Source organism: Nelumbo lutea, chromosome 5, assembly GCF_056320005.1.
Source record: "Nelumbo lutea isolate HS-2025 chromosome 5, American lotus-T2T, whole genome shotgun sequence".
Lineage (NCBI taxonomy): Eukaryota > Viridiplantae > Streptophyta > Magnoliopsida > Proteales > Nelumbonaceae > Nelumbo > Nelumbo lutea.
In genome coordinates, this window is record NC_142688.1 from 82,228,894 (window position 1) to 82,289,841 (window position 60,948).

General features: G+C 36.3%; 2 protein-coding genes and 1 long non-coding RNA gene across 6 annotated transcripts; 1 reads left to right on the forward strand and 2 right to left on the reverse strand.

The window, feature by feature from the left end:
• Positions 1-17,475: 17,475 nt before the first annotated feature.
• LOC148853104 (putative protein phosphatase 2C 44) lies at positions 17,476-21,897 on the reverse strand. 4 transcript variants are annotated; one of them, XR_016098732.1, is made up of 6 exons: positions 21,597-21,852; positions 21,250-21,483; positions 20,287-20,538; positions 19,096-19,372; positions 18,535-18,957; positions 17,476-18,009 (listed from the first exon to the last, which is right to left on the reverse strand). XR_016098732.1 is itself a non-coding variant. In XM_088942752.1 (6 exons), exons 2-6 carry the CDS (start codon positions 21,319-21,321, stop codon positions 17,869-17,871), a joined length of 897 nt encoding a protein of 298 aa, XP_088798878.1. In that variant the 5' UTR covers positions 21,322-21,467; positions 21,597-21,897; the 3' UTR covers positions 17,476-17,868. The 4 variants fall into 4 exon arrangements, 3 of the variants coding, with proteins under 3 accessions (XP_088798878.1, XP_088798877.1, XP_088798879.1); XM_088942752.1 differs by having other exon boundaries at positions 18,803-18,957; positions 21,250-21,467; positions 21,597-21,897; XM_088942751.1 differs by having other exon boundaries at positions 18,803-18,957; positions 21,597-21,870.
• A 24,692-nt stretch (positions 21,898-46,589) lies between these two features.
• LOC148853105 (guanine nucleotide-binding protein subunit gamma 2-like) lies at positions 46,590-54,939 on the reverse strand. Its single transcript, XM_088944181.1, has 4 exons — positions 54,641-54,939; positions 47,066-47,118; positions 46,928-46,972; positions 46,590-46,811 (listed from the first exon to the last, which is right to left on the reverse strand). The coding sequence occupies exons 1-4, from the start codon at positions 54,794-54,796 to the stop codon at positions 46,730-46,732; spliced, it is 336 nt and encodes a 111-aa protein (XP_088800307.1). The 5' UTR covers positions 54,797-54,939; the 3' UTR covers positions 46,590-46,729.
• LOC148853106 (uncharacterized) lies at positions 49,685-60,703 on the forward strand. The gene is made up of 2 exons (XR_016099105.1): positions 49,685-50,442; positions 60,507-60,703. It is a non-coding gene; the product is annotated as an uncharacterized LOC148853106 (long non-coding RNA).
• The last annotated feature ends 245 nt before the right edge of the window (positions 60,704-60,948 follow it).

Genomic DNA, 60,948 nt, shown 5'->3' on the forward strand with positions numbered 1-60,948 from the left:
AACCTACAACTAAAGAAGAATATTTCAACAATGCTCATGTTTCACTAAGAAGTGTCATCGAGCAATGTGATAAAAGCTTGATTCTTGATATTGAAAAGTATGCCATGCTATTCATTGAAGACACAACAGTTGATAGTTGTGGCTTCCATGGTAATATACAACTTCATTAGAGACAACTGGAATACAAACTCTCTGTTTCAAGAGTTTGAGTTTGAAAATTATGAAGTGTTTCAGTCACAACTTGGCTATGAAACTAGTGTGGAAGATTTCAACGAGATTCTAGTTTCTAGTGTGACTTAGTAATAGAAGATGCAGATTTCAACCTAATGAACAACTCCACATGATATAACCCCTTACTATCGAACATAATCTCAATCTATGTATTTTTATGGACTATACTTTTTTGAGATGTGCTTCACTGACTATACTTAGCTACTATTGGGTCATGTAATTTTTAGTTGGATAATGTATATTTTTGTTATTTTTCCAATATATTTTTCCTTCATTATTTATTTTTGCATGAATTGCCCAACTCAAACTATATTTTTGGTGATTTTTTGCGTTGGATAATATGTTTTTGGTTATTTTCCTAAGATATTGTTGATTTTTTTAGTGTTAATTATGTAAATCAAACATTATTTTTGTAAAATTACTTTTTGAAAGTAATTTTGTAAAAGTAATTTTTGAAAGTACTACAATATTATTTTTGTTATTAGTATCATTGTTATTATTGTTGTTGTTGTTGTTGTTATTTACAAGAAATTATTTTTCATCTATTTTTGTATTTTATTATATTAAATAAATTATTTAATAGTACCATGTGCATGACAAGTGGACGGATGTGTGTTGTAAGGGTTATAGATGCCATTTTCATTGAAATGGTTCAATATAGTACTCATAAAATAACATGTATGCATTTGTTGATTTGGGGTTATAATTGTCATTTTTGTAAAAATAAGTACTTATTGGTTAAGTGGCCCATAGAACATTGTATCCCAAATAAGTACTTAAAATAAGTGTAAGTGATTTGGAAAAAGGACCCTCCCAAACATTAATAAGTCCTTATTCAAATCTATATCTATATATTAAAAGAAAATGTATCAAACTAGCACTTTCCTGCTTTTTGTTTTTTTTTTCTCAAAGGCACTTATTTTTTTGTATCTCAAGTAAGTACTTAAAATAAGTGTAAGTGGTTTAGGAAAGGACCCCTCAAACACTTATCTTTTTTCTTTGTTTTTTTTTTGAGTTTTTATAATTTTAAAATAGAACAAAATATCTCAAGTGGCCAGTCACCTTTAATACTTTTAACTCTCCTCATTAGCTCACCATTAACTCTCTCTTCCAATAACTTAAGTTGTTAATTCTCTCTCTTCTACATTACTCCATTAAATTGCCTAAAATTCATCAACTTTATCTATATCCATTTCAATTTAACTATAATTTTATATACATTAAATGTATTTAAATTAAATTGTAATTATTAAGATTAATTATAATCGAGATATTCATTGATATATTATTAGACAAAATAAAAAATGGTTAATTTTTTAAAATTAATTAATCAAGTATTTTGCATTTCAGAATAAATATTATTTACTTCACCCAACAAATAAAACCAATGTTCTAAAAAAGTAAAAATTGACTTGGAGGCTGAATAGTTTTTGCCTTTAGGTCATAGGTCAGCAATTCAACTATCCAAGTTGGCGAGTCAAAATGTGACACACCATCCATCTATATATGTGGAATATAAGGTCTAAATTTTTACAAATAAAAGAGATAAAATTGAAATTTGAGGTTAACAATTGGGTTTCTTTTTGTATAGTGGGGCCGCAAAGATCACAAAATAGTTGTCCAAAATAACAAAAAAAATCACCCCAATTAAACAACCAAGCACAAAGTTAAGTCCTCCAAAACTTTTCAATATATTGTATGTGGCTACCCAACCCAAAGGGAGGTGGAATATGGATATGGAGTGGAGCCGCCAGCTAATTTTTTGGGAAATAGGAATTTAGGAAAATTCAGAATTTTTCAAGAAAAGCAATTTTGTTTTCTTGGTGACTCATTGCTCAATGGAGATAAGATTCTTGGGGTCCGGGGACCAAGGTACGGTGCAGGAAAGTGTTAGTCACCCCACATGCTCCCGATTAAATTGGCCTTTACTTCACCAATTTCCAAGAAAAATTTAATAATTTTGGGCCTTAAAAATTAACACACGTTATGCTAGCAAGAGAAAGATAAAAAAGGCAATTCTAACTATTCAATTTAACCATTAGACAAAAAACCCAAACTACGAAAGTAAAGACAATACTAAACAAAGAGAAAATGACTAAATAATTAATTAAGACAGGTGAGGTATGACTTTTGAATAAATTTGCAAAGATTAAGATTGATTAATAATTTCCAGAAGAAGAATGTTTGATGGTGAGGATTTTGATAAACCATCTATGTTATACTAGATTAAAGAAGAGAGATTATTCTAGCAAATAAAAAAAGCAAGATGATGAACTAAAATGTACCTAGTGAAGGTCATACTTATGATGGTGCAATAATCATGAAAACTAAGTAGATTAAAAAGAGAGATTATTCTAGCAAATTAAAAAGAAAAAAGAAAAGCAAGATGATGAACTAAAATGTACCTAGTGAAGATCATACTTATGATGGTGCAATAATCATGAAAACTAAGTACTACCTAAGTATTCTATGGGAAGGAACATGCTTCGGATTATGTGCAATTATCCAAGAAACATCCCTATCATCTAAATGGTGTATGCTGTGGTGATGGAAATCGGGCTAAGTGAACAACTATTATTAGAGACATAGGTTAAATCATGCTAAGGAAATGATAAAATTCAAGGGTTAACTACTGATGTGTATGGTCCAGGTGAAATAGACCTAGTATGAATTATTAATTAGATGTGTGCAATTAGTACTACTGATTGAAATGACAAATGAATGAACCATGAAGAGGTAAAACTGTAAAGGAACATAAGTGGGTGATTTGGATTAGTATGATGCTGTCCATAAAAAAAAAAAGAGAAAATCAATTCCAACACAATATAAGACTCTAGATTGGTAATAAAAAAAATCAAAAGTCAATGTCCTAAATGCAATGTGTCCATCCAAATGTACATGAATCATGCAATGTTCTATAAGTGGCACTGATTAATTCTCACAAAGATCTAATCCCCTTAAATGAAAATGAAAAAACTAAAATCTAATGAACCTAAGTGCCCCTTTGAAAGAAATGTCGAGTGATTAGTCAATCTATGACGGTGCTGCTTAGTCTTAGTTTGTAAGGAGTGTAAATACAAATATGTAGAGTGCAAAATCTTATATTTTGTATGTATTTATACTGTACATATTTGTATTTATACTCCTTCCAAACTGAGCCTTAAGTTAAAAAAATAAACAAACATACCAATGAACTAATAGACTAACCGAATGATAAAACTTCATATATTAATGATGCACGTTCCACAAGAAACTTGAAACCTTAACAAAATTCAGATGGCTTGCTGGCCAATCCCACTCAACCACTTAAAAGGAGAAATAAATAAAAAGAAATGAACAGAAATTATGTTGGGTATACCTTTCGGAAGAATTTAATTAGCTGAAATTGCCTTGCTCTCCACCGATTCATTCTCCTATGATAGATTATAATTTTTCTTGATCATTCATGGGCTGCACTTGGGTTTGATATGTAACCAAAGTGTTGATTAACATGCTGGATGACTGTAATTTTTCTGCTACAATATATCGACATCAAGAGTGTTTGATAACCTCTACATTGGATGTAAGCATGACCTAGGGGTTTCTTTGACTTCAGATTGATATGAAGGGACTTTAAGGATGTGGGGAAAATGAATGGGGGAGCTATTGGACATGAAGGGGGCGGAGTATTCTCTAGGTTAATGGGGTAGAGTGTTCTCCCTAAGCTAGAATGTGTTTTTTAGTGTGAGAAAGGGGGAGGGGGAATTTATAGATTTTTGAGAAACGAATAGAGGAATGAGATCGGGAGAAAAGGGAGATCAAAGGCTAAGGTTTAAAGGGTTTTTGGAGGGAGATCGATTGAGGGAAGGGGCAGTTAAGACGATTTTGGGAGAACTCCTTTCTATCAATCAAGACAATAAGTGGAAAATTTCACCAACTTACCTGAATTAGACACTCCAAGTTTAGGTGATTGGCTTAATTGATTGGAGGCCCCTTAGCTAGTTAGATTTTAAATTTTAAGATGGTTCTGGAGGCTGGGAGAAGGATTTGCTCATGGGATGCCCTAGGTTCGAAGTTGCAATGAAGATGATTCTAAACAGAAGGCCTAAATCGAGTCTAGTTTTGAGTCTCAAGATGGAGGGGCTAACGATGTCGGAATTGAACAATCTTGGTACCGTTGGACTTGAAGTTTCAAGATCTATCCATCTATAAGGTTGGATTTCAAATTTAACGTGGCATAGGGTTCAGGATAAAAAATGATCTTGATCAGACGATTGAAATCAGTTCCGGCTTTGGGTCTTGAGATGAAAGGGTAACCAGTGTCAAATTTGGGTGATCTTGGTGTTGTTGGATTTGGATTTTTGGGATCTATGTACCTTTGGTGGATTTCTGGTTTAACATGAAAGGAAATTTAGAATCAAAATGACTGATAGGACGATCAGAATTGGTTCCGGTTTCGGTTCTTAGGATGAAGGGATAAACAATGCCGGATTTGAGTGATCTTGGTGTGGTTAGATTTGGATTTTTGGGATCTAAGTAACTATGGTTTTAGATTTTTTATTTGACATGAAATGAGGTGTATGATCAAAATGACTCTAATCAAATGATCAAAATCAATTTTGGCTTCAAGTCTTAGGATGAAAGGGTAAATGGTGTCAGATTCAGGTGATCTTGGTGTCATTAGATTTGAATTTTTGGGATCTACGTACCTATAGTTTTTTATTTCTAATTTGAGGTGAAATAAGGTTCAGGATCAAAATAACTTCGATCTAACGATTGTAATCAATTCTAGTTATGGGTCTTAGGATGAAGGGGTAAATAGTGTTAGATTTAGTGATCTTAGTATTGTTGGATTTGGATTTTTGGGATCAATGTACCTATGGTTTTGAATTTCTGATTTGATGCGAAATGAGGTTCGGGATCAAAATGATCTCGGTCGAACAATTGGAATTGATTCTGCCTTCGGGTGTTAAGATGAAGGGGTAAATGGTGTTGGATTTAGGTTATCTTTGTCTCATTGGATTTGGCTCTACATACTTATGGTGTTAGATTTCTGAAGTTTACACTTTTGTGAAATTCCAAAACATCCCCAAATCGGCCGAGAGGTTAGCTAAAGCATGCTTGATCAAAGATGAACTTAGAGGTCACCCATGGTGGGTCAAGAGGGTCGAGAGGCATACCTTGTTATAAATCCAAGAGTTCTACGTTGACGTTTAAGCTAATGACAAGATTTGAGTCAATCTATCCTAGAAAAAGCATGATTTGCTGAATTTCTTGTAGGAAATTAAGAGTCATATCTTTTTGCATCTAAGTCACAGATGGGCTCAAGATTGGACAAATCCAAGTCATGACTATCATGTTCTACATCCTGATAGGTCTCGTGTTGCATCTCTAAACTCAAGTAATCAGTCACTCCCAAGTTAGGCTAGTTAGGGTCATGGTAAAGTTGCTCTTGATGTTGCCTACCTTCTAGTTCTATGCCAATGATGGGGTCCACATCAACCTAGTTTATATCTTTGACAATCCTTGTGCCATGCCAAAGTTCTAATTCAATGATAGGGTTGGGTTCCAAATTGGTTTGTTGGGGCTCTTATTTTACCTACTCTATGTCCTACCAATCTTTTGATTGAATGATGGGGTAAGGCCCCAGATTGGTCTACTGAGGGTCTTGTTTTACTTGCCCTATGTCATTCCATTCTTATGAGTCAAATCCAGAGATGAGCTGCTGAGATTCCAAGGTAGAACTTTACACTTGGTTTAGACCTATACTAGGATTTTCTTGCCCCTGGTTTATGTGAATTATTTGAATTGAGGCAATAGAACCTTATTCTACATCTAGTTGGTTGGTTTGCACATCATTCTCTTCATTTTGAACCAATTTGTTGATATGTATCTGTTTTATAGGCTTGATGAACTAAGTTGGACCGAAGGACTGATCTTCTTCAATCTTTTGATGCATTATAGTGATAATGTGCATTGGGGCTTCCTTTCTTGACCTATGAATTGGTTTAATGAACTTGGTTAGATAAAAAGCCTTGTCCTCCTTAGGTGTTGATACAACTTCCACTAACTAGATGGGCCTGATGTAGTTGGTGGGATTAAGTGGTTGGCTCTTTTGTTGTCTAGTGTTAACCTAATGACTTGGTAGGGCTTGTTGCTCTTTTACCGGACCTTGAGGATTGATTTGATGTTGGTCTATTAGAGCTTGGATCTGTTTATTCCCATAAATTGTTTGTTGAGGTTGATTGATTGAAGTTAACACATTGTAGATCACTGCTTGAGTTTGAAGCTCATTCCCTAGTTGGTCCACATTGATTTCTAAAGACTTGACACCTGTGATGTGCTCATTGTAACAAAAGATGTCAGTCACTAATGATACCTCAAGGGTGAATGTATTACGGGTTGTCAGAGAGTCTTCCACTTGGCAACCTGCACAAACTAGGGCTTGAAAAGTAGGATGATAAGATAATGTCAATCTACTTACATATTCCTTATTCAAATTGTTTAGGACCATTGAAATTTGGTCCTCTTCAGTGGGCAGCTTAAGGACTTGGGCTACTTGAGCCCTCTACCTAGCTATGAAGTCTGTGAATGATTCTTTTGGTCCTTGCTTGACCAATTTTAGTTTATGCCTTGACGATAGGATGTCTGTTATAGGAGTAATGATTCACAAATGTGACAACTAGAACTGGCCAAGTCTTTACTAGGCTAAGGTCACTGTTCATTAATCAAGTTACAGTATGTCCATCTCCTTAAGAACGATTGGGCTAAAAGCTCATCAGTTAAGCCCATGGGCCTTAGTATTTACTAATACATTTTGATGTGTGCCCTTGTCCATATTGGGCCACTTGAAGCTTGGGGGTAGCCTATGTTCTGTAATCAAGTCAAGGTCTGCCAAGTTCAAATTGTTACCTTGCAACTTAATTAGGCTCCGCTCTAGGTGGGTTAACTGTTTGTCTAGCCTTAGGTCACTTGGGGGGGTTACAAGTAGAAGTGTTGCCCCTTGCATGGAATTTTGAGCTGGTAGATGTGTTAAACTAGAAGACTAGGGTGTTTAGGTCTGGATTGGTTGGTTTATTGTTGCCCCTTGCATACAGACCTGGGCTTGATTAAAATGAGCTTGGCTTAACTAGACAAGCATTGGTGAGGGTTGGGTTGAGCAGGAATACCCTTGGATGGGTTTCACAGGAATTGTGTCCCATGATGATTGGGCTTGCCTTTGATGGCCTTGAATGGGATGAACTAGCAGTAGTGGGGCCTGTGAAGGTTGGACTTGACTGTATTGCCCTTGGTTGGGTTGGACTAGTATATATGTAGCCCATGATGGTTGGGCTTGACTATATTGCCCTTGGTTGGGCTAGATTGGCATAGATGAGGCTCATGATGGTTGAGCCTAACTATATTGTCCCTTGTTGGTCTGAATTGGCAAGTGTTGGGACCATGAAGTTTGGGCTTGGCTGTATTGCCCCTGGTTGGGTTGGGTTTGGTCATTGGGTCAAAGCTGTCTGTCTTGACTCTTGAACAGATCTATTCAAGTTTGGAATTGATCCATTTGGTTTTGGTACATCTATTCGATAAGCCTTACGAACTAGGAGAAGTCTATACTTGGGTTAGGTTGACCTTAGGTTATAGCCATGGGCTTTGGTTGTGCAAACTTCTATTTGAAAGAAAATGAAGAATTGTACGTGAGTGGGCCCATAATTGCTCCTACCCGCTTGCTAAGCAGATACAAAAACAAGAAGACAAATGCAAACAAAAAGAGAGATGCAAGACAACTATAAAAAGGAATTCTAAGTGCAAGTAAAGACAAACGCAAATAAGTACCAATGCACTAAAATGCCTAGTTGGGACTCTTAAGGGTAATTGCTAGGGCTCTACATGCAAAGGCTTAGCTTTGTTTCTATAGGCTCCTAATGGGTGTAGGGGAACCTTAGTTGGGTTGGGCTGCCCATATACCTCAAGACAAGTCTTGGGTATGTTGTTGAGACCTCACATCGTCTATCCAGAGCCCGCAATTGTATTCAAGCAGTGGTTGGATATACCAGAGGTAAGAGAAGGGTCATCCTCTTTCTAGTACAAATATCCTTAAGCAATTATACAGGGACCGCCTATAATCGAGTCAAAGGGACAAAATGCAATGCAACATGAGTGATATGTGTGCAACGTGTGCATAGACCCAAAATTAATTAAATATCATTGGAACTTGATCTTTTAAGTTTGGTTCCCTTAGAAAATTCCCAATGGAATCACCATCTGTGGCTACCCGACCCGTAGGGAGGATGAAATGTGGATATGGAGTGGAGTTGCCACCTAAATTTTTGGAAAATGGGAATTTAGGAAAACCCAGGATTTTTCAAGAAGAACAAAAGTTTTTTTGATGACTTGTTTCCTAATGAGGATGGGATTCTTAGGGTCTGAGGACCAAGGTACAGTGTGGCAAGGTGTTAGGCACCCCACATGCTGGTTAAACCGGCCTATACTTCACTAATTTCCAAGGAAAGTTTTAATTTTAGGCTTAATTTTTTTTACTAAAATTAACACACACTCACTAGACATTATAAATTAAATAAGACAAACATAAAATTAAATGAAAATCAACGAGAACATCACACTAAGATAATCTAACCATTGTAATTGTAAAAGGAAAAATAATTGAATGATTAGATAGCATTTGAATGTGGTGATTGAATACTTTATGCAAAGAGATGATTGACAAACTAAATGAAGTATATCGGAAAAAAGATTAAAAAAAGAGAATTAATGGACTAGTTAAGTGATGAGCTAAAGTACAACAAGAAGAGACAAGAATCTAGCTATACAAACTAGTGAACATCTAGCTTTTCCTTTTTGTTTAAGAACTTGATGACTTAACTATGTATAAAAAAGACTAAGTTAATGCAAAATATAAGTCAGATTGATTCATTTAAAATAACGAAGATGGGACTGTAGTATCACCAACTAAAAAACAAGCTATAAGGAAATAAAAATCTCTAGTATTAAGTCACTACTAAATTGAACAAATTAAAGACATGATGCATCTTTAATTAGCTTCTAGAGGTCCTACAAATTCATCTATGGATGCCACTTGACTATTATAAAAGGAACAAAAAAGAAAAAAATAAAAAAAAAATGTAGAGACCAAATGCAACCTTTGCTAACTAGAATATCAAAGAGGAATAATATCATTAAAAAGCTAAGTGAATCATATGATCAAATGAAACACCTAATTAGTGGGTGGAATAATGTACACATGATATAACTAGCAATATACTAAGTTTCAAGAATGAAATGTCCTACTATGCAGAATTTATCAAAGGTTTAAAAGTGAAAGGTAAAATTCTAGTGCAGAACTAGAAATAGTAAAAACAAAAAACAAAAAGAACTTCAATGCATAGGTTAAATTAAGACAAATCTGTACAAAAATACAAAGTTGACGATGATACTAACAAAAAGTGTCTATGGTGAAAATAAACTTAAATATGAGTAAGATTTATCAGCTACATTGCATGATTTAAGAGATGAAAGAGAAGAGCAAGATCCATACTCATGCGTTCAAAAATGTTTGGCTTTCTTCTTCAATGTAGCTCAACCTAGGGAGGTTCTTAGACTTCAGACATGTATGGAAGACTCTAGGGACGTTGGAGAGTGAGTGGGTAAGGCCTTGGGATGTGAAGGGGGGTATTCTCTAGGATAATGGGGGTAGAGTTCTCCCTAAACTAGATTGAGTGTGTTCTTAAGTGTGAGAAAGGAGGGTATTTATAGATTTTTTAGAAGGGAATTAAAGGATGAGATAGGGAAAGCCAAGGGAGATTAAAGGATGAGGTTTAAAGAGTTTTTTTTGGAAGTAAATGAATAAAGGAAGGAGCTGTCAAGACAGTTTTGTGGGAGATCCTTTCAATTAATCAAGACAATAAAAGGAAAATTTCACTTATTTATCTAAACTGAAGATTCCAAATTTATATGATTGTCTTGATTGATTGGAAACTCCTTAGTTGGATAAATCTTGGATTTTAAGATAGTCCTAGAGTCTAGGAGGAAGATCTAGTCATGGGATACCCTAAGTTCGAAATTGTAGTGAAGAGGATTCCAAATGGAATGCCCAAATCAAATCTAGCTTCGAACCGGTGTCAGAATTGGACGATCCTAGTACTATTGGACTCATAATTCCAAGCTCTATCCATCTACAAGGTTGGATTTCAGACTTCATATGGGACATGGTTCAGGATAAAAAACGATCCCGATTGGATGATCAGAATCAATTCTAGCTTTGGGTCTAAGGATAAAAGGGTAAATGGTATATGATTTGGGTGACCTTGGTGTCATTAGATTTGGATTTTAGATCTCTCCATACCTATAGTTTTGGATTTAATGGATATTTTAATTTACATAGAGAATTTAATATCCGATTGACCTCTTTGTTAATGTAAAGAAGTAAAAACAGTAAAATCGAAAATAATTGATATTATAAATAAAATATAATAGAAAAATATATTTTGCATTTTGCACTCTTGATTGAAAAATTATCAATAAAATTGTGTGATATCTATGCATCATATTATATTAATTGTAATATATTTTTTTCATATACATTTGCTATGTATTTATACATTATTTATGGTTATTTGACCGTAAATTTAATATTATTAATGTATTATGAAATTTTTATGTGTTTGCCTAGCGTATCCATATTTTTCGTCAGTATCCATGTGTTTCCAAAGTGTATTTGTATCTATATCCATATCCATATCCAAGTTGTCTGATATGATACTCAACACCGATACTTTAATCATTGATTTTAGATTTCTAGTTCGACATTAAACGAGATTCAAGATCAAAATGACCCTGATCAAATGATCGTAATCAATTCTAGATTCGGGTCTTAGGATGAAGGGGTAAACAATTTCGGATTTGGGTGATCTTAATGTTGTTGGATTTGGATTTTCAAGCTCTACGTACCTATGGTTAGGGGTGACCACGATTTGAGCTTCTCATGAGCTATTCAAGTTTTGCTCGTGAAAAGCTTGGCTTGGCTCATTTTAAACCAAACATGATACATAGGCTCGTTTGCTAATCGAGTTGAACTTGAGCCCAATGAAGCTTGGCTCGTGAAGCTCACAAGCCTAGTATAATAAATAAATAATTTTTTATTATATACATACATACATAAATATATAAATATATATAAAATAAATAATTTTTATAATTCATATTTTTTGTATGTAAAATAAAAACAATTTTTATATGTATATTTTTATTTTTTTATATGTATAATAGTAAATAATTATTATAATTCTTATTTTGTTGTATGTAAAATAAAAAATATTTTTATATGTATAATTTTTATTTTTTAGAAAAAACATGGCTTGTAGTCAAGCTCAGGCCGAACCGAGCTTGAACTTGCAAGCTTTGAACCGAGCTGAGCTCAAGCTTAAGTCTCCAGCTCGAATCAATCTCAAGCTTAAGCTCGAGCCTAAGAGTATTTTAGCGAGCCAAACTCGAATAGCCAAGTATTCGGCTCGAACCCACCCCTACCTATGATGTTGTATTTCTGATTGGATGTGAGATGAGGTTCAGATCAAAATGACTTTGACCAGATGATCGCAATTGGTTCCAGCTTTGAGTCCTAAGATGAAGGAGTAAACGGTGTTGGATTTGGGTGATATTGGTGTCGTTGGACTCAAAATTTTGGGCTCTATGTGCCTATTGTCTTGGATCCTTGAGGCCCCAACTTTTGTAAAATTCCAAAAATGCATTGGATCAACTGAGAGGTAACTGAAACATGTTTGAAGTTCAAAGTGATGCAAAAAGACTGAATGACACAAAAATGGGGTGTCTACACTGTAAATTGTAACCTATGACCCAATGACTGGGTTAAAAGGGTCAATGGTTTAACTACCCAGGTTGAACAAAGAGGATTTTAAGAAACCCTAAATTAGAAATAGGGTCAAGTGATTGCTTGAATGGTTTAGCTATTTTAGTCAATGATAGATTGAAAACATTAAATAAAACATCATAAAAATTAAAACTCTTTTATATTCTATTTAAAAATTAAAAAAAATGAATTAACCATAGTAACAATAATTTAGTTACTTAAATAAAATAAGAATAATTATTAATTATTGTTATTGATGAAAACATTTTTGTTGATATAATAAAAATAATTTAACTAATAAAAAGGAATAAGATAAATAAAAACTAATATCAATTTAGAGTTAATATAAAACTAATACAAAACCATCTAACAATTATTAGTTTTATAATTAATTTTTACTAATTTAAAACCAACATATGTTTTACTAAAAGTAAAATCTTAATATAGTTAAGTAAATTTAATAAGGATTAATAAAAAGTTAATAAAAATTATTCATTTTAAATATATTTTAATTGATTTAAAAATAATTTATATTCCATTTAAAAATAAGTAGAATTATAAAAACCTCATTGGGTTTTCTAACAATCCTATGAAACTCCCTTGTGTTTTGACCTTATACAAAACCTCCTCTATTGTTTTGAAAAAAAAAAAGATGCAAATAACTTCCTTTCGTTAGCATTCCAAATAGAAAATGCAATGCATTAATTTTTTAAAATGTTAAATTTACCCTTAACCAACTTTATTCACATGTAAATTTACTAAAATACCTTGAAAGAAAAAAGATTTACTTCCTTTTACTTCTGTTAAGCCTTTCTAACTGATTTCGTCCAAGCAGAGTAGGGAGAATTACTCTTTGAAAGTTGTCTGGAAAAATAAATTAGTGAATGATAAAATTGAAACTTTAAAGTGTGTACAATAGTGCCTTAACAATGATAAGGGTATTTTGGTAAATTTAATGTCTTTGTTATGGAAAAATCCAAGGGAAAAGAAGTATTTATACTTTTCTTAAAACTAGGGAGGTTTTTGTTAGGATCAAAACACAAAGGGGGTTTATAAAATTGTTATAAGAGGAGTTTTTTGTAATTTTATCTAAAAATAATACAAAAATAATAGCAAACAAATAAAAAAAAATAACATTAAGATATGAAAAAAAATTAACATTAATAAAGTTGCACCCTATTAGAGACTGGCCTTTGGGTTTTCCAAGGCCTCTTATTTTAATGCATGTTATTATTACATTTAAAAGAGAGAGAGAGAGAGAGAGAGAGAGAGAATCGCAATAATATTAATCAAATAATATAAATATGTTAAGGTTAAATGATCAAAAAATTATTAATTTAAAAATCCACTAAACTTTTACTAAAAATTAATACTAACAAAACTTACTAAATATTAAAAATGTGTTTCAATTATACTTAAAAATCAAACTTGATAAACGCTAATAAAAATAATGAATTTAAATATAAAAATATTAATTGATAATTTTAATAATATTATTAGATAACTTATGAGTTGAGACCTTTATTGTGCATAATGAACTCATTAAAAATGATAAAAAGTAATGAAATTTTAAAATGCAGAACCCATTTTATTAATAGTATTTTATTGCAAAAACTACTGAATAATAATAAAAAATACCAACAATTAATTCAAAAAAAGAAATTTAAATATAAAAATATTAATTGATAGTTTTATTTATAGATAACTTTGTATTAATGTATTTTTAATCAATTAATAATTTTTATGAGTTGAGAACTTTATTGTGCATAATGAACTCATTAAAAATGATAAAAATTAATGAAAATTTTAAATGCAGAACCTATTTTATTAACAGTATTTTATTGCAAAAAATTACTCATATGCAAAACTTACTGAATAATAATGAAAAAATACAAACAATTAATTAAAAATCCAAAAAAAATCTGAAAAACCTAAACGTAATTAAAATACTAAAAATAATTAAAAATAATGAAAATCAAAAAATATTTTACATTAATAAAGGTATTTACTAAAAATAATTAAAAAGTACAAATAATAGCATTTTATTTTTAAAAAAATACCAAAAATTATTAAAAAATAACCAAGCTAGAAATTATTGAAAGTACTAAAAATTAGTTGTATTTTATATTAACTATGTTATTTATTTAGTTATTTAATTTATCTTTACTGAAAGCAAATGCAAATTAATTTGTTAGTGACTAATATGCAAAAATAAATGCTGAAAATACTAAAAATTATTGAACAATACTCATATGCAAAAATTACTAAAAAATAATGAAAAAACAAAAAAAAAATTAATTAAAAATTCGAAAATTCTAAAAAACCTTAAGCTTAATTAAAATACTAAAAATAATTAAAAAATTAAATTAAATGTATTTTATTGCAAAAAATACTTAATAATAATGAAAAAATAATGTATTTTAATTATTAATAATAATATAATTAACCATAATTATTTTTAAACTGTAATTAATAGTAATTATAATTTAAGCTATAAATAGTAGAATATTACATTTAATTACTTTTTGCCAAGAATCTAGCAATATTTCTTAAAATGTGATAATATCTAGAAATTATTGTATTTTAAATAAAACAGTAATTTAATAATTATAATATTTTAATAGTTAAAAATAAAAGTAACAAATCATTTATAACTTAACCTAACTCGATTAGATCTATAATTTTGCAAGCTCGATTAACTATTTTCTTTTGAGTTAGGTCTACCTAAGATATGCACAATGCCCACATTATTAGGGATAATCAGATTCAAAGTCCAATTGGGTATCAAATTTTTAGAGTCCAATTATGGCTTTGGCAGATAGGGCCCAAGGTAAACAACCCTTAATAAACTCAACTTGGGAGTTATATGCATGTATGGTAAATATTATTGTATAATATTTAAATAATAAATTTTATATTAATATATATATATATATATATATATAGAAATGTTATATATGTTTTTATACTAGACTAGAATTAAAAAAAAATTAATTTGTAAAAAAAATCATAGTTTTATAATTAACACAAGCCTCTTTATCAAAAGAAAATGTGAAAGCCCGAGCCCAAGCCAAAAGCCCGATCTATACACAAAATGTCTTATTTTTAGTATACTTTTATAAACTAATATTATATTAATGATAATAAATTAATAAATTAATAAACTAATTTATATTTTCTAATAGTATATTGATATTTATTACTAATTTAAGTGTATATATATAACATAAGTACTTTTTATATATGTAATAGTATCAGGCCGGGCTTAGGCTCAGATTGGGCTTATTTGAGAAAGCTTGAGCTCGAGCCCACGAGCTTGAAATTTTGTCCAATCTTGAAAAATAAAAAGGTCAAGCCAAAGCGGGCCATTGGGCTACCCGACTCATTAATAGGTCTAATTGTATACATAAAAAATCATATGAAATAAAAATGTAAACATCTTTTTCAATTTTTTTTAAATGGACCTCTCATAGCTTGGCTTGATCTACGGCCTAGCCTAGTCCAAGGCTCAGCCCATGGACCATCCCGACCCGTGCCCGTGCGGGCTAGGGTCATGTCGAACCAACCCCCCAAATCATCACAAGGGAGGGAGGCACGGCCCAGGACGCCTTGTGGGCCAGCACAACATGGCCCGCACAAACATGCGGGTCATGCCATGCCAATCCAACACAACCTGATTTACACCTGTACTTGAACTCGCCCAATACTGGGGACATGTTGTGTCGTGCTGTACCTTGCCCTTGAACTTGCCCGACATTGAGGAGTGGTTGCCTTACCCTAAACCCGCCTGACACTAGGGATGGGGCAAGGATGGGGTAGAGTGTCTTGACTATGGGATAGGGACGGGGATGGGGTGCCCCGCCTTGAACACACCAATTGTCTTTCCTATATAATTGTTAATTATTAGTGAAATTAATAAAAAAGTTAGCTTTTATAATTATTTTTATTTATTTAAAGTTAATCAAAACTTCATTTAAAAATAATAACAATTATTAAAATTACTACAAATTATTAATAAAATGAAATTTATCAAAAAATGTTTGTTCATATTAAATTAATAATAATTATTTTCTATAAATCAACATTAAATGAAAATACAATTATTAAAATTTTAGATATTAACAATAACTTTAAATGCTTTTAGTTAATTAACAACAAATTTTGATTAATAATTTAATATTAATTAATAGTAAATAAAATTATTAAGTCTTTCAGATTTTCCCCCCGCTAGAAATTGAGTTAAATATCCTATTTTTTTCAGATGCTTAATTGGAAATGTCATAACCGCAATCCCATCTTTTCCCATGAGATTAGGAATCAGTCCTCTCACTTCTCACTAAATACTTAGCTGCAATGTTTGATAGTTTATCTCCTCTTCTCGTCATATGTGCAAGCCACCTAACGCACCAGCGATGACTACTGGTGCTCTGACACCGAGGAGTCTGGATATCTTGCACATGTCTTCTTACACATTTTCCTGCACATGAGAAGCATGAAATACCACCACACGGTTAATAGTTTAACATTAAAGATGCTCTGTTTAAAGGTTCTCTTTAAAAATACATTAAAATAAAAGTTATAAAACAAAAGAGAAATAGCGATGAAGATAAATCTGTGTTTTCTTAGAAGGTTTCCCCTAAGGCCATCTTGCCAATAATTTAGGAGCTTATGGTAGATAACTACAGTTTTGATCTTGAAAGCATGATCAAGCTACTGAGCTAGTAAAAGGGAGAAAAAGAAAAAAAATGGAAAGCAGGGCAAGAGAAAAGAGCATTGAAAGAGAGAGGATTGTTTACTAGCCACAATGATGGCAGTGATTGGAATGGAAACTTCTCGTCCTTCCTTTCTCTCTCTGGTTTGATCATCAACAACGAAGAGAGGAGGTCCATCTCTCTCTCTTTCTCCTTTTTCTTCTCCCAACACCACTCTGCCCCTGTTTTTCTCTATAACAAAGAAACGTAAGTAATTTCATTCTGGTTAAATTATTCGCACGTACAAATCCTTTAACTCATATAACGTTAACGTGTCTCACTTTAATAGGTTGTGCAGGGAAATGTATAGAAATAAATGTACAGGATATCCGGACTCGACACCGAGCAGCATCAACAATGGCTCATAAAGCATAATTTTGGTTTTACAAGAAAAAGAAAGCATATTTTTTGGTAACCATCGGATTGGAATCCATACAAATAGCTGCCACATCCACCTCAGCAACGGCATGAATCTATTCTGATTCCATTTTCGTGGTTGAATTGAACCATCACAAATTCTCGGAAACACCTCTCTAGACTCGCGGATAATAAGAGATTAGGACCATGCACGGGGTATGGGTAGAGAAAATATTCAGATTTACGCTGCTGTTAAAGCAGCTCAATAACACAAAACCACCCTGATAAACAGAACAACAACGATAAGACTACATAAAGTGAATGGTTTTCGATGTTATAATACCAATAGACCACATATAATATATACATACAGTACAAAAGAAATCTTTCATGTTCCAAGTATCAATAAGAAAGAACTAGCTAGCTCTGTAAATTATGTAAATTAGGCTCCAGACAGACCCATTCATGGTGGGGACTCTCTCCTCTCCTTGATGATATATGGGTGGTTCGCACTTTTCTCTAATTGCTCAAACACCAGCTGATATGTTATGGTCACAGTGCAAGTCTGCAACAACATCTGCAACAAATTTCTGCTCTCTCTACAGGTACAACCTCCCAGTCTCCATTCATATTCAAAAGGAATGACACTAACAGAAATCACAAACGAGCACATTCTTTTCAGCATCTGAAGCGGATGACGATACACGAAATGTCGTCTTTACTTTTCCTCGCCAATGCTTCAGTGGTCAACCGCTTTGCTGCTGCTTGAGGATCTTTTATAGATTTCACCAAATCTACTGCTTCCTGGTTCTTCATGACCTGGAAAAGAGGGCAAAAAAGTTTTCTACTTCAACTTGGGAAAAAGAAATTGTGTCTTGTTCTTGCCACGAGATGATATAGTTCAGTTTTCTACTTCAACTTGGGAAAAAGAAAAGAGGGCATTAGAGTTTTCTACTTTAATGAGATTCAGCCAATTGGCACTCTTAGATAATCAAGAGTGATGTATAAGAATCACTCAGGTGTACAATTCTATAATTAAATTTCTAACAGAAGCACTTTCATAAATAAATTAAAGAGAAGGTTCAATGACTGCTGAAGTGGCTGGACTGAATGACTTTGTAGATCTGTCTTTATATAGATGTTGTGAAATCCATAATGGTTGAAGCAGAAGTGGGGTGGGGTTGATTACTACACCCTCATATATTTCATTATTTAATTAGTCCATCCACTAAAAGACAAATAAACAAGTCATTCAATTCAGCCACTTCACCATTATTAAACAGCCAGATGGGATGGAGCAACTGAATGAAGCTCACTAAAAACAACTTAACATATAAAGCTTGCCTAATGGTAATTGCAGACTGGTAACCTTTATTCACCCTCCTGGTCCTTCGTTGTGCCTAATTGTTTGTCAGATGGAAGCAAAACCAATTAAAATATGCATTCAGAAGGGTACCCTTACAATACACATGCACTGATGGGGATTAAGTCCTTAGGTTGTCCTTGAACTTAGAACTCAGGAAAAACATTAAAAATGACAGTAATAAATATAGAAAAAAAATAAAAAGCACTAAAAAATTATGATTTTGTTGTGAATGAGATAAACACTAACCTTCCATAAGCCATCACTTGCCAAAATAACAAATCCCATAGTTTCATCAATGCCTACATGCCTTACATCAGGTTCCGAACTTAAATGAGCCTTGAGGCTTTGATCACCAAATGCACGTGCAACAGCAAGTTGGCCATTAACTCTAGGCACATCTCCTGAAAGAAAAGTTGACAAATATAAGCATGTTTAGCTTCTCATATCCTATGGGATTTGACACTGTAATCCCTACAGGAAGAAATATTGAAGAAGAAAAAGGCATCCGAAGACAGTTGAATAGGCAAATGAAAATGTACCAGGAAGAGTTGTCACAAAACCACCCTGCTTCTCAATCCTTCTCCTTTCACTATCTGGTTCATGGTCAACTGTAAGTTGATTTGCAGAGCCCCTTTCGCACAAGACGGCTCTGGAGTCACCAATATTTGCTACCCATAAGTCCTTACCATCAATAACAATTGCTGTAACTGCTGTTGAACCACCAGGCCCTAATCTCGAAGAATTTTCAAGAATATATTTATCAGTAGAACGGTAGGCATTCCTTATCGCCTTCTCAGGGTCTTTCCAGAAGTTTGGCTGTAGTACATTAGATATAAAAGTAGAGTAAATATAATTAGTTTAAAGCAGCGTTTTATAGGACAGTGGGAGAATAAATATTGGAAACAAAAATAAATAAAAAAGATCAATTCAGTATCTTAATTTCTAGTTAGACTCAACTTTCTTAATTCCTATCTATATGAAATATTATCATTCAATTTTGAGGATATTTGTCCTGGGAATGTCTAGATTTCTACAAGACTCTAGCCCACAGAGACTTCCCTATGCTACTAGAGAAATCCAACAGTGGACATATTCACTGGATGTTAAGCTTTCTAAGCTGGCATACAAAGTGAACAAATTGGGTGATGCTTTGTCCAGGAGATCAGCAGAAGAATGAGTATGGAACAAACAGATTGTATTCCTTTGGTTTTTCTTTCCTTTGTTTCCCTTGTTCTTGATTGCTAGGGTCCTTAACTGGACTATTTTTTCTCTCAGCATCCCAACTCTTCTCCTCAAATATATCTTCTCTTACCAAGGAAATAAAAGCTCAACAAACAAATTGCATCATTGGCATACCATATAGAAAGTTAAAACACCATGTGGCAAAGTGGCAGTTCAAAATCTCGGGCCGCAAATATTTACAAATCACAAGTTGAAAATAGTATATGAAGTGAAAATGTGGAGCCTGTCCATTTCTATCTGAAATAAGTTTTATTTCTTGCTTAGGTGTAACTAAAGGAACAGAATGAACTAACATAAGACAATGTATCTAGGAGTTTCCAATCTTTCATCTTTTCATTCCACTTCTTATTTCCACATTTAATAACTGAGGAAGATGAATGGAGCCAAAATGTGAACATGAAAACAAAAAATAGACGGCGAGCAAGATACGAATTAGTTGCAACAAATTAGCAAAAGGGAATAATATTTTTGTATGGGGATAGAGTTACCTCCTCAAGTATGTTATTGAAAAGGTTGTTCTTCAGATAATTTGGAACCCGATCACCAAGGTGCCCATCAAAGATGGCAAATAATCCTAGCTCGTGGTTCTTTTTGCTCCTGTACTCTGCAACATGGTAATCTTCCATGTCATGACCGGATTTTCCTTCCACCAGGTGGAATCCATGTGAGATTCTGTTACTTGATGATTTACTTCGCCCCTTCCCAGTGTCTGGAGCCGATGAATTCAGAGAAAAGGCACTCTATATTGAAACCCAACAAAAACATGAAAACAAAGTAGAAACATCAGGAAAGTTGCAAATCACCCTGATCGGATTTCATGAAGCCAAAATAGAGCTGAAACAAATCTAAGCAACCTATTTCTTTTCGATAAAAGTTTACAATTCAAAAATACATGAGGAATTTCAGCAATCGAGAATTCAGATTTCCAACAAGACACTCAACATGCAACAGAAAGTATAAAACCGCAGGTAGATTATCAGCACCAGTTCAATAAGCACACCAATAACACATGCTAAAATAAGCCCAAACCTTGATATTATGACACCAAATCATCTCAAATATTATGCTTATGTTTTAGAAAACTTCCACATCTTCTGCTGGTCATCTTACTAACGAGATTCAAGGAAAGAAACACATGACAGAACAAAACAATGATCCAAAAGAAACACATGAACAGCTGAAAACACCAGAGCCAACCCAGGAGAATAAAACCCATAATTTGGATGGATTATAATATAATAAATAGAACAGATACTCGAGGCATACCCCAAAACAAATAATAAGACTCAAAGGAAAGTAGGAAACCATCTTCTCTATATGGGCAACAAAACTATAAAAACAAAAACAGAAACCCACTGAAAATCTTACCAAGAATTAGACTGTTTTTCAGGGTATGTCACCTAGAATCAGATTGAAAAAGCAGACGTGGGAGTAATCAAAGAAAGGGTTACCTTCATCATGTTAAGAAACTCGTTTTTCTTCCGGCCGTTGGTCGAAGTGGCTGCAACTGATTCCTTCTCCATGTCCCAAACATAAGCTTCCTCTTCCTCTGTCTTACTTTCTTTCTTCCTTGTTTCAGTATAATTATTTATGCATCAATTAATATAGAAATACAAGGAAAGAAGGAAGAAAGAAGCCAAGAGAGGTGAGATAGATTGTTTTATCGTCGCTGTAACAGGAATTGCCTATAAAAAAATCAATATTTTCAACAATATCTAAGAATTAAATAACCATTCATCAAATCAAGAACTACTGATTATTAAGTGTATCGTATCGTCTCATCTGCCTGAAAACGTACTAAGAGCTTAGCTTGAGCGTTGGATGGGAAGGATGGACGCCTCAGGATGGAAGCTTGAAGTCAAGAGTCACATAGAAAGAGGAGAAAGCGCGGAGGAACTGGGTGGTGAGAAAATGGGAAGATGGGTGCAATTTCTTGCTTGGTTTGAATGGATGAAGGGTTTCTTCTGGTCAGAGCGTTGGGCTATTTCCGTGTGGTCCCTACCTCCTTCAAAGTTTCAAGCCAACCTTTCCTATCATCATCTTCTTCTGTATTCACTTGTAGCGTCTTCCTCGAAGTTTCCAACATGTAACGCTTCATTGACTTTTTTTTGGAAAATTCTATTTTAGTATCTGAACTTTGGGTTAATCTCATGTTAGTGCCCAAATCTTTAAATGTATCATTTTAGTATCTAAACTTTTAAAAAGTGTTAAATTAATCCCTACTATTAACCACTTGTCAGTTATCTATTCAATAGTTTTGCTTTCGTTATTATTTCCTTATCATATTTTATATATTTTTTCTCTTATTTTGAATATAATTAATTCAAATAAAAGATAATGAATAGCATCTTCTTTCAATAATTGTTTTGACTTTTTCAATTGATAACGATGGTTAACAGTAGAGCTTGTCGCTTTTTGAAAGTTTAAAAACTACAATGACACATTTAAAAATTCAGATACTTATTTGAAATTTTCCAAAATTTAGGATATTAAAGTGAAATTTTCCTTTTTTTTATTGATTTTATTGAACTATGTTAATGCCACGCATGGCTGCCATGGATGCTGCAGCCAAAACGACACGTTAAACTCTCTCTTTCTTGTGTGCCACTGCCAGCCAGCTGACAATCCCGCGGGGTTGCAGCCTGCAGGCCTGCAGCTGAAAACCGCAATCGGGCGCGGGGTGTATGGGCCTGGGCCACTGGGCCAGCCCATCCATCGTGGATCATCTTGTTCCTGTCCCTTTCCCAGGAGCCTGGTGGGCCGGGTAGCTTGATGGATATTGAAGCCCAGAAATACAGCTACTATATGGGCTGGGTCGACACTTAGTTTTGAGCTTTTTTTAATGGGAGAATGACCAAATCAGCCAAGATCAGAATTTTATAGCCCTATAGTACAGAGGGAATGCATCCTGATCATGAACTGAAGCAAATTCACGGGCAGCATGTAGTTTATAGGGGGGAGAGGACTAGTAGTAGGGGGCTGGAATTTAGAATTCTGCATCGGGTGTATCCATACTTCTCCATTTTTTATTATACGGGTTGATTATATGGTTCAAAATGTTTCTAGAGAATGACCCCATACGAAGTGTGGGTCATTATTTTGGTTTTTTTTTATTTATATATTCTGATAAATTTTGTTTGACATCCATTTTTTATTTTATATTTGTATACATAAGTTTGTTATATAATTTAAGAGATTAAAACAAGTTTTATTTTTAACAATAATCCACTTTATGGATTATGATTATTTGGAGTTTTTTTGTTGTTTTTTATTTTTATGGAGGTAATTACCACTAACTTTTTCGAGGGTGGAGGTAATTAATTATCGTTTGAAACTCAATCCTTTTAGTTGAGTGGGTGGATACTCTAAGAACAAAGCTTTTGTTTGAAAGTGGGAAATGCCCATGTTCTGTTTCTCTTTTTTCACTATCAATTTTCTTCTACCTTTGGATTTCAAATGCAAATCAGCATCAACAAAGTTAGCTCACCCCGGTCTGTTCCTTAGGGTTATCTCACTTTCGGATGCTTATTTTGTCACCACTGGTTTGCATCTAAGGCTTAGTTTGGAAAGAGTACAAATACAAATATGTAGAGTGTAAAATCTTGTATTTTGTATTATTTTGAATGTATTTGCACTGTACATTTTTGTATTTGTATTCCTTCCAAACTGAGCCCAAAGTCCAAATGTAGAAGAAAGATGAACAATAAAAAAAGAGTTAGAACATGGGCATTTTCATACTTTTACCCCTCACTATAAAGTTAGTTCAAGGGAGTTGGACTTAAATGTATATTTCTGAAAGTCTAGGTACTAAAATGGTACATCAAAAAGTTTAGGCCCTAAAACCAAACAAAGAGAACTTCAATAGATCAGTTCATAATGGAATACTTATAAGTGTCGATTTTGACAATGTTTGATATGGTGGTGTTGCCGGAGGTGTTCCATTTGTGCATGATTTGAGTGCATTGGAAATTAAAAAAAGTTAACATCAAGGCTGACCCAAAAATAGAACCGTTCTGGCCCCCGGTTTCTAGTCAATAGTTCAACCAGTTGGGTCAAACAGTTCAGGCAGTTTAGTCTTTTATTAAGAGAAAGAGACATATCTAGTTGTTGGAACTCGGTTGAGAAAGAAAGAAATAAATAAATAAATAAATAAATAAAAGAAGGGAAGAAAGAAAGGAAAGAGAGAAAGGAGGGAGGAGAGAAAGAATAAAAAAAAAAAAAACAGAAAGGAATGAGGGAATGAATGAAGGAGGAGGGAAGAAGGAGGAGGATCATCTGATGTTCACCGGCAATGGCAGTAGCAATGGCGATGGCAGCGGCAATAGCAATGCAGCATCCAAGCATTAAATCTCCCTTAGATCTCAGATCTGATTTCTCTATGATCTCTCTCTCTCTCTAGGACGATCTCAGATCTCAGATCTCAAATCTCAGATCCTTCTTGTCTCAGAGATCATTCTTCATTCTTGTCACGAGCCATTGTATTTGAACCTCTTATGCCTTCTTGTTAAACCGTGAACCGCTGTCCGAGTTGAATGGGCCGATGTTTTGACCGCCCAGGTCAATAATTCTTTGACCAAATCAATGGTTTCTGACCCAAGAACAGGTTAAGGGTGCAACAAAACCGATTTCCTAGATGGTTTTCAGGCCGAATGGTCCAACCATCTGCGTCAACAACAGTTTGAAAACACTAATTTACACTACTAGGAACCCCGTTGGAAGGTGGAAACGTCCCCCCCACTCCCCCTCCAAAACAAAAAACAAGAAACATCCAATTTTTTTGGTAAAACGATGACTTTTATTGCAATAAAATCAAGGAAGCCACCCTTAATGAGGATACATTACTAAATAATCCAAAAAATCATAAACATCCAAATGATGCTTCTGCCAAAAGTTGAAAGGTCTGGTGCAAAAGCTATGCCAAATTGTCATAGGAAAATTAAAAAGTTCAATAAAACTACAAAATGTGTTTCTTTTCATTCATTTGAATATCAAAAACAAAAACTAAGAGGACCTATTATTACAGTGACGCAATTGAGCTATACCTGAGACACCCTCCCACATTACAGATAGAATCACTATAGGAGGATGCTCAAGGTATTTACATCTATTTAGTTGATAACCAGCTAAAGTAGCTAACATGCCTACACACTTTTAGCAAGAAGAGAGTGTTCAAACAAATCACTTCTGCTTTCCATTTTGGACATCTTCTGGTCATAAGAGTTGTAATATATAGTGTTAGAGAATAAAACTTATTCAAGGACCTAACTTAAAAGCTTAAGCTTTTAGGTTCAATAGTTCTTTGAGATGGTACCATAGCCACTTTGACTAAGTGGTCTAGTGTTCAATTCTCATTACCCCCATTATAATTAATTAAGTTTTAGCACAATGTATGGGTGGGCCTATGTTGTCCACACTTCAAAACCAATGGGTCTTTGTGTGATGGGACATGTTAGAGAATAAAACCTATTCAAGGACTTCACTTAACAGCTTAATACAAGCCATGAAGCCACCTTTCCATCTTCCTTTATGATATCGGAAAAAACCCACCACAGAAGCCACTCCAAAATGTGGTTTTGCACCTATTGAAACATTTTCTCTACCTAGATCAAAATAGGATTTTTCCCGCATCATATCTGATGGAGGGTGACTTGACCCGACCTCCTAACCAGGGGGCATGTGGATATGACTCAACGAAATGATAGGTCAGCATGAACAGCACACCACAAGATAGCTCGCTACAGAATGGCTTGCTGCAAGGCAGCCGCTATTGGAGCTCTCTCCAAAGGAGCTCGCTATAAAGGAGTTCGCTACAAAGGAGCTCGCTACGAAGGAACTCGCTACTGAGCAACTTAGAGTCTTTGGGAAACTTCTCATTCAACAAGACCATGCCTGTCAGACTGCTCCCACGTTTCTTGTCTGGCAGCGCAGCACCTGCCAGCCTAGAGGATTGTGCCCAGGTCTCAACGTCAAGCGGCGTCATGCACGCCAGCTCTGCATAACGTCTCTCAGCTGACAGGACCATACTCTGCGACGGTTACCTACACCAGTTGAATCAGCCTGGTGAATAGCAGCTGTAGCAAAGAATCAGAGGCGGTTATACCCGATGTGACAGAGCATCAGTATATAAAGGCCGCGATTTTCAAGGGGCAAGGTAACTGAAAAGTCACGAATCTTCACTCTTAGCATTTATCACTTCGCAACTATCTTAGTTTTCCGCCGATTTCTAACTTAAGCATTGGAGTATTCCCGCTAGGTGAGCTCCCTAGGAATTCTTCTTCTTCTTCTCCTTCTCAGGTGCTGTCCATTTCCAGCTAGGAGCGAGGCCCCTGCCAGTTAGGAGTGACCAGATCGCGCTACATAATTTGGCACCATCTGTGGGAATGCTTCAAAAAACCTTCTTCCACTAAACTTACAGACTTCAGTTTTCATGGCTTTCTCCAGCAACGCTGGATGCAGTGCATAAATGAACACCACCGGAGAGCAACTCCAAGTCCTAGCGGTGTGCATTGGATAGTTCACCATCCCCCTCTCTGCAGACAAAGTTCCTACTCTGAACGTGCCTCAAATAATGGCACTTGTGAACACTCCACTTCTCTCCACGACAGGAGCAACCTTCGCCAAACCTTCTATCCCTCCGGTGACTGGCCAAAACCAGCTTGAAGACCTGGTACACTACATGAGAGCAATGTAGGCCCAAATGCAACATTTTCAACAGTTTCAGTTGTATCAGCAGCAAGTGTTGCACCAAGTCTATCAGCACCAATATCAACAGCAGTTTCCACCACTACCCAAAAACCAGCAACAAGTCCCTCTTTGACACCCCACTCCGAAGCAGGCCAAGCCCTGCCGTCACAACAAGCAAGCCCCCCGTCGGGGAGAGACCTCTTGAAGTTAGAACCCTCTTGGGAGTCAGATCTCATCCCGTAGAAGGGAAAGATAGGCCACTCTCCCCACCTCACAGCTTGTAGTCAGGTTGGGAGCCTCTCATCCAGTCAGACCCGCATCACCTTGGCCCTCGCAGTTCGAGATTCCACTCGCCCAAAAATCAGTTCGAGGTCCTGGCTGCAGATTATAGGCAGGGCCCTTCAGTTCACAGCCATCAGCAGCAATCCGAGCCTCTTCCTGGGCCCATTAAGCTCGGCAACACAGAAGCAAGCAGTACTAATGTCGAGCCAACGAAGCAACGGAGATGCCACTGAGCTCGCCGAACTGCCACTCACAACCTGCCCGAGCTCAAGGGTAAGGAAAAGGTGAGCTCAGACGAAGTGAAAGCCACTCCGCTCCTCTCAATGCCGTTACCCCTGTCTCCAAAACTTCTAGCTGTCCCTATGCCTAAGGACTTCAAGCTTCCTCCCTTGGACAAGTATGACGGATTGTTTGATCCGAACGACCATGTCGACGCCTTCCAGTCGCAGATGCACTTGGAAAGGGCCAATGAGTCCTACATGTGCATGGCCTTCTCAACAACCTTCAAAGGGGTAGCCCGCACATGGTACAGGAACCTCGCGTCCGAGTCAATAAGAACCTGGGCGTAGTTCATGCAAGTCTTCACCTCCCATTTCGTCACTAGCAAGCAGTGCTCGAGAACCCAGGAGAGTCTCCTCGGCATAGTCCAGAGGGAAGGAGAGTCCATCCGGAGTTACATCAAGCGGTTCAATGATGCTTGTTTGCAGATACCCGACTTGGACCCCGTAGTAAAGCTCACAGCAGCCAAGAGAGGCATCACGCACAAAGAGTTCAAGTGGCACGTGGTGGTCAATCGACCCAAGACTGTAACCGAGTTCCTCAAGCTCATAGACCAGTTCATAGGAACGGAGGAGGAGATCAGCCAGAAAAATGAAAGCATGCCCGAGAAAAGGAAAAGGGAAGGTGAGCCCTCGATCCAAGGGGATAGCAAGAAGAAAAAAGACCCAGCTTGGGGGGCAAGACCAGGTCAGCCTTTCCGAGCTCATTCAACAGAAAGGACTGACTACACACCCCTGAATGTGAAGCGGTCCGAGATCCTCATGGCGATCAAACCCGTATGTGAAGTGGCCGCTCCGGCTGAAAGGGGACCCCAATGTAAGAAATAAGAATCTGTATTGTAGTTTTCATAAAGCTCATGGTCATAGTACCGAGAATTGTAAGAACCTCCACGACGAGATAGAAGATCTCATCCGTCGCGGATACTTGAGAAATTTTGTACAAAATAATAATAATAATAAAGCATGTCAGTAAGGAGAGCAGGGTAGAGATGCTCCCGAGCCCAACAGCAGGCAAGCAGAGCAGTCATAGAGGCAGCCCCCTGAAGAGAGGCCAATTCGAGGGACTATTCATGTGATCGTTGGAGGATTGATCATCGCGGGCTGCACCTCAGCTACAGCTCGGACATCAACCCGTGAGGTCGGAAGGGAAGAGCAAAACCCCCCGAAGCGGCCAAGGACCGAAGACCCGATCTTCTTCGCTAAAGATGACATGCATGGGGTCCACTAACCCCACGATGACGCACTCATTGTGAAAACAAGGATTAATGACTTTGAAGTCAAGCGTGTCCTCGTCGACTCCAGTAGTTTGGCAAACATTCTTTTCAAGGTAGCATTCGACAAGATTCAGCTCCAAGAAAGCGACCTCAAGCCCACAAGTACTCCCTTGGTAGGCTTTAGCGGAGAGGAAGTCAGGCCCTGGGGAAAATCACAGTACCTGTGGAAGTCGGCACTTGGCCTAGCAAAGTGAGGCTTAACCACTACTTCTTGGTGATCGCAACTCCCTCCCCGTACAACACTATAATAGGTCCACCCATCACTCATGCTCTTCGTGTGGTGGTCTCCACCTATTATTTGACGATGAAGTTACCCCCAGACTTCGGAGTTGGGGTAGCACGAGGCGATCAGCTCGAGTCTCGCAAGTGCTACGTCGCCGCCCTCAAAGGGAAAGCCAAGGTGGCCGACAACCTCAAGCTAGAGCGACCTATGGAGCAATGCGAAGAGCGAGGTGCACCTACGGAAGAGACCGCCTCCGTCCCAACCTCGGCAGAGGACCCAACTTGGACATTCCAGATCGGTGCATCAATCCAGGAGCCCCTGCGATCTCAATTGGTAAGTTTTTTACGCCAAAATTTAGAAGTTATTGCATGGTCCACGGCAGAGATGCCTGGCATAGACCCTAGCATCATAACTCACAGGCCAAATATTGATCCTATAGTTAGGCCCATTAGACAAAAGAAACGCAATTTAACCCCGGAGCGTTGGAGAGCAGTTGACGAGGAGGTCGGGAAGCTCCTCACAGCCGACTTCCTCATAGAGGTCCATTACCCGAGTTGGTAGCCAACCTAGTCCTGGTAAAAAAGGCCAACAGTAAATGCTTCATGTGCATCGATTATATCGACCTGAACCGAGCTTGTCCGAAGGATTACTTCCCACTCCCTAAGATTGACCGCCTGGTGGACCCGAGCTCAGGGCTTGAGTTGCTAAGTTTTTTGGATGCCTACTCGGGCTATAACCAAATAAGAATGAACCCTACCAATGAAGAAAAGACAGTCTTTAAAACTGAGTTAGGCCTATACTGTTACAAGGTCATGCCCTTTGGGCTGAAAAATGTCGGGGCTGCCTTCCAAAGACATGTAAATAAATTGTTTGAGTCGTTGATCAGCAAGAAAGTAGAATGTTATGTAGACGACATGGTCGTCAAAACTCAATTTTCAAATGATCTAATAAAAGATTTGCACTCGGTTTTTTGAAATTTTGCTTAAGTTTAATATGAAACTAAACCCAAACAAATGTGCCTTCGGTGTCACCTCGGATAAATTCCTAGGGTATATCGTCAATCAGTGTGGCATTGAGGCCAACCCATAAAAAATTAAGGCAATCTTAGATATGAGACCCCCTCGAAAATTGAAGGAGGTTTAGAGGTTGAATGATCATATAGCCACCCTGAGCCGCTTCATGTCCAAATCGACAAATCACTGCCTTCCTTTCTTTAAGGAAATTAAAAGCAAACGCTTTGAATGTACTGATGAGTGTCAACTCGCGTTCGACGAGCTCAAAAGGTACCTCGTCAGTATCCTAGTCTTAACCCGACCCGAGGAGGGTGATGTTTTGGAGTTGTACCTCTTTGCATTTGACGAGGTGGTTAGCTCGGTACTGATAAGAGAAGTAGATCAGGTCCAACAACCAATCTACTATGTTAGCAAAGTGTTGCAGGGTGCAAAGACGAGGTATCCAGAGATCGAAAAGTTGGTGTATGCGTTAGTCATTGCAGCTCGGAAGCTTCGCCCATACTTCCAAGCTCATACTATCATCGTCTTCACCAACAAGCCTCTGAGGCAACTCTTGCTCAAGCCCGAGGTCTCTGGTAGGTTGACAAAGTGGGCCATCAATCCCAGCGAATACGACCTCCAGTACAAGCCGCGAACTGCTATCAAGGCCCAAGCCTTAGCTGACTTTGTCGTGGAATGCACTTTCAGCACCGAAGCCCCCAAGCCGATCAAGCCTAAGGCCCCCAGGTTGGATGAGTTCGAGGTTCCCAGGCCGGTTGGGCTCGAGCACCGTGAGGTAGAAACTAGTGCAGCTTCTCTCCTAGTTAGATCGAACCTGAGGTGGGATGAGGAGCCCTGGATCCTTCACGTGAATGGCTCGTCCAACCAGTAGGACAGCGGAGCCAGAATCGTTCTGTATGGGCCAAGCGAGGTGAAACTGGAGTATGCGTTACGCTTTGAGTTCACGGCGTCCAACAATGAAGTGGAGTACAAGGCGTTAATAGTCGGGCTGGCTCTAGAAAATGAAGTGAAAGCCAAGCACATCGTCATCTGCAATGATTCTCAGCTCGTGGTCAACCAAGTTACAGGTGAATATGAAGCTCGCGAGCCAACAATGATCGCCTACTTAGCCAAAGTCAAAGAGGCTTTGCTCAACTTTCAGTCACACTTCATCATGCAAATCCTGAGATCAGAGAACACTAAGACCGACGCCCTGTCCTGGTTAGCCAGCACTGGTGATAATACCACGAGAACCATGTACAACGAGAACCTACCTCGGCCTAGCATTCTTGGGGGGGGGGGGTAGAGGAGGCCGCTCCTGTTGTACAAGCAGAGCCGAGCTGGATCGATCCGCTCACAAGCTTCCCGTTGTGCGGGACCCTCCCTGCAGATCGTAATGTTGCTAGAAGGGTAGAGCGTCAGGCGGCCAAATATGTCATAATAGACAAACGGCTGTACCGAAGATCTTACACGCTCCCCTATCTGTGCTATTTGCAACCTTCCGAGGCCGAGCTCGTGCTTCACGACACTCATGAGGGCCTGTGCAGCGGACACTTGGGGGGCAGGGCTCTCGCCCAGAAAGCGCTACGACAGGGATACTACTGGCCAACGATGAAGGCAAATGCGATCGAGCTCGTCAAAAGATGTGACAAGTGCCAGAAGCACGCCAACATCCACCACCAGCCTGCCGCCGACCTAAAGTATCTCACCAGCCTGTGGCCTTTCGCATAGTGGGGGATTGATATACTCGGACCATTTCCGCCAGCAACAAAGCAGGGGAGGTTCTTAACGGTGGCAGTTGATTATTTCACTAAGTGGGTAGAAGTTGAACCTCTCACAATGATCACAGCACGGAATGTGCAGAACTTCTTCTAGAAGAATATAGTGTGTCGTTTCGGACTACCCCGAGTACTGATCTCTGACAATGGTAAGCAGTTAGAGGATATAAAATTCTAGAATTGGTGCAAAAATATGGGAATTCAACAAAACTTCACCTTGGTGGCGCATCCTCAAGCAAACGGCCAAGCAGAGGTCACGAACAGAGCCATTCTCCATGGACTAAAGGCATGCCTCGACCGAGCTAAGGGACTATGGGTAGATGAGCTACCTAGTGTACTATGGGCTTATCGGACAATGGTGAAGACCGCAACAAGCGAGACCCCCTTCAACCTCAATTAAGGAACAGAGGCAATCATCCCATCCAAGATCGAGGTTCCCATGTTACGTCTAGAAGTGTATGATGACAAAACAAATGAAGACGAGCTACGCACCAACCTCGACCTACTTGACGAGGTACGAGACCTCGCATACATTAGGACCGCGGCCTACCACCAGAGAATAGCTCGGTACTATAGCGCCAAGGTAAAAAAGCAGAACCTCCGCGTTGGAGACTTGGTTCTTCGTAAAGTTATGGTGCCTGAGTCCGGTGTTGGTAAGCTTGGGCCAAATTGGGAAGGACCCTACCGAGTAAAGCAGGTGCTCGGGGAAGGAATGTATGAGCTCGAAACCCTAAAAGGGAAACAAGTACCTCGGGCATGGAATATTGTCAACTTAAGACAGTATTACCTGTAATCACCGAGCTGAGTGGACCCTAGTTGCTCCCAAAGCCTAAGGGCCAATACACCGAGCTAACACAAGGCCTCGGCATTATAAGACACAGTCGCCTCTTTGACATGGGCGAACTCTAGGAGAGTGGACTATAGGTCACTCCCCCAGCCTAAGGGCTAAAACGCCGAGCTAACAAAAGACCTCGGCGCCTTAAGTAGCTCGCATAATTCGAAATGATTCTTCAGTTACCCTTGCTTGTTGCCAGCTCGACAGCTTTGGTAACCTATCTACATGCTTGGATAAAAAAAAGAACCATTCTAAGCGAAAAACAAGCATTACCCAGGTCCTTACATAAACAAAATAATAAAAAACCAAGCCTAACAGCCCGGGAGAGTCAGCGAAAGTAAAAAGAAAAAAGAGAGTCGGGCTCAGCCACCTGGGAACAACCACATCAAAGATTCATTTAAAAGAAGGAAAAAAAAAGAGGCAACTAGCCTCAGGGTCCCACCACCTCTACATCTTCGTCGTCCTCCTCCAAGGACTTGAGCTCCTCCTCCTCCGCAGTGTCTGCCGTCTCCGTGGCCAGGTCCTTCATTGTCATGCCTTCGAGGTTGAGGTCGGACTTCGAGCCGTACTCGACTTGGAGGTCAAGGAACTGTTGGGACTCTTTAAAGTCCTCCACCGCCTTAGCCCACTCTTCCTCCACCGTGGCGTCGAAGTTTCAGGTCCGCTCGTGGAGCATGGACTCCAAGCTCTGGACCTGCTAACGAAGAAGCTCCCTCTCCGCCGCCACCCTCGAAGACTTTTCCCTATAACGGGCGCTCTCCTCAGACAATCAGGAGATCCGCGCTTCCTAGTCCCTAACGAGCAGCTCCTAGGCCTCGCTCCCCTTCTAGGCCTGGAGGACCTCACCCCAGGCCTGCTCGAGCTCGCTTTGGAGCCTCCGCACTTCCGACCTCTATTTGACAGCGTCCTGGGAGTGAATAACTGTCTGACAGGCCATGGCATGGATGGCGGAGTTCAGCTGCCAATAGATAGCCAAAGTAAGTAAAAAAAAAAAGAAAGGGGAGAAGCAGACACTTACCACCATGCAGTGAGTCGAGGCCAACTTGAAGAGTCGCCTAGGGTGCATCTCGGCCCAGTCCGCGATCTCCTCATGATCGACCACCTGCTGGCTCCTCCGCGAGGCCACGAGGAAGTTTGTGATGCTTTCATCCCTCCCCTCGGTAGGAAACCACGGGAAGATGGTGGGGCCGGACTGCACGGCCGGAGAGTACTGCTCCTGGGGTGGGACCTCTTCTTCTTCATCACCTCCAGCGGTTACTCCCTCGAACGGCACGGGTGGGACCTCCGGTGGTGGAACAAAGGCTGGGTCCGCAGCCTCAAACTCGGCAGCCCCAAAAGTGGACGCTTGCTCGGGTAGCGACCTCTTCGCCCTACGCTTCTGGTTGCTCGTCAACAGGCGACGTGCATCCACACCAGACATGTTGGTTGCAAGAATTACAAGGTATTAGTCCAGCTCGCAAAAAAAAAAAAAAAGAGAGAGAGAGAGAAAAGGCAACCTAAAGGTAACCTACCGGGGCTTAGGCCAGCCTACATGAGCTTGTCCTCAGCTAGATAATCCGAACAAAGAAAGCCAACCCCTGCCCAGGACTACAGTGTTTCCCGAACCTTGGGGTTCAACTCAACACCCGGATCCTGAACAACGGCCCTCTAGTGGGTCGGAAAGGGCCACCCCTCGGGGTTGCGAACTACAAAATAACCCCGCTTCCAGGTTGGGATCCTGATAGGCAGCTCATGGAGGAGCTTAAATCCCGGACGGGGGGAAAAGTAATAAGAGTGCATTTTTGGAGGGGCTCCGGGGGAGGCATTCTTAATCGATAGTATAGTGGCAAAGGCATCAAGGGAAAGAGGAAGATAGTATTCAAAAAACAGAGAAATTGTCCCGACCACATTCCAGATTGAGTTTGGGTGAAGTTGGTCTATGGTGACACTGAAGTGGGTAAGAACCTCCACTATCAGGGGGTGTAGAGGGAGTCGGAGACCAGCCATGAGCTGCTCCTCAAAGATCATGATCTCATCGTGGTCCTGTTCCCAGGGAGAGTTGCTGGATGGGAGGCTGTAAATGAGATCCCTGGGGAGATTATAGTAAAAGACTAGGGCATGGAGTCTCTCCATAGACATGGAGGAAGGGCCGAAGCTATCCGGCTCCCGAGCCTAGGAAGTGGAAGCCAAGTTACCAGAGGCTTCTCGAGCCTCCAAAGATTGCCCTTCGGGTAAACCCCAAGCTTCCCCCAAGCTCGAGAGGACCTCGCCCTAGTGACCGTCCCACGGGTACCCAAACATTGTTGGCAAGACAGAGGACTCACTAGAAAAAGTGAAAGGAGAAAGCAACGAACGGGGAGAGCTTGAGCAAACAAGGCAAAGGTGTGAACCTCAAAACCGGAAGCAAGGCAAGTTGGCATTAAAAAAAATGAGGCCTGGGGACCCTCCTATTTATAGCCATTGTGCCCGAAAGCCAATGGTCTCGATCAAAGCGAATCCAACGGCTCATAAGCAAACTGGCTACACATCTTCCTAGACTGAAATAAAGTCGATTGCATGTCTTCCAAAACTGAAGGCAGCTTGGCGCATTTTTTGGTGCCCAAAAAATCTAGAAATTGCCTGACATCCGCGCATATACTTCATATGGTCAGTCAACCTATCTTGAATTGCGGGTCAAATCCACCCGTCATTTTGTGAATTCCCCACGCTAGAGCAAGACCCTTAGCTTGAGGAGGGGGAGGGGGCAATTGATGGAGGGTGATTTGACCCGATCTCCTAACCAGGGGGCACGTGAATATAACTTGACGTAAATGACAACTCAACATGAACAACTCACCACAAGACAGCTCGCTACAGAACGGCTAGCTGCAAGGCAGCCGCTATTGGAGCTCGCTCCAAAGGAGCTCACTATAAAGGAGCTCGCTACAAAGGAGCTCGCTACTGAGCAACCTGGAGTCTTCGGGAAACTTCTCATTCGACAAGACCATGCCTATCAGACTGCTCCCATGTCTCTTGTCTGGCGGTGCAGCACCTGCCAGCCCAGAGGACTGCGCCCACTTCTCAACGTCAGGCGGCATCGTGCATGCCAGCTCTGCATAACGTCTCTCAGCTAACAGGACCGTACTGTGCAATGGTTACCTGCACCAGTCAAATCAGCCTGGCGAATAACGGCTGCAGCAGAGAATCAAAGGCGGTTACACCCGATGTGATAGAGCATCAGTATATAAAGGCCCTGATTTCCAAGGGGCAAGGTAATTGAAAAGTCGTGCATCTTCACTCTTAGAATTTATCACTTCACAACTAGCTTAGTTTTCCATCGAGTTCTAACTTAAGCATCAGAATATTCCCGCCGGGCGAGCTCCCCGGGAATCCTTTGTCTTCTTCTCCTTCTCAGGTGTTGTCCGTCGCCAGTTAGGAGTGAGGCCTCTACCAACTAGGAGTGACCAGATCGCGCTACATCAATATCAAACTCAAAAACGCTAAAAAATTTTACCTAATGGAGATTAATAGAAATCCAACCACAAGGATAGCTGATTGCTCTGGTGTTCACATCCAACCTTTCTACGTCCAAGTTGGTGTAAGTGGTTCACCAAAGTTCTTTTAGTTCTAGTGACTTCTCTAATGTGAAGGAAGAACTCTTGTAAGAAAAGCACACATGCCTCCCAAAGTCACTAGCATCCCTATGAAGGTTGATTTATAGCCAATTTAATGCTTGAACAATCAATAATTGAATGTTCTTACTAGTAGGGTTTCTTTAGCAATCTATCTATATACTTAAAGTATTGGGAGGGTGTACGACAACATTGTGAGGTTGACACTTATATGTTTATTGTTCTCTAAAGTATTGACATGTCTCTCTCTCACTCCCTTCTTTTCTTTATTCTCTCTTTTTTTCATCTTTTTTTTTTACTTTGGATAACTTTGTGCAATATTTACAACCTCACTATACAGAAAAAACCTCAATTGTTCGCCTTAAATTTCAATTTTTGGCCCTTAGATTTATAAAATAAAAACAAATAGACCTTATATTCCACATGTAGATATAGATAGAATTCACCTTGTTTATTGGGCCTAATGTGTCTTACACTTTATGCTTGGGATTTTCTTCCCTAAAACCCTAACCATTTGGTCCTAAGTGAACAATGCGCATCATGTAAATGGACCCATTACAATCCTTTTAGCATCAAATCCCAACACTAAAAATAAGGAAAAGAATTATTCCCTATACTTAGACGAATCCTAGAAAATCTTTGATTTCAAGCTAATTTGATATTTTGTGTTGGATTTAAGCATGTTAGCATTATTGGCCCTATATGTTTTGATGTTAACAAACTCATTGATAGTACTAACCTTTGTGAAAAGCAAGTCTTCAAACATTTTCTTTGGTTCCTTAGATGCACTAAGCATAAACTAAGAAAAAGCAAGAAATCCCAACAATAAGGAAATTAAAGAAGTTCTTCCTATGGAAAGAATAAAGGGATCAAGTCAAAAGCATGAATCAAATTCAAAGAGTTTACATGTGTCCAATCTTTCTAGGACTTGATGCAATTAGATTGCATATACACTAAGGGCTTATCTTAGACCTACCTTGGCTCACAATTTAACCTTAGAAAACTAATGGTTAGCTTAAGAAAGGCTTTAGGTCATTCTCAGATCTTTAACAAACTAAAAAAAGGCCAAAATCATCTTTTTTTCTAAGTTTAGAAACCTAAGGAATTGACCCTCTAAGCTAAGGAGTTGACTACTTAAATCCACCAAAAGAGGACTATAGCAATTAATTGACTACTACATCCAAGTTGTTAAGTAGTTGTATAGTTAAGATTGGAAAAGAGAGGTACTCGACAACTATATTTTGATAGTAGACTACTAGAAAAGAAAAATTGCTAGTAGCACGTGACAATTGACTACCAAGACTTAGTAATCTACACCCAAGGCTCCTATCAGAGTTTTCCAACTCTAATAGCTGAAGCAATTGGCTACTAAGTCATGATAGTCGACTACTTTATGCAAGTGGTCTATGTCAGCTCTCTATTTTCAACCATTTGAAGCCCATAACAACTCTTTCTTCTTCTAGTATGTATGAAAACTATAGAGGATGATCTCTAAACACTTCCATTAGAAGAATGTAGACCTCCAATGGCTTTATAATGACTATATGTTGAATCCAACATAAATATATCAATTCTCAAGTGACTAATAAGAAGAAAAGTGAGAAAAATATTTCCAAGAAAAAATAGAGCAAAAAAATTATAAAAGGGAGTTTAGGAGAGATTTATGGGCTAAAAAGAGAGTTATCTTTGAGAGAAAAATAAACATTGAATAAGCTTAAGTGTTTCTCACTAAGATTCTTGAAATCTCTTTAAGTGCTAGAACCAATAGCTTTATTTGTATATATTGTGAAGAGAAGTGAGAAAAATATTTGCAATAGAAAAACAGAATAAAAGTTATAAAAGGAGTTTATGAGAGATTTTTTGGTTAAAAATGAAGTTATCTTTGTGAGAAAAAGAATTAGTGAATTGAGCTTAAGTGTTTCTCACTAAGATTCTTGAAATTTATTTAAGTGCCAGAGCCCCCTTAGCTTTATTTGTACATATTGTGCAATCAGAGTCATTTTGTTTGTAATTGCATATTATCCTATTGAGAGGCATTATATTTACTTGTGCTCTTATTGTTTATATCTTATATATGCTTGTATAGATAATGATTTGCTATTGTGAAAGGTTTGGATAGCACTTGCAAGTCCAATTGGTGTAAATCCATAAATCTAACTTTTATAAAGGTCTTGTTAGCACCCAAAAGTCCAATTGGTGTAAATGTTTTGTTGGCACCTAAAAGTTTAACTAGTATAGTGGAAATTCTCAAGTGGTGTGCCTATGGGGAGGACATAGGCCAGGTTTGGACAAACCTTTATAAATTTTATGTGTTCTTTTAGTTACATTTGCCCTTGTACATTTCTCATTGTCTCTCACACTAAATCTTGTAATCTTTGCATATATTGCATTTCATTGATTGGCATGTCAAAAGAAGATACATTAGAGATTTGACATACTACCACTATCAATTCTAAGGGCCTCTCTAATGCCTAACGTCTATAAGTGCAATAATTACATTAAGAGGTATAGGTATTGGTGAACTTTTATTTCCTTTAAACTTTGAATGCAGAGAATGTTGTTCTAAATTCTGAATTTTTAAATTTGTCAAGTATCCATTTTAAATTCATATATGAGATTTTTTGTTTATGTTTTGGGGGTATTATTGAAAAATAAAAAGTTGTAAGATTCCCCTTTAAGAAATAAGAAATAAGATAAATGAACACCCATTTTCCTCTTAAAGTTGCAAAATTCCTCTTAAGAGACAAGAGTTAAGAGGAAACGAACATGACCTAAGGATTGTGTGCAACAATCCTAAGATTCCACCAATCATAAAGGCTAGAAATTTGCTAGAAGAGGTTTAATTGAGCATTTCGTAAATTTCTATATTGATGCTTTAAGTCTAACCCTAGCAGTCGTGACAAATTGCTCTTTCATATAAGGTAGCATGAGTGCGTCAAATTTAATAGGATGAATTAATCAAGTTGATCCATCGGTTTTGGACATTTAAATTATATACCAATTATGTATGTTTTACATAAAAGATTATAATCTTATAGTACAGATTAAGGTTATCATACACAAACATATCCATTGACACATACGAAATATAAAAGTGACTGACTTTCACATAACCCAAGGCAAAGAACACCACAATACCAAATACGCCCTTTAATAATCTTGGTTCCTGTGCAGATTATGTTAAAGGCAATATCACCAAATAAAACTTCCCTTTCATTATAAAGCTACATTTTTCTCAAGATGTATAATGTCTTAGCAATATGGAAAAGTATTCCTAAATAAAAAAACAAATTAAAAAAAAATGAAATGTAGGATACATATTATGTATAACTCTAAAACCTATAGCCAAAAACAATTAGTAAAAACCTAAAAAGAAAAACATGTTACATCTTTAAAGGTCTCTTTTGGAGGACCAAATTCACTCTCTAAAAGATACTTACAAGATTATAGATAGAAAATTATCATTTTCTTAATACAATACATTATCCAAGAGTAGTATTAATTTCCAAATAGGAAACATTTGCAAGAGATCTAAATGTATAAATCAAAATTTAATGCATTATACCCATTAATCTATTTTAACATAAATTCCATCAAACAACCCAACTCTAAGTTCAAATAAACCATCACATTAACTAATGGATTGTTTGGTAACACTAAATACATTTCTTAATGTTGGGAAAATTAGTTTCACTCAACATTAAGAGCATTTTGTTAAGGGCCACTAAAATATCTCATAACGCACTCAAATATATTTTCCTCTTTAATTTCTTAACCCTAAATAAATTGGAAAATGTCTCTTATGTATCTATTTAGCACATTATAAGGAGAGAAGACATGGGATGCAAATTTCAATTTGTGTGGGGTTAAAACAATAAAGAGAAAAATAGGGGAGATCTATGAGACAGTCTATTCACTCAAGGGGAAACTTATGAGAAAGATTGTTACCCCCCATATGATTTAGGGGGAGTTTAATTGTGGTGCTTAAATGTTCATTTTGCTTAGGAAAGTTATTATTAATTGTGCTTATTAAATGATTATATATTTTGAAATTTTAAATGTTTATATTATTATCGTGCATCTATATTTTGGGTAACATATTGTTAGAGGCAGTTATCATTGTACTTTTTATTTTGTGCTTATTTGTTATTATTTTTCCATCAATGGCTTGTCATCATCAAAAAGGGAGAAAATGTTGGCTTATGTGTTTTGATGATAAAAAATTCATTAAGGGTACTAATGAATGGGTTAAGTGTGCAGTTATATTAAAGTTAAAAATGTTTGACATATTACTATGAGGAGATAAGCATGAAGAAATTGTTTAGGCAACAATCAACCATCATGAATTAACTTGCATGCTACAAAGAGAATGCATGGTACCAAGAACGGGAAGAATAAAGCATCAAAGTCCAAGAGCTCTATATTGTTTTATATTTAGGACTTATAGAAAATATATACATGACATATATTATATATGGGCTCAAACTTGACCAATCTCAGCTAACCTAGTCTTAGAGGCCAATCACTAGTATTAGGTATGGTTATTAGGTGTTCTTGGACTCAAAAAGTAACCAATCTAAGCTTAGAAGCCTAAAAAAATAATTTTCTTTAACTTTCTAAGGTTGTAAATAGAGATAATTGACTACTCATTATCTATAGTTGACTATCCATGACAATTGAAGCTAGTGTTTGTAAAGACATTGTTCGATAATCGACAATAGCAAATGATTAGTCAATTACCCATGACAATCGAGGCTAGTGTATGTGAAGACACTATTCAATAGTCGACTACATCAAATACTGAGTCAAGTAACCATGATAGCTAAGAGTGGGTATAAGCTTCTAGTTGACTATCAGAAGAGATTAGTCGACTACTAGATAATAAAGATTTTCTCTTACAATTGGTAGTTGACTACTAACTTTTTCTAATAATCTATTTATAAATAAAAATCAATCATTTGAAGGAATAATGGTAATTTCATCTTATGGTATACCCTTCTATCTTGTTGGAAACTCAATCCAAACATTTTCTAGTATGGATCAATCATTCCCAATGGATCTCTAATGGTGAAATGCTCTCAACCACAAAAAATAAAGTCTTTTGCTTGAAGAAAAACAATAACTTGATTGGTAAAAATCTACTATCAAAAGATAGCATTATTATGAGCAAAAGTTATTCTAAGAAAAATCTCAAACAAGATCATACAAGTATTCTCATTATTGCCAAAATCATCAAGGCTCAATGCTTATCTACTCTTTATATAAAATCTCGAGCAAATAAGCTCAGATGCATGGATTTAACAAACCTAAATCATTCAAATGTCAATTGATTTAAATGCTCTTCAAGTGGTCAAGGTCATCAACCATCCTAATGATTGTCACTATTCTTAGATCAGTTGCACTCTCAAAGACATCTCCAGGCTTTGACATTGATTTACTTCATGCATATTTTCACATATTCCATGTCAAGCGAATAATCTCATCCATATTATTGCCCACCATGTTGATAGTGTTATTCTATGCCTATTTATGGGATTGGCCCATCCCCTTGGGCACTTAAATGCTATCCAACAAGATTATTGTATAATGCATCCCCTTGGTTACTAAATATAATTCTCTCTTAACCATAAAATACATAATATGATAAAAATGCAATTAAAATTTTTATTAGAAAACAAATGCTAGTATTTAATTAAATAGAACAATGATTGCTTTGTTTTACTTTTCTTAGCTTCCATACTCACCATTATAAGTCTTTTTCTTATTTTCTTACAAAAGAGCGATTCTATTATTCTTAGGCAAAACTAACTATTGTTATTTTATTTTCTAATTATTTGGCCTTCTCTAGTGTCTTAATATTTACTTTTTTAGAAATATCACTTTTAATTCTATATTATTATCGAATTTCATTTATTTTTTACACACATGTGATTTTATTACTTTTTAAAAATAAACAACATTTTTATGTAAGTGAAAGTAGACAAAGCACATATGTGGCTAGTATGCATAGGAATACATTTAGTAATTAAAATGAAATTAAAGATGGTTTTATTTTTGTTTGAAATTGTTTATAATTATAAACTATGCTTAAATCTAGGCAAAACCTATGGTGCATGAATTGCACATTGAAGCAAAAAAATATGAACTAGTGACAAAACAACAAACCACAACTAAACCTCTAAGATTGGAAGGGGATCGGAAATTTTAGGTTTTGTATGCAAATTAGATATTGAAAAGGCATGCAAGTTGGTGGTTTGGAGCTTTTTATTTGATGTGCTTCAAAAGTGTGGTTTTGGAGACAGATGGTGCAAATGGATAGTTGGATGCCTTTTCTTCTTGCCATCGCTCAGTTTTAGTCAATGGAGGAGTAAATGATTTTTTCCTAACCTATAGGGGCTTAAGACAAGGAGATCTGCTTCCCCTTGCTTATTTACACTAATTGTTGATGTATTTAGTAGGCTGTTATGGGAAACAATGGGTTGGATTAATAGGAAGTTGGAGAATAGGAAGAAACCAAGTCCCTATAACTCAATTTCATTTTGCAGTTGACATTTTATGTTTTAATGAAGGAACTAAAGTGGTGAGAATGCAGAGTTTAAAGAACCTAATATCATTCTTTGAGAGTGCTTCCAACTTGAATATCAATCCTGAGAAGAGATATGTAGTGGGGCTAAACTTAGGCCAAATGGAGTTGGAGTCTATTGTTGCAATGCTTAGAGTGTACCATTTTTGAGTGGCCCTTGACCTATTTAGGACTTCTAGGTACTAACCCAAAGGAGAGTCGTTTATGGGACCTTGCGGTGGAAAAGTTTAAAAAAATGTTATTAGCTTGGAAAAAGAATTACATCTCGTTGAGGGGAATAGCCACCTTAATCAAAGCTACTTTCACTAACCTCCATTTTTATTTTCTATCTGTTTTTGGGATACCCTCCAGGGTTAGGACTTCTAGGTACTAACCCAAAGGAGAGTCGTTTATGGGACCTTGCGGTGGAAAAGTTTAAAAAAATGTTATTAGCTTGGAAAAAGAATTACATCTCGTTGAGGGGAATAGCCACCTTAATCAGAGCTACTTTCACTAACCTCCATTTTTATTTTCTATCTGTTTTTTGGATACCCTCCAGGGTATCAAAAAGAATTACCTCATTAGGGGAAGAGTCACCTTAATCAAAACTACTCTTGCTAATCTCCCTATTTACTTTCTATTCGTTTTTTGGAGACCCTCCAAGGTAGCTAATAGGTTAGAAAAATTGATGAGGGACTTCTTATGAAAGGCAAGAGAAGAGAAAAATGACTACTTGATCAAATGAGAGGTAGTTAGCCATTGTAAGGAAGAAGGGGGATTAAGACTAAGGAACATAGTTACCAAAAATGAAGTTCTTTTAGGCAAATGGCTCTAGAAGTGGATTGTGAAAAGAGAGAGGCTTTGGAGTGAAGTGGCGGCTAGTATCCATGGCTATTCTAAAATTGGATGGAATGCCAAGGTATCTCGACGGGCTTAACTCACTACTCCTTGGAAGGCAATTTTCAACATTCTACCTAAATTTCTCAAGTTTGTAAGGTATGATGTTTGCTTAGGTAACTCAGTTTTTTTTTGGTAAGATGTTTGGATGGATAATCAACCTTTAAAAGATATTTTCCCTCCCTTTATTCTATTGAAGGAACTTGTTTCAAGGTTTTTTCATCCTACAATTCTCCCTTTATCTCCTACCTGGCATCTTGGGTTTCATATAAGCCAAAATGATGAGGTATTTTCTTATGTCTTTGGGCTTTTATTATTATTGGATTCTACTTGCTTTGACCCTCTCAATCCAAATAAGAGTTTGGACATTGTGTTAAATGCCTCTTTTACTTTTTATTTATTTTTTAAGTCCCTTTGCTCTTCTTCCTCCCCTTGGGTTTTCCTAGTGAAAAAATATTTGGTCCAGGCCTATTCTCCCCCCCCCCCCCCAACCAAAATATTTGCCTTTTGTTGGGAGATTTATCAAAGTAAGATTAATACTTTGGATCACTTACAAAAGAAAAGACCTTATTTTTGTTCATTCCCAAATTGATGCACAATGTGTGAAGTGTAGAATGATGATTGTTACCATTTGTTACTATCTTGCTCCTTTGTTGAAAATATTTAGACTTGGGTTTTCTCTTTATTTGGATATAGGTGGAACTCGCTTTTCAAAGAAATAATGCTCTTTAATCCATCAACTTTTCGGTGGCCAATGAAGAGAGAAAAACTAATGTGGAAATATATAAGAACAACTAAGGTATGGATTATTTGGGAAGAATGGAATACCAAGATATTCCAAGGAAAAGAAAGGAGTCTCGAGGAAGTTAAGGAGAATATATTAATAAGGACCATCTCTTGGATAAAGACTTCTAATTTGTTTATGGGTTATTCCTATGATGTTATTTGGAAGGGTTGGGTAATGATGGCATTTGTAGTCTCTAAGAAGATTAGGACACAAGTAAGGTGGATACCTCCTCTAGAAGGGGTTGTAAAGCTAAACTTTAATGGTAGTAGCTAAAGCAACCCAAGGCCTTTAGGCACTGAAGGGGTTTTGAGGGATAAGGACAACAACATTACCTCTTTATTCTTGGTTCCAGTGGGAGTTGGAGACTCAACAAGGTTTGAAATACTAGTAGTTGTACAAATGCTTTGGCAAACTTTCTAGCTAAATAAGGGGTTTTTCGGGCTTCTTTGTATTGGGCTAATCTATAGTTCTATTTTATTTTTTGTTAAGACTTGGGTTTATAGTCACCCTAAAGGGGAAGTAGCATCTCATGCCTCCTCCAAGGCTTATTGTACTCTTTTTTGTTCTCTTTAATAAAACTACTTATTCATTCATAAAAAAAGAATGACACCTATAACATTATTTACATCTTGATGGTAAGTAGGGTAACATGATTGATGCTTTTAACATGATTTGTTGAAATCTTGATTTAATGTGCTTCAATATTTGTAAACGCATTGTAGTTGAACTCTTAAATCTATGGTGTTTATATTTTTTAAAAGCTATCTTTTATGCTAGTTTGAATTACTTATAAGTAGTGTAATCTTAGGTTTAATTGTCATCAGGGATTTAAATACTGATACGATACGTCTGATATGGGGCATATCGTATCGGTATCGGTTATTAACGATACGGAATATGCTACGAATACAAGCATATCCCGTCAGTCGTTCGTGGATGCATATCGACCTATATCGCATTGTATCGGTCGATATGTACCCATACACGCTGCCTCATTCAGAACTCTATAAAAAATTGTGAATGAGGTGATTCAAACCCGGGTTGCCTTACATGCAATAGATTTTGTGGCATTTCGAAACCAGCAAGTCGCATTACGTTTTGTGATATAAAGTAAAATAAAATAAATTTTATTAACTTTTTCTATTCACGTGCAATTTAAACAAAACACACATTTATATTTAACGCTAACTAAAATTTAAAAAATATATATTTAAAAATAGTATTTTACAAACTAATAAGTAAATAATGTATCAAATCCACATTTATATAAAAAAGATGATTTTTTATATCAAGAAATTTATTCAAATAGAATATTAATAATAGAATAATTATTTTAATACTTAAAATTTATAAATTTGCACATGATATAAATCTTAAAATTTTTATATACTTTTATTAGTTATTAAGTAATATTTTAATTTACATTAATAAGTAATAACAATATTTATCATTTACAAAAAAATAAAAACACTATATACAAAATATTGAAGAATATAATTTTAAATTGAATCTATTAAATCCACTAATATACATTTATTTCAAAAAATGGTTTTTTTTATTTTATAAAATTTATATAAATAAAAATATTAGTAATGAAATAATTATTTTAGTAATTAAAAACTATGAATTTGTATATAATATGCATCTTAGAAATTTTAACAAATTTGATATACTTTACGTTAAGATTATATTTTTATAAAAAATAATTGATATAATGATTAAAATATAATAGGTGCATTTATGCACTATAAATAAAATTATGCATCCCGATTCATTAATTGTAATGTATTTCTTCATATATATCCTTAATATTTATATTTTTTTGTATTTATATACTATTTTTTATCATTTTGATTTTAAATTTATTGTGGTTAATATATTTATGAAATTCATATGTATTTCTCTAGCATATCCATGCGTTTCCATCTTTTTCGTCTGTATCAATGCGTTTCCAAAGTGTATCCGTATCTGTATCCATATTCAAGTTATTCGATATGATACCTAATACCGATATTTTAATCCTTGATTGTCATAATACAAATATCTTTTTATGATTAATACATTATTATAAGAAAGTATATGTGGTTAATAAGGAATCCCTTAAATATGAAAAATAATATTTAATATGGATCATTCATTTTAGCAAAACGTAAAATTCCATGTTAAATTCTTTTATTACAAAAGATTCATTAAAGTTTTCATATCATATATTATATATAATTATTTCAGAGAAAGTTTATAAGTTAAATTTTCAATTAACATGAAAAAGTTTATAAGTCAATAAACAGTGAGGACATGATTGTATATTTCATGGATAAAGACTAGATGAATCAATTTCTAAGTGTTAAGCATGAAAATCATACCAAGAAAGGTGTTATATAAGAAGTTTCTTAGAGCTTCTTTCATTCTTAATACCTTCTTCTTCTTCTTATTATTATTATTATTATTATTATTATTATTATTATTATTATTATTATTATTGTCATAATGTTAAGATGTATTATTATTAATAACTTCTTTCCCAACAAAAAAAAAGATTCTCTCAAAACTAAATAAATAATGAAATGTATGCATATAAGTCATATATAAGCAAGAGATGGAAACCAATATAAAGCTATAATGTGTAATTTTTTTATTAAATTAAAAAGATATTGAAACACAATAAAATAAATAATGTGCATAAGAAAAGATGTTCAAAAATTATAACACCATTCTCCACAATAGATAAAGAATAAAAGAAATTAATCTTTTAAATCCATCGTTTATGACTTCGAGAGTTGTGTGTTCCTCGAAACCACCGATCCCAACTAGTATCAATCGGACCTCTTGTGCTATGTCAACCAAAACATGATTAAGTTACAATATTTCTAATACAAATTAAAAACAAAATAAAAAGGATAAAAATTATAATATAAAGATTAATCCTGAAAGTACAAAAAATTCTTACATAGGAAGGAGGGCATCAGGTACATTTTCAACACTTGAAATGACCCTACATAAAGGAAGTGGAAGGTAATCAATCTAATGTTTAAGTGATAGGGAGAGATATAACACTATATAAATGAAATATAATCATCGTACTTACTCTTTACAAGAAGTAGAGGATGGATCCATTGTGTCAAGCTCTTGTAACTCTTTCTACAAGAAGAATATTATTAAAATGTATGAAGACATCTACAATCCTTTCATTTGCTTTTTATTTTAGGGATATCTCTGGCCCAATGATACAAATCCATTGTTATATTTGTGTATACTAAGAATAAGAATAGAAGAAAAAAAGTTAATCTATAGTTTATAGTTCTTTTATAAAATTGGGGTTTTATGTGTGAAGCCCTAATAGCCAAAGTGATCTTCACTAGGCATCTAAAGAACATTAATGTTTTCGAAATAAAAATAAAATTATTAGTTTAAAATTTATTTTAAGAGATTTAAATCTTGAAAAGATGTTTTCTTTTCGATAATTTACCCAAATTCTTTTAAATTCAATGTGAATTAATAAAGTTATGGTTGCTTTTATTAATGGGGTATTAGTGAGTGATAGTATTAGTTCTTATTGAAAGAAAACATATTTTTTTTGTAATTAATTGTAGAATGTATTATAAGGGAAAACAAACTTTGTTGTCTCTATTTATAATGAGTCAAATATAATAAAATGAAATAGAGTAAAGGAATATTAATGGAATAAGAATTTGAATTTTATTTGCTATGAGGATTGCCATCTATTTTTTCTATTTTCTATTTGTTTTTGCTATATACTATTTGCTTTATTTCTATTCCCAATTTGTCATTGTATATCTATTTTCCTATTATAAATTTTGACTGTAATTTTTTGATATGCCATTCTTCTATAGCCATCACATACTCAATGTCGACCTATATTAGTTTAGTATAAGAGTAAACTCTAAGAAATTTATTAGTTATAAACATTTTGTAAAGTGAATTATTTATAATATGACAAGAAGCCTTATAACTTTTTTAAAGTATAATATTTTTAGAATGTCAACTTAGATATAAGAGTTACTTAGGCAAAGAATGCTATCATCATGTGGCACTTATGGAAAGCTGGATGTAAAGTTGCTTTTAAAGGTCTATTTAGTGATACCCTTCTCACCCCACCAATGTTAGGGGCTGGACTCTTTGGCGATGTTCCCCTAAGGCTCAGTTTGGAAAAAGTACAAATACAAATATGTTGAGTGCAAAATCTTATATTTTGTATGTATTTGTATTGTACATTTTTGTTCCAAACTGAGGCTAACAAGTAGATTATGATTAACTTTGGTGCTACAGTAGGAAGTAATGCAACTGGTGTGGGTCTTGTTGTTAGGGATCACCTTAAATGTGATTGCTATAATTGGATAGTGAAATTTCCTATCTCATCTCTTGTTGAGGTTGAGTCTTGGTTCTTTTGGTAGGCCTTCACTTTGTTTAGGATCTAAGCCTATCTAAACTTTACATTGAGGGAGATGTTCAAGTAATCATTCAATTTCCATTGGAGAATTCAGTTTATTCTCCTTGGCAAATGGCAAGTTTACACTAGCCAATTGCAAAGCCTTAATGAGCTCTCTCTCTCTCTCTCTCTCTCTCTCTCTCTCTCTCTCTCCTTGTTCATAAGTATGTCACATCCCTCGGTTAAGTAACTTTGCTATTCATTAGGTGGCAAGACAAGCTCTTACAATTTCTTAAACTTGTACCTATATAGTCTACTTTACCTAATTTTTATGGAATGAATTTTTCCATGAAGCATAAAAAAGAAACATTTCCAAGAGTCCTAATCCAACTAAAAGAAATCATTCGCTCATTATGGTGTCACCTTAGAACAAATAACAGTAATATTCCTTTCTAAGAGTCATAATTCAATTAAGAAACTTATCTACCTTTATCTTCATTTTAGGACAAATAAGAGTCCTACTCTAATTAGAATTCCATTACTAGAGTTAAAGCTTAATTAGGATTCCCTGTTTATAATACTATCCACTTTAGGGTTATTAATGGATTCCAAAAGTTTGAAACTTCACCTAAAGTCTAATCTTGTTATTTTATATTTAAATCTTAAAAACTTGTCTGTTCAGAAAAAATCAAATTGAAAGCATATTTGTCTCCATCTGATTTGTTTAAGATTCAATTTTGATTAAGTTATATTATTATTATTATGTAAATTTTATAATTAACAAATTTTATATTTTATATTTATATAAATTTATTATATATGTATAAGTTAAAAGTTAATCATTTCTTTACTTTTAATTTTTATTAGTGAAAATTTCTTAAACTACCCTTATGATTTAGCTAATTGACTAACTTTATCCTCACTATTTATATATTGTCTTAAAGTAGCCTTATTGTTTCTGACAATTGTCATCATCGTTAAATCTTGACAAAAATGACAAAACGTCTATTTTTTCCTTCCGTTAAATCGTATCTCAAAATAATATCGTCTGTCGTCGGAGAAGAGAAACTCCGTTATTACAATGGTTACCACAACAACTTCTAACCGCTGAACCGGAACAAAAATTCTCTTGCCATAGAGCAGAAATAGCAAATGCCTAACATGGGCTCGTGAATTTTCCTCAAAGAGAGAGGACTTTAGTCCATCGAAGATCAAGTTGATCGTTTCTGGTCTATCAACATTGACGGATGTCATAGAGCAGAAATAGCAAAAATGGGAATTTCTTTATATACCTACATAACCCCATTCGCAAAAGATAGATATCTCCATTCAGAAGATGAGTTTCAGAGCACCCAAGAAATCATCCCAAATAGACTCTTGATCTATGATTGGATTCCACCATCAAAGATGGAAAAAGCTGGTGGGAGAGGGAAAAAAACAGGGTCTTGGATTCCACCATCAAAGAGGGAACAGCTGATGGGAGAGGGAAAAAGTTGGATCAAGGTGTAGGCGATCTTTTGAAGATTGAACTCGAAGTAGAGAGAGCAGACGAACTTTCAAGTAAAGAGGCGATTTTTAGAAGATTGAACTTCGTTTCTGGTCATTGAGGGAGCAAGTATAAGGTCTGACTGATTTCAGGTGAGTTTTTATCTCTTCCTCTGAATCTTGGCTAGCAACAAACAACCTTGGAAGAGATGGAAACTCGTCCTTTGAGTCTTTCTTTATATACCTACATAACCCCACTCGCAAAAGATAGATATCTCCATTCAGAAGATGAGTTTCAGAGCACCCAAGAAATCATCCCAAATAGACTCTTGATCTATGATTGGATTCCACCATCAAAGATGGAAAAAGCTGGTGGGAGAGGGAAAAAAATAGGGTCTTGGATTCCACCATCAAAGAGGGAACAGCTGATGGGAGAGGGAAAAAGTTGGATCAAGGTGTAGGCGATCTTTTGAAGATTGAACTCGAAGTAGAGAGAGCAGACGAACTTTCAAGTAAAGAGGCGATTTTTAGAAGATTGAACTTCGTTTCTGGTCATTGAGGGAGCAAGTATAAGGTCTGACTGATTTCAGGTGAGTTTTTATCTCTTCCTCTGAATCTTGGCTAGCAACAAACAACCTTGGAAGAGATGGAAACTCGTCCTTTGAGTCTCAACTAACCGTCTTGGTAAAAACCTCTAAAACTCAAGTTTTGGTTCTTCGAGAACCTTTATTATCCGATGAGTTCCAACATTTTCGATCTGGGAAACACTTCTTTTACTTTCTTCTTCATTTCCCTTCTCCGCACTCTGTTTTTTTTTTTTTTTTTGTTTCTTGATCTACATTTTCTTCGTGTGGTTAATCTTTAGAATTTAGATTCTCTACGTTTGAGATGTTGTGTCTTTGTTTGAAACATCTAGATTTTTGGTTTTGAGAAAAGATGACTTGGGTTTGGTCGAAAAGTTGTATACCTGTGGTAAGTGTTAATGAAGTTTGAGAATGTTTTTTCTAGAACCCTAGTAGTATCAATTTATGGAATGAATTTGTAGATTTCTACTGTTAGAGATAGTGTCGTGGATTATTTGTTGTTTTGATAGGAAATTTTTATTTTTCTTCTTGAATTTTATATACTAGCGAGTGAGAGCAAGAGCAAGAGTGAGGGAGAGAGCGAGAGATGAGCTCTACAATTCCTTTGTGTAAAAGGGTAGGTGAGTGTTGAGAGGAACACAAAGGAAGCGAGCTCAGTAGGTGGGTGAGAGGAAGAGGGCACTTTTGACCATAAAAGGGGTATTCTTGAAATTTTTGAAAAAAATAAATCAATTACGTGATGTCACATGCTAATGGAGTGTGATAGAAAATTAATAACAATGGGAGGTTTTAGACAATTGTTAGAAACAATAGGGGTACTGTGTAAACAATAAGGGTAGATTTAGTCAATTAGCTAAACCATAATTGTAGTTTAATAAATTTGCCCTTTTTATTATTTTAAAACAATAAAGGAGATTTAGATTAATTTACTATAAAAATCTAAACCCGATATGAGTCCAGTATATTAGATCTTGGATCATATTTAGACTTAAAGGTCCAATAATTGAATCAGATTTGATTTTGGTTGGATCCAATCCAAATCCAGCCCAATTATAGCCCTACTCCTCTTATTTGAGGGTACGATTATTGAATATTCCTTGTATCCTATAAAAAAATAGAAAATTTCATAACATACATATAACAAAGAAAAGAGGAAATAAAAAAAAAATTAAAATATATAAAAGACAATAATGGAAAAAAGCAACCAATAGGAAAGTAGAAAATACAACAAAAATATAAAAAATTGTAAACAAAGAAAAAGATGAAAATACATAAAAATATAGAAAAATACAAAAAGTAAAAAAAAAAAAATGGGCATTTTAGTAATTTTATTTCTTTATTATCAAGCTTGTTAATAGGGTAGCAGTGAAGTACTGGAATTTGAGTGTTCAAGGTGGGTATTTCTTGCAAATAAAAGTTTGGGGAATAGATTAGTTGTCTGTAATTTACCCTAAAAATTACCTATAAATGTGACTTTATTTTGCATGTGTGACAGGTTGTTTTAGGCCCTTTTTTGTGATGGAAAGATTTCCAAGCTAATTTTGAGGTTGGATAAACTTTGTGAACTCCAAACTATTTTTCCGCATGCATGTAAGATTCCTTGATCTTTTGGAGTAAGTTTGCTAGTTAAGTTGTTTAGCCAAGAGGTTAGAAGTGTCAACCCAATATAAGATAAAAGCTTGTCATAACAGTTTTTAATATTTTCTTTCGTTGTCGTTATCTTTTTCTCTCGTTGTTGGCCCACATGAGTCTACAGAAACCCAAGGAAATCACAATCACTAGATATATTAATGGACTCAAACTTGCTTTGAGGCAACAACTTTTTTAGTGACCTCACACATCTACTCCATCTCTAATACTCAAGAAGTCATGCAAAGAGTGGAGAAGTTGTGGGCTCAATGACCTCTTAAGCCCATCCAGTCCCACCAACTTAAGGAGCAACCTTTCTGTTTAGATCGCCAAGGCTAGACTTGTAAAAGAGTATCCAATGCTTCAAATGCAATGAGATCAGACATTACCAACAATTGCAATTGAAGCATGTCATGCATGATGATGTAGAGACCTAACACAATGACCCTCTATTAAAGTAGAGGAGAATGTTGAGTTCATGGATGACTACCTAGAGTGAAGATCTAGTCATTCGCAGAAGTCTTTTGACACCCTAGAAAGAGGAGGATTGGATGCACTCCAACATCTTTTGATCTACATGTCTCATTGGAGGAAAAGTGTGTAGTGTTGTAACCGATGGAGAGAGCTGCAAGAATGATGTTTTAGAGGAAGCAGCTCAGAAGCTTCGACTTCCTACCAGCATGCATTCCCAACATTCTTACCTCACTAGTTAAATAAAGGAGTTGAAGTGAAAGTTATGGGGCAATGTATGATTATCTTCTTAATAGATAAGTCATGCACTAACAAGGTTTGTTGTAATGTAATACAAGTTGATGCTTATCATTTGTTGTTGGAAGACCTGACAATATAACATAAGTGTCATTCATGATGGAAGGACCAACACATATTATCAAGGAAAATAGGATGTTCTTATCCTGTTGCAGCCCCAACAAGGTCAACCAAAAACCTTTGGGATTGTGTTCACTCTAATGTCTCGCAAGGGGTTCACGAGTGAGGAAGAAAGGGAGGGGTTAATGTTGGCCCTTGTAGCGAGCCACCCTAGAAAGGTTGCCCTAGTGATCCCTGTGTACATCCAACACCAAATTGGCCTCGTTCTAGGAGCAACCCTACCCAACCAACCTCATTACAGACTCAATCCTTAGGAATATGCAGAGTTGTAATGACAAATCAATGATTTGCTCGAGAGAGACACATCGAGGCCAACCTTGTTACCTATGACGTCCCTGCCTTGCGTGTTCCCTAGAAAGATTGTTCCTAACAAATGTGTATAGGCACCGCACCATAAACAAGATAACAACCAAGTATCAATTTCCCACACCCCAATCGGAGGAAATGTTAGGCCGACTTAGCTACGCCACAATGTTCACCAAGATAGACTTGAAGAGCAATTACCATGAGATCCACATTAGGACTAGTGATGAGTGGAAGATAGCCTTTAAGACCAAGGAAGGACCCTATGAGTGATTTGTCATGTTCTTATTACTTGTTCAACATGAAAAAGTATTGTCACCACAGTAGAGTTTTTAAAAAGTCAACAAACTGTTGACCCGTTCAATGATTTTTTATCGTTTTTATTTTTTTAATTTTTTTTAATTTTGCTGTTAGAATGGGTCATCCATTCAAATCGAACGGTCAGACCGCTGACCCAGAAACCAGTGACCAAAACGGTTCCATTTCTGGGTCATTTTTTAAAACATTGGTTGTTATCTTTTTTTCTTCCTCTTTATTGTCATAAGAAGGAACAAGGAATTTTCCACATGATTAAAGTAGTGTTTATATTGGAGATAGGAATATTTTTATGGGTTCCCGATGGTGTATATTTGGAAATATGCAATGCACTGGAATATATCTATCTCTATATGCTACGTACTTAGGACGCCAACTAAAATCCAAGTCATTGGATTGTTTCTTCAAAAGCATTCCTTGATTTATGCATATTTCTCGAAAATATTTCTGTGTTTTAACGGGTTCGACTATGATATGAAAAGGATATGATATCTGAAAAACATCTGACCAATGAATTGGAATCATAGACTTGGTAGTGAATTATGTATTATTTATCAAAATTCATGGGTGGGTTTTGATTGGTCAAAACTCTTTTCATATAGTAGATTTTCCCCTGTTTTAACCCAAAAAAATCTCAACCAAACAGAAAATTCACATTTAAACTCAAAATGCCTTGATGTGGTACCATTTCATGTAAAAACAGCAGTAATGCTACCAAACGTCACCAAAGTTGGGCTTTAGCCATGTATTCATTATCCAGTTAACCTCCATTTGTGGGTCAAATTTAGTGAAAACACCTTTCAGTGTGTTCTTATGAGAGAAAAGCTTAATAATAAAATATTGAAACTTTGAGCGGTTGATGCTAACCGAGTAAATCACCGACACAAGATGGTTTACAGGGCGATCCCAATTGTAGGAATCAAATTAATAATTAAGTTGCCAATCCAGAGTGTCCCCCTCTACTAAAAGAAGGAAGATGAGGAGGATTTGCTGAAACCAAATCAGCAAAACAGAATACATGAAGCCACTGGAATTATGGGATAATAATTAAGGGGAAAGAAAACCTTACCTGGATAATCTGAATTTGATGCTCCAAACGGGTTATAGCCGCTGCCATCCGATGCTTTCCCAGATAGCTATCTTGGACAACCGGGAGACGTGAGTCTGGTTTCTTGGCCACCGTCGCCAACGGTGAAGATGAAGATGATGGTTGTTCTTCCTCCATGGCTGGCCCTGGCAAGACCTCCTTCACGGAGAGAGAAAAGAAAGGTCAAAGACGGAGGGAGGATTAATAAAAAGTCATAAACGACAAGGCAAATGATAAAGAATTCCCAAGACAACCAGGCAATAATGGGATGAGACCTGTCGACTAAAAAACCCCAATCCCTTATGAGTTATGACCCACATCCACCCACCCACCACTTGCATCCTAAACAAGATGTCAATTCCTAAATTAATTCCTTATTCATCAGATTGTTTCAAGAATATATTCAGCGCGGCTACAAGCAACTGTCTCAGCCATCCATAGTTGAACACTTACCCAAAAGCAATAAAAAAATGTTCTGTTATTTAGGGGGATATAATAACTGTTTCTTTTGTTGTGATTTTAAGAAAATTGGGCCCCATGATCTAAGAAAACTGCTCGATTTCTCAAAACAAAACCATGGAAAGCATGTTCTTCTTTGTATAGAAAGCTTTTTCTTTTGTTATGTTGATTTGGTCGGTGTTTGGCATTGATGTCTTTTTTTTGAGAAAATAGTACCACGTAGGCACTACATCAAAAAAAGTGGTGCTTCAGATAACAGCTTCTTATTTGGTGCCATTTTTTCATAAAAAGAAAGTTGCTTTAGATTACATGCACCTTGGAAATCGAGAAAGTGTGGTATGAAGCAATGCTAAATTTGATGTTTTCTCAGAAAATAGCTTATTGTTGTGAGCGGTGCAATGATGTCGCATCAATGTGGCATCATCTTGGATGTTGAGTAATATGACCAATGCTGAAAACAGTTCTACAACACTAGTAGACCTGTTCATGGGCCGAGTAGCTTCACGAGCCGGCCCACCTTGGCCCGATCTAAGTCGAGCTTGGATAGGATTTCAGGCCCGTGGGATCAGACTCTGGCCTAATATATCGGGTCCGACCTTTTTCATGCGGGCTCGGGCTTTCTCAGAAAAGCCCGACTCAAGTCCGACTTGATAATGTGTTACATAATAAAAATATATTTTCATATAACAAAAAAGCATATATATATATATATTTGATCTTTTATTATTACTTAAAAATATATTATATATGTTTTTTTCTTATCTCTTCAGTCAAAGTCAAGGCTTCAACGCAACGCACCAAACAACCTTGATCATGTGGCCCCGGTCGGACTTGAGTCGGGCTTTTCTAAGAAAGCCCAGACATATCAAAGCCCAGACATATTCAACCAACCCACAAATCTTGACACGTGGCCCCGGTCGGATGCATCCTGGGCATCCTACAGACACTGACACATGGCATCGCCCAGACATATCCTAGCCACCCATCACCAACCATTGCCAACCGCCGCCACCTGCTCCCAACTACTCTCAGGCAACTCCGACTATAAAAATGGGCTCCTACATTGAAGTAAACACACAGTAGAACTTAAGCTCTAAGTCTCGTCTCTTGCTTGGTCCAACCCCTTACAACCCTCGGCTAATTTGACCATCGGAGTCTCCGCTGTTGGGATAACTCCCGGGGCCTCTAACATCTTCTTTCTCTCAATAGGTTGGACTCATCAGCCTTAGACACTAAAAATTATATTGTTACCCTCGACTCCATATTTGGCAGCGACAATAAGAATAAAATTTTAGTTTGTTTATGATAATTAAGGGGAATTAATACATAAGTTGTACTAGCATATGCTTACTTAGAGGATTTTTGGCAATTGGGTGTCAAAAGATGGAATTGGTGCCATTGGACGCTTATTCATTAGTCTAGCAGTCATGAAAGCAGATAAAAGAAAGAAATTGGTTATGTGGTGAATGTAATCCAGCTGAGAACCATTCCGATATTTTCCAGGTGGGCAGTTTGGAAATATTTTTTACGATGACCCAAAACAGTGGCGCATGAACTTCATTGGAAATGCTGGAAGGTCCATATATGACAACTTGTTTGCTTAAATAGAACAAGTTAACTTGATTTTGGAACTCATCAATGTACTAGTCTGATGGAAATCTATTATGCTGTATCTTTGATCTCAATACACAATTATTACCAGCTTATTTCGTTCCTCTTCCATCTCATGAAAATCTTGCCAAGGTATCCATGAACATAAAGTTAATTCTTTGTTTTGATTTCTTTATTTTTAATACCTTGAAATTTCCAATTTTAGTGGCAGAGATTCTTTACTTAGAATTATTATGTGTTTTCAAAAGACTGATAATTTTATATTATTATCAATTATTTTTACTAATTCAAATATTAAGATTGTTGAGTGGAAAAAACAAAAAGATAGGATTATAAATAAGAATATTTTTGGGCATCTAATCTAATGAATAATACCAAATGGTATTAAAATGATGGAAGTAGATTGGCCAAGTCCATAGATGACCATCTATGATTACTAGTAAGATGGAGTGATCTTTTGCTAGTTGAAGGCTATAAAAGAGCTACGGGCAGGCTAAAAAGGGCATGGTTCAAAGTAATAAGGAATGGTTTGAAGTTCATAATTGTGAAATGAATGTGGGATTGATAGAATTCATTTAGCCAACCCCATATAGTTGGAACGAGGCATTGTTGAGTTGAGTGTTCAATTATCTATCAGAAAAAAAATGCACATTTTGTACATAACTTTTTTTATAACTACCCATCTTTATATTGAGCATGACCATTTTTATAACTATCCATCTTTATATTGAGCACAACCAAGGTAATGGAAAAGAAAATGAGAGGCTTTCTATTGGAAGGCTGAAGGAGTTGTTTAAATTGCATCTGGTTAATTGGAGTAAGGTCTAAAAATCAAGCAAGCGAAAAGGATTAGGGGTGAGGATGATGAGAAAATTTAATATGGTTGCCTTTGAAAGTGGTTATGGAGATGAAATGAACAACTTAAAATGCTATGGAGAACTATAATGGCAAAATATGGTGGTAGTAATATGAATTGAGAACTAGCAGAGACATTTATCATATGGTTGTGCAGTGTGGAGGGGCATTTAGAAGTCCTTGAGTTCAAAAGAGGAATCAAGTTTATGGTTGGAGACGGCACAAAGATAAAATTTTGGCAAGACATATGGTGCAGAGGTCGACCTCTTGAGGAGATTTTCCCTTCTCTATATGAGATTGCGCAAAATAAGGAGATAAATGAAACAATTTCTCAGGAAGGAAGATATCTCAGTCTAGGCCTTTGAGCAGTGTCAATGGGAATAATCTCAAGAAGAGAAATTTGAATATATCCATAGGATCAACCTTAGGACTTAATGGCCAACTTAGGATTCTCAACATATTTACTATACCCTGGGTACCCATGCACTTTACGGTAGTCATACACATTCACATGAACAAGAATGATTATTATGGGATATATTAAGGTATTGTTCTTTTTCTATGAAATAGAACAATTCCTAGAATGCTTCTCTTTAGCATATCCACTTTGCCATTGGCATTTCAATGGGGGCATTATCTAGCAAATCCATTTGACTTATTTGTAACAGGAGACATTTTCGACCCATTATCTCTCACATGTGCTCATATCTTCTATTACATCTGTGCTTGCTTTGCTGTATCATTGACCACTATTAGATAGTGTATGTCCTTAGCTCCAATCAGATTGATGTACAAATACATTTATTGTAAATGAATAAAAGTACATTATTGTTTCATGTTGATATTGGTATATTTCTATGAAATTACCTCTTAAATTGGATACTTATGAAACTTGTGTTAATTTAGAATATTCTCAAGTGTTTGATAGACTTGGGGAGTTTATCCTACAAAGGCAAACACTAATGTGCTGCCAAAGAAGTTAGGGCAGCTTGTCTCAACTGTTAGGGTTAGACACAAAGCACATGCAGTGTGTGTTTGGTCGAAACACTAAACCCGAACCATTTTCCAGTTATGCCTGAACCTTGGAGATTGATAGGCAAAACTAGAAAGTTACACATAACCCCTACACTTGATTATGGTACTATACTAGGTGTTGGATTGAGTTGTCTCTGATATGCCAATCAATGAGATATATTTGGGGCCAAAACCTGGGTATGTTGAGGCAGTTTGAAAATTGACTTGAGTGGGTGATCATAGTAATAGGATCGGCCCCTTTATTGAACAAAGTGAATGATAGAACTTACACTCTCTCTAATGGAAACCTAAATTGTCGATAGTGGATTTCAACTGTGTTTGAGATTTGGTTTTGCAATATATATATATATATATATATATATATATATATATATATATATATATATATATATATATATATATATATATATGTTTATAAAAATATTTGCAAAAGGTTTTAATTCCTGTGATCCATTTAAGCAGAGAGTATAGCACTACACCTTGCAGCCATGGGAGAGGTCCTTCCTATTCAGGTAGTGTTTGATCATTATGGGCCAAGAAGTTAAGTATAAGAGACCATTATAGGGTCGATTACCTGATGGACTTTATCTTACTTAAGACCATTATCCTTGGGTCTTTATAGGATAGCTGAATTCAATAATCATTTAAGTGTAAATGTTGGGCTCATTTTGAGCCTATAGTGATGTTCATTGCGTTTAGTAGTAGATTCGGCCAAGTTTTTTCATAAAGGCTGGGCTGAACCCATGTGAACTCATATGAGGTCATCATGGGGTCCCAGACTATACAAATTAGGCCTAAGTTGGCCATGCAACACCCTTGGGTCGTGAACCTTATAGATGATGGGCCTATGGCCCATAATTAATATGATTAAGTAAACTATCACATGACAACTTAAGTTGTCAAGTGACATGGGGCGAATCTAGGTTTGGAAATGGGTATGGAGCATTCATCCTTTTAAGAGGATAAGGCTTATCTCTTAATAGAGTCCAGATCCAAATTAGAATTGGATAATCTCCTAATTTGATTAAGAGAAGTGCTCCATAAAGAGATAAAAGAAAAAGAGGGCGAATTAGACTATAACACCTCTCTTCTTCCTTTTGTCTCCCAAAAAACCTTATTTAGACCACAACTATTTTGGAACTAATAGAGATCAGTTTTCTTCTTATTTTTATAAGAAATCCAAAGGAATTCAGTGTTCACCTTCCCTAGTTCAAATCCAAGCAGTTGGATTGCAGTTTTGCTAAAAAATTGTGTTGCTAAACTAACTTTAGGAATACACTATGTCATCTTCAGTGAAGGCTGGTTTAGGACTGATTTGGGCATGAACTTCCACCTTGGGATCTACATTTGTGGTATCTGTATCAGGTATACGTCTCCCTCTTAGTTTGTTTCAAATCTGGTCTAGTTCAATGCAAGACCGACCTTGAAAAATACAGTTTTTCAAAACATAGGGAATTCGATTCTCAGCCTAAGAAATTTTTTGAAATTTTGCCCAACCATATAGCATGATTCGGCCATCCATATTATGGATCCTAACCCTTTCTTCAATGTAGATGGAGTAACATGATTTGGCAAGTCTACAACTTGCATTTTTTGGCCTCAAAGTGATATTTTTAGGCATGTATGTTTGCTAATGAAGATTATAGGATTGTGAACTTACTCTTGTTACTTATGAGTTTTCCTATATCAACACTGGGTGTGCTTGTGCATGGTTGATTGGTTCAATTGAAAGAATAGTGTTAGAAGTGGTTGATTTAGAGAGAGAAGATCATGAGACAATGCCACACATTTCAATTTGGTTTCTTGGTTTTATCATACATTTTGTTATTGGTTTCTTGGTTTTATCATACATTGTTTCTAATTTTGTTTTCTTTATTTTTCTTTTTAGGTTGAACATATGTAACGAGCAACTCCAAATGAGCAAAGGGAGACGATGAAAGTAGAATTTATCACATTTTTATCCCCAAATATTCTGTCTTTTATAATTAATTAGCACTTAATTAGACTCATATTCCTTGTATTTCGGTTCAGGGCATGAAAGAAGGCATCAGGAGCAAAGAAAGACCAATCGATTGATTTTTCATAGTTTTGACATTGTTCAGTAATCTGGGCCTAACTTGCATATCCGAATTCAGATTGGACTGATTCAAGACCCACTGGAAAGATAAGAGAAAAATTCACAACTTTCACGTTTTTGGATTTTGCAGATTCGGCCTGCATCAAAGTCAAATCTGGGCCCGAAGTCGGGAAAAATTTGTAGGAAGGCCCAATCCGCAGCTGAAGCCCAACTTGCAAAAAAGCCTGGCTGAAGCCCAATTCGCAGAGGAGGT

What these genes read in the sequence shown, in the direction of transcription:
- LOC148853105 (XM_088944181.1), bottom strand. Translation starts at nt 54,796, where the DNA reads ATGGAGGAAGAACAACCATCATCTTCATCTTCACCGTTGGCGACGGTG. An exon ending in ATCAAATTCAGATTATCCAG is followed by an intron (nt 47,119 to 54,640) that starts GTAAGGTTTTCT and finishes TTCTTCTTGTAG; the next exon opens with AAAGAGTTACAAGAGCTTGA. An exon ending in CCTGATGCCCTCCTTCCTAT is followed by an intron (nt 46,812 to 46,927) that starts GTAAGAATTTTT and finishes TGGTTGACATAG; the next exon opens with CACAAGAGGTCCGATTGATA.
- LOC148853104 (XM_088942752.1), bottom strand. Translation starts at nt 21,321, where the DNA reads ATGGAGAAGGAATCAGTTGCAGCCACTTCGACCAACGGCCGGAAGAAA. An exon ending in TTTTGTGACAACTCTTCCTG is followed by an intron (nt 18,958 to 19,095) that starts GTACATTTTCAT and finishes CTTTTCTTTCAG; the next exon opens with GAGATGTGCCTAGAGTTAAT. An exon ending in CAAGTGATGGCTTATGGAAG is followed by an intron (nt 18,010 to 18,802) that starts GTTAGTGTTTAT and finishes CCTCTTTTCCAG; the next exon opens with GTCATGAAGAACCAGGAAGC.